Below are 70,454 nucleotides of genomic sequence, written 5' to 3'. Positions count from 1 at the left end.
ATCTTCAATACGTACGGAGTATGTATCTTTTTTTTTTAAACTTTGTGAATAACTTTTTGGTCTCCTACTTCTGCCTATTAATTTTTAAACCTTAGATTGGTCTCTAATAATGTTCGCTCTTGTTTTGTCGCTATTAGAGAATACATATGAACGAAATAACATTTATAAAAGCTAACTGACATGAGCTTATGGTATAGGTGGGATTTTCTCAGGCTACAATGCTCCAAACCTCGCAAACCGTTTCGGAAGCTCACAGCCATGTCTCTTCAGCTTTAATGGCGGAAGCCTTAGCTATCTATCGGGCGGTCGCCCTTGTGATTCTCAAACATCCGATCCCTGGCAGTTCTTTCCGATTCCCTCTCTTTGATCAAGCTCTTGAAGAGGGGAGGGACTTAACCTGAACTATTCGGTATCATGTTTGATATCTATCACTTTATGTCTTTCTTTGATGCAATTTCCTTTACTTTCATCTCTAGAAACTTCAATTCGGAAGCTGATTTAGTGGCAAAATCAGTCTTGTCTATGTCTGTAATGAACTCCATTCATGGAGTGTAAACTTCCTTTGAGTAATGCAAGTTGTTTGTTCAAAAAAAAAAAGCTAATTGACATGAAAAGTCGGCGTTATTCAGGCACACTCGAGCGTTTTTTGCAAGTTCGCAACATGTGAATTCTGTCATACTTTGTTACTCTTTTCTTACAATGCCAGTATGTAACATGGAAATGACATGCAGCGTTCGTGGTCATACATTTTTCATTTGATCCTGGTGATTTATACATTTAAGCTACATTAAAATAAACAAACGTCGCATATCTAAGTACACAGAGTGAAAATTCAGTACGTTGATTTATTGTAAGTGTCATACTAATAGAAAGTTCACCACTAGTGGCTGAAGGACTCGCCACGCATGGAGAACTTTACAAATGCAGGGAACTGGGGGTCTCTAAACTCAGGATGGAAGCTAACTCCGAGGAACACATAAATTGCATAAAAAGGAGACTTCCTTCCAGAATTTTTTTTTGTTTGAGTTGAACCTCCTTCCAGAAATTTATGGAGTTATGATGTCTTCGAGCTTGCCTAAGGATTTGATGAAATCTCTTTGGATGGATTCCTGGAGAACAAAATGTAGTTGCAGATGAATTTTGATTGATATAAATTATAACGAAGGAATTCGATAGCTATGTAAGTGCATCTCTGTTTTGGCACACATGCCATGTAAGTTTTTTAAGAAAATAAGAACAAATGAATTTTGATTGATATATGAATTATAACGAAGGAATTCGATAGCTAGCAAAATCAGTCACGCGAGCAGCAAGTAGGCACGTGTGCATGTAAAAAGGAAATACGCAAGGTTCAACAAATACACACAGGTGGGCACGTGCAAGAACACGCACTTCGACCCAGTACTACACTTTTGCAAATTCAAAACAAAAGATGAATTTTCAAGTTTTATCTCATTATATGATATCTTACAGATTAATTATTTGTAATTTTAAGCATTAATTACAACTCTAACCACCTGGAGCTGACCCATCTCCCTAGCTAGTTACCTCCAAGCTCAAACATGTGGACCGTAAACAAGCTCTTTATAAATAGTGGATGACTTATTAATTACATTCACGTCGTAATGTCTATGCAACAATGATACATCTCTTCTTTGTAATTTTTTGGTCCACGCCTTGAGCAACTTGTCAATCACATCTCCTGTCTCTATGTCGTTGAAATCTTTATCGGTGAATGTGATGCCTTCCACCGCAGGATGCAAGTGGGCTTCCCAGATAAGTCCACTCTTTTCTATAATATTAACCAAGAAGTGGTATAGTAATTTTTTAGGACTCGGCATAAATCCATCGGTTTTAAATTTGATATCCGCTCAAAACTAAGTTATCGCTATTTGGTAAGTCTAGAATTGAATTTCGGTCTAAATTGGTTAATATGATGGACCGTAAATCTATCAATCTTTTGGTATAAGTCAAAAAATATTCAAATTCAGATCATGTAGAATAGTGCGTTTTCGGATTAGAGGTTAACCGGATAGCCAAGAGAGTTTATCAAAAAAAAAATTTATTCAGTGTATTTTGCCTGTTAAGCAATCAAATTAGTAAACTCATTATTATTATTATTATTTTTGAATAAAATGCAGAGAGGCTTTCTTGTTAGACAATGATTAGGCATATAAACCTTTGTAAGGCATATAGGAAGATACAGTGAACCTAAAGATAAACAATAAATCCTTTTGTTTATGATAAATAACAGTTGACTGTGTGGAACAAAAGTTGACTGTGTGGAACAAAATGCAAGATACGATTCCTTATCTTATTTTTCTGAGTAACTCAATAGTGGTAGTGGGAATAGGCAGTGCCGTCTTAACCAATATAATAGTCTTGGACGAAACATGAAATATGGACCATTTTATAACTATTTTCTATATTTTTTTTCATTGCATTTCTTTTAATTTGGTCTGAAACAAATAGAAAAAAAATATCTCAAAACTAGTGATGAAAATACATATTTCTTATTGTCTTGTCTTTTAATAAGTAAATTATATTTACTTAATTATAGTCTTTTTTGATAATTTAACCGATTGAAATGGACCTTTAAAACAATAAAACAAATTTATAGATCTATGGACTCATGGTAAATGTCCATATTACCATGGGTAAGAAACGGCACTCGCAGTGCCTGGGAGACAGAAGACTGTCTTCCTAGTTCCTACATAAACGTGCATATAAAGAGATTTTATATTTTTACCAAGAAAAAAGAAAGAGATTTTATATCATTTCACATAGAAAGGACAATACATGTTTCATTCAATTTTCTAATCTGACCCAAATCCATGCATTCTTCAAAAATAGTTGACCATTTAACTACACTTGGTCCATGCATTCTTCAAAAATATTTTATTTACTACGAGTGCCCATATGTAGTAGTTTGATTTGTTTAACTTCCTACGAGTTTAACAACCAATGTTGGATCAGAAATATAAGAAATAAAAGTCTTAAATCGGTTATACATCGAAGTTGGTTATTAGTATTATTGACTGATAGATGCTACCAAGGCTTAAACTTTAGTAAACCAACTTAATGGTGTTTGTGAATAATAATAACCCTCGGGAGTTTCTTCACAGAAGGCTACAATTTAAAATCAAGCTACTCAGTTACAAAGTAGTTGTAAACTTAAACTTAGCGTCTCAAACACGAACGACAGTAGGAGATGGGTGATAATCATCAGAAGTCAACTTAAAGCTGTGAGAAGCTGTGCAATTGGTGAGAGGGTGAGCAATACTGAGATCATAGTCACCATGAAAGAGTGAAGCTTCAAAATATCCATCAGCATCAGTTAAACCTGTGGTTTTCCCACGAAGCCCTCCCCACTCTCGCAGAAGTTTGTCCACAACGTCTCCGGTTGGTAGGTTCCTGAAGTTGCCATCGGTGAGGCACATTCGGAAACAACCTCTTGGATTATAACCTGACCACGTCACCATTCCCGTCACTTTCGGATGTGCGTGGCCTTCCCTAAGGACCTGCTCGAAATAATTGGCCTGCAAGAAACTCAGATATCAGACAGAGCGGAACAACATGGGACAGGATTTCCAGTAGCCCTTATAAGAGCAGAGCCGATTCTAAGCACAGACGGATGAAACATTTACCCCCAAGATTTTCTCAAATTGTAAAAAAAAAATATTGTTATTAAGACTAACGTTAAAATATTTATAACCCTTAAATATATTTCAGTTACCTGAACATTTGGAGGAGCTGCGACGTCGACCTCAGTGAGCCAAATAGGCAAACCAGTGGCACCAAGAGTGTCAAGAGCTGATCTCATATACGGAATGTTAGGAGTGTTGAAAAAATGAGACTCAAGACCGATCCCTAAAGGAATGTTTCCGGGGACACGAATAGATTGAAGCTCTCTAAGCTTCTGCAAATACCTTGCTGGACTAGACACCGCATCCCCTGGTTGCTCTAACGTATTGAATTCATTCATAAACATTGTAGTCGTTGGGTCAACAGCATGCGCCTGCTCAAAGACGTTATAGGAGACTTTAGGGCCCATCTTGTTCTCAAAGAACGAGAAATGAAGATTCTCATTCACAACGTCCCAACTAGCGAGCTGGCCTTTGTACCTTGACACCACCGAGTCAACCCTTCTCTTCACGGCGTTGTAGAGATCGGGTCCGTTCAATGCCGTCACCCAACTAGGTTGATATTTAGGGTCGTCCAATATAATATGGTGGCCACGTATAGCGATCCCATGCTGCTTGAATAATCTTACCATCGCGTCTGCGGTTGAGTAATCCTCTTTGCCTCTTACAACTTCCGTGCTGTACCATTTCATCTCGTTCTCGAAAACTGTCACGGTGAATCTCTTAGTGAACCAGTCTTGGAAGGCTTGGTTCCCAAGTATGTTACTTCCTGCCGAGCACCCGAATGGGAACCCGAGTCTGTTCTGTAAGATTGAGATGGTTGCGTTTGGTACTGGCTCACCGGCGCTGTTTACGGCTCTGATCCTCACGGCTCCTTTCCTCGTTATGTCAATGCTCTGCTTGTGGTGAGAGCTCCACTCTTCTTGTGTAAATGGTTGCAACGAGACGCTGTCAACCCAAATCTCAGCGGTTGTGTCCTCGCTCTACACATGACAATAAGTCAGTAAGAATCATCATTGGTCAGTTTCTCTGTTTCCACTTAAATGTAACGTTTTCCTTTTCACATTTAAAATGAAAAGAACCATAAATCATAGCAAATCTCCCAAAAGACCATAAAATAAGTGTTTTTGACCAAAAGAGCAAATAAATAAATAAATGACCTTTTTTTAATTCTTTTTTGAAAATAAAAAATGATAAAAAGAAGTTTAAATAAAGAGATAAAAGACCTTTCTACCATTATTTTAAGATATATAAATATAAATAAATAATAAAAAATATTTTTAATTCTAAATATTTTTTCAATTCGAATATATTTTTTTTCAAAAATTTCTTTTGAAATCCTAAAATTATTTTTGAAACTTTTAAAAAATTATTATTTTAAATTTTGAATAATATTAAAAAAAAGCCTAAACTCCGTCCCTCAAATCTAACCTTAAGTGTAGATTAATTAACCCTAGAGATATAAGTGTTGTTTTATTTTTTTAATTAAATATTATGGTCATTTGGATTTTTGTGTGTTATATTTATAATAAAAAAATTAGTGTTATCCTAAAAATTTCTCAATCATAAATTACTTTTCAAAAAAATTCTTCCTTTTTAAAAATAAACTTTGGTGTCGTATTGCAACTTTCCTTTTAAGAATATATTAAAAGTAGTAGTTTTCTTAGACAAACAATCTAGACCATTACTAATTTACTATGTTTGTATATGAAGATACCTCAAAGTAGAGATCGGCAGGACCAGATTCGTCAACAGTAAGACCACCTTTGAGCATGGACCAGCATTTGGATTCAGCAATAACTGAACCGGCATGCTTATATTTACCATTCTTCTTGAAAACGGCTCTCACAGGAGAATTCCCTTTACTTACTTGTAACCATGCTACAAGTTACATAAAACACGTTAGACGATACTTGGCACAATGCTTGCTTTCTAAAGAATGTGAGCCAAGAAACACAAATTCAAAATTTTATCTACCAGAGAAAGTGTAGAGAAGTCCCTTTTCCAAATAAACCTTTTGTGAGACGCTATCATAAGATTGATTCCTCCCTCGTGCAATAACAAACTTATTGCCTCCAAATTCTGTGAAATCGACTTTGGTGTTTCCCATTTGTGACCATCCCTGAGAACCATTTTGTAAGTCAGGGTTAACGATGATCCCTCCATTGTACTGTGGCTTATTAGGGTTCCCTAGACACTGCACCAGAACAAAAAGATAATCAAAAACAGAACTTTATAATGAACATGTCTGAAAGAACACATAATTGCTTACCTCTATCGTTGCCGAGTAATCATATGGTACGTTCTTTTCTTCACACCCTGCAAAAAATTTTCATACAAAATTATGTTATATTAATTATTTATTTTTCGTTAATAATAAGAAATTCAAAAGTTCTTACTACGTACAAGCATTAAAAATATATATTGATAGAGAAACCTTATAGGAGATTCAATTTAACATAACAACAATAATAATTTATGAAAATCAGAGGACAAGAAGGGGAACAACTTGATAGAGAAAGGCAGCAGAAGGCAAGCAGTAGCAAAAGAAGCTTCATTGCGGAACTAAAAATTCGCTTGATGATGCTTAAGAGTTTCTAGTAATATTTATACTATTTGTTTTACGGTCTTGATACAGTGAATTAACAAAAATAGAAGTTTGACTGTACTTTTATAAGATTTTTTCATAATTATATGAAAAGGAGGTTAAGATACATTTCTATACTATTAAAACAGAAGCGATGTTTAAGAATTTTTAATAATATTTATACTATTTGTTTTACGGTCTTGATACAATGAATTAACAAAAGTAGAAGTTTGACTATACTTGTTATAAGATCTTTTCATAGTTATTTGAAAAGGAGGTTCATGTATTTTTCCATACTATTAAAACAGAAGTAATAAAAATCTATTTACAAATAATCTAAGTTGGACCATTAAATTTATTTACATTCGTATTATTTTGTCTACAACTAACTTATTTATTATTAAGCATACATATTAACTTAACATATTATTTAAATATTTTCAAAAATGAAATCTCAAAAATATTTTCTTAAATATCTTTTCAAAGATTAAATTTTAATAATTTTTTTATTTAAAATATAAATATATATTTTCTAACATTATTTTTAAATAATAAAAAATTCGTAATTAATATTAGCTATTTTACTATAAATTAATATTAATTCTTTTTTGATTTATAGAATAAGAAATAACATTTCTATAATATTTATATATACATAACTTATATTCATAATTAAGTTACTACAACAATCAATAAATATAAAAGAAATTCATATACTTTTTGACTATTTTAAAAATATAAAAATAAAATAAGTACATATACAGAATGAAATATATTCATTAATGTTGACATATTCCAATTTATTAAAATAAAATAATAAAATAAGATATTTAAAATAATGGAAACTTTATATTTTAATATACATATTTTAATTAGTTATTAAAATATATTTAATATATTGAATGTGATAAAAATGCAATACTAAATTTAGTTTATATTAGTATTATTTGATTATGAGGTACATAGAAATATAAGTAAGTTTTACGATTACAGTTTTTACGGGTTATTTAATAAACATATAAATATTTATAGTATGAAACATGTTGAACGACATATATTAATTTATATTATCACAAAATATTTTTTCTCCAATAAAACAATTAATAATAAATTCATATTATTATTTAAAGCTTTAAACTATAAATAAAATTAATATAAGACTGGTTGGTACTTTGAATTTCAGTTCTAATTTACATCACATCCTAGACCTCATTCTGGTAAATTTGTAAGTATGGATCGAGTTCGGATATAACATATCGGTTTTTGTTCTAATTTGTATCACATCCTAAAACCAATAAAATAACAATATATCATTCGGTTTCGGGTTAAATTGGATTGGTTCGGATTTATCTGAAGTCAAATCCAAAATTAAAAAGCAAAACGTAAAAATAAATACTTATTTGTATTGAGTTTGATATTTAAGGTATCTTATTTAAAACTTAAAATACTTATTTTTATATATCATTTCAAAATAAATATAGGACTGAATATTTGAAGTACATATTTATGTCTCAAATATTTTTATTTGTGATTAATTTTGACATTCGGATCGGTTTTGCATTTTTTTTTCTGTTTTTTCGGGCTTCGAGTTCGGCTAATTAACACTTCAGATTCGGATATAATTTGTACCGCCCTACGAGACTCGTTTTGGCATTTATTATATTTGTACCGACGAGACTAGGATGGTCTCGGTTTTTCTGTGATGTTCGTAACCTCTTGTACTCCGAAGCAAAGTTTTTTCCGAAGTTATTTTGAATCAAGTTTTTTTGAAAATAGTTTAGCAATTCTGGACATTGATTTCCAGATTACCGTTTTTGACCCCAACAGTCTTATCTCTTAGGTTTGGATATGACCGAGATTGCAGGTATCCTGTTTTAAATTTCTAACCTTATTTTGCTGAGCAACTCGATAACGGTACTGGGAGTGGCTGTGGCTGGGAGACAAAAGACTGTTAACTTCCCATATAAACTTGTGTATAAAGAGATGTTCTATCATTTGATACATATAAAGGACATGCATGTTTCATTCAATTTTTTTTTTAAATGTTTCATCAATATTCTAATATGACCCAATTAAATTTCCCATACATTCTGGAAAGAAACAGTTGACCATTTAACTACACTTAATCAACACTCGATTATTCATTATTATTTACTACGAGTGCCCATATGTAGTGATATGATTAGTTTAGCTTCCTACAAGCTTAACAGCTAACTAGATTTTGAACCGCATTTTCTGAAAACGCAGAATAATTTTTCTGTACATATAATCACATTTTTTCTTTATTTAAAGTATGCTTGTGCATAAAATCCGTAAACCAAAGTACGAACCGAACTGATACACGAAATTTCATCTCAGGTTTTAAAACCCTATAAATCTATTGCAAGTGCACAGCAAACCAAATAATATTCTAGGGGTCGAATCCACAGAGATTAACGGTTACACTACATTCTTTCAGAGTGAAATAAATTAGCTTAGACAAATCGATTTGGTTGATGATTTATGTAACGAAAGTAAATAAATATCAGGATTAATACCATGTAAAAATCAAGGAGATAAAGTGCTAGGCCTAGAGTGATGAATCGGGTGTCTAGCGATCATGAGCCAAATAACTATTCAAGAAACGATTTCAAACAAGTTTAGAACTCGAAATGTCTCATCTTTTATCAAAAAAAATCTAACTTCTAAACTATCATTTGGATTAGAGAAAGATGACAAACATTATTGCTCAGATTCGATTTGTTCACAAGTTACCCTAACATCTACTTTCGCTGGTTAGGGACAAGTTTTCCATTCTTATTGTTTCTAGCAACCTAAGCACTTTTGATGATTAGATTAAACCTAGTTTCAAACAGTAAATGATTAGTTTAATGCAGACAATAAGCATAATCATGAATGGAGACAGTCAAACAATGATCTTATTTGTATTTAGCTCATCGATCTAAACACTCTAACACCCTAGACTAAGCAAGCTGACTACTCAGCCATGAACAGAGAAAACAAAGAAAACATAGTGATAGATGATGAAGAAAACATGATGAAATAGATTGTAAGAATAAATATAGGGTTCAGGATTTTTCTCAAGAGTATGTAGAGATTCTTCTCCCTTAACAAGATTATAAGCTTTCTAGCCATTTCTTCTGACTCTTTTTCAAATTCGATAAATGTCCTATCAATCTCTCTCAAAAGGTAGCTCCCTGATGAAAATAATAGAAAACAATATATTTGCAGGTCTGTATGACTCATAAGGAAAAAGGAGAATCCCTAGGTAAAAATCCCTAAATATTGAAAACTTTCTTAAAAATCTCAGTCGCCAGAGCAGCTGTGCATTTTGAAAACGGCTGCTCTGTTCTGAAAATCTCCCATTTCTTTTTTTTTCCGCCTCTTTTGCTCCAAATGATCGATATCCCATCCAATGCAACTCCTGACATGTAATAACTCAAAATTGACTAAAAGGACTCGATAAATACTCGAAAACACTTTAGAAAAAAATATTGAAATGTGTCGAAAACAAAATACATCACGAACCAAACCAAAGAACCCGATCCGTATCCGGTCCTATGTAAGAGGGTGCTACAAAACATATTCCGAAGTGTAATAAGCTGAATCCAAAAAACCGAAAAATCTAGAAAACTGATCTTATTGTCCAAATAAATCACAAATATAAATATTTCTTTCAAATATTCAATTATATATTTATTTTGAAATTATAATTAAAAATAAATATTTAACTTTTCAATAAGTCTTTTATAAAAATAAATATTTACTTCTTATGTTTAAAAAAAATGGATTTAACTTCGGATATATCTGAATCGAACCAATATAAAAAGAATGCAAACAATGTATGGTTATTTTATGTATTTTAATATGAATACAAATTAGAATCAAAACCGATGTGTTATATTTGATTTTGATCTCTACTAACAAATCTACGAGAATGAAACCTATGATGTGATATAAATAAAACCAAATTCAAAATACCCAACCCGTATCCCAACGGGTATATGAACGCCCAAGCCAAACTTAAAATGTGTTTTATGTTTTGTTTAATTACTTTCACATTTGATAAATATTTTACATGTTTGTTGGAATAACTTGTAAAATTATATTCATAAAAATATCAATAGTAACATGTTTCATCATATCATTAAGTATTAATATTAACTAACTCTTAATATTTATTTTATCAAATATATATATATATATATATATATATCTAATTTTAATAATTATGTATTTTCTGAGGGTTTGTGAATTTGTTTCTTGCATTTGGATTAAAATATAGTTATATATATATATGAATTAATATGTATATATAATTTTATATATTAATAAAAAATATTGATTAGTTATAGAGTTAATATAAATTGAATTCATTATTAAAAAACAATATATTAGTTATTTAGGTCATTAATTTTAGGATATGATATATATTTAATAATAATTAAGTTAGATATAGATAGAAATAATATGAAAGCTAATTAAATGTAATGGTTACACCTAGAATATTTTTAAATAGATAAAGTTACTTCTATTTTAATAGTATTGATATTGGATTAGAGTTAGTATGAATCTGTATAAGTTGATGACAAAAAAAAAACTTAAATTAAATATTGGAATTGCTTATAAGTATATATTATTGATTGATAGATGTTATCAAGGGCTTAAACTTTAGTAAACCAACCTATTGGTGTTTATGTATAATAATAACCCTCTGAGTTTCCTCACACAAGACAAAAATTAAAAAGCACACTATTCCATTACAAAGTAGTTGTAAACTTAGCGTCTCAAACACGAAAGACTGAAGGAGATGGATTGGAATCCTCAGAAGTCAACTTAAAGCTGTGAGAAGCTGTGGAATTGGTGAGAGGGTGAGAAATATCGAGATTGTAGTCACCATGGAAGAGTGAAGCTTCAAAGAATCCATCAGCATCAGTTAAACCTGTTGTTTGCCCACTAAGCCCTCCCCACTCTCGCAGAAGTTTGTCCACAACGTCTCCGGTGGGTAGGTTCCTGAAGTTGCCATCAGTGAGGCACATTCGATAGCAACCTTTTGGATTATAACCTGCCCATGTCACCATTCCTTTCACTTGCGGATGTGCGTGACCTTCCCTTAAGATTTGCTCGAAATAATTGGCCTGCAAGAAACACGAACATCAGACAAATATGAGCAAAATGGCAGTGTTGGTTCTGGACACAACCGGATGAAACATTTGCATTAGCTTTTAAATTTTAAAAAGTTCGTATGCATAAATCAAATGCCCCAAATTATCAAAAACTTTATTTTATTAAAATTAACCTTAAAATGTCCCCACATTTCAGATCTGGCCATGCTATACTGAATGGGACGTAATTTTTCGTTGGGCTTATAAACGAATATTATATATGAGTTACCTGAACATTTGGAGGAGCTGCGACGTCGACCTCAGTGAGCCAAATAGGCAAACCAGTGGCAGCAAGAGTGTCAAGAGCTGATCTCATATACGGAATGTTAGGAGTACTGAAATGAGACTGAAGACCGATCCCTAAAGGAATGTTTCCGGCCACATGAATAGATTGAAGCTCTCTAAGCTTCTGCAAATACCTTGCTGGAGTAGCAACTGGGTCCCCCGGTTGCTCTAACGTATTGTATTCATTCATAAACACTGTAGTCGTTGGATCAAGGGCATGCGCCTGCGCAAAGACGTTGTAAGAGGCTTTGGGACCAAACTTGCTCTCAAGGAATGAGAAATGAAGATTCTCATTCACAACGTCCCAACCCGCAAGCTGGCCTTTGTACCTTGTGACCACCGAGAAAACCCTTCTCTTCACGGCGTTGTAGAGATCGGATACGCTCAAAGCCTTCACCCAACTAGGTTGATAAATTGGGTTGTCCCATATAATATTGTGGCCACGGATAGCGATCCCATGTTGCTGGAACAATTTCACCATCGCGTCTGCGGTCGAGTAATCCTCTTTGCCTCTTACAACTTCCGTGCTGTACCATTTCATCTCGTTCCCGAAAGTTGTCACGGTGAATCTCTTAGTGAACCAGTCTTGGTATGCTTGGTTCCCAAGTATGTTACTTTCTACCGCGCACCCGAATGGGAACCCGAGTTTGTTCTGTAAGATGGAGATGGTGGCGTTTGGTACTGGCTCACCGGCGCTGTTTACGGCTCTGATCTTCACGGCTCCTTTCCTCTTCATGTTAATGCTCTGCTCGTGGTGAGAGTTCCACTCTTCTTGTGTGAATGGTTGCAACGAGACGCTGTCCACCCAAATCTCAGCGCTTGTGTCCTCGCTCTATACATGACCATGACAATAAGTCAATAAGAATCATCATTGGTCAGTTTCTCTGTTTCCAGTTACATGTAACGTTTTATTTTTGAAGTTTTAAAATGTATAGAAGCATAAATCAGAAATTACTTTTCCACCCAAAAAGGGGACTGATTCTATTTGAACATTAGCTCCTTATTAACAACTCCCTTACGTGTTTTGCCAAATAAATCCTTCCTTTTCAAAAATAAAGTTTAGTCTTCTTGTTGCAATATTCCTTAAAAAAAATATATTATAGTTGTATAGTTTTTCCTTAGACAAACAATCTAGACCACAACTATGTTTGTATATGAAGATACCTCAAATAAGAGATCGGCAGGACCAGATTCATCAACAGTGAGACCACCTTTGAGCATGGACCAGCATTTGGATTCAGCAATAACTGAACCGGCAAGCTTATATTCACCATTCTTCTTGAAGACGGCTCTCACAGGAGCGTTCCCTTGGCTTACTTGTAACCAAGCTACAAGTAACATATAACACTTAGCTGGCACAATGCTTCCAAAATTCTAAAGAGTGTGAGCCACGAAACAAAAAATTGAAATTATATGTACCAGAGAAAGTGTAGAGAAGTCCCTTTTCCAAATAAACCTTTTGAGAGACGCTATCATAAGATCGATTCCTCCCTCGTGCAATAACAAACTTATTGCCTCCAAATTCTGTGAAATCGACTTTGGCGTTTCCCAGTTGTGACCAGCCCTGTGAACCATTTTGTAGGTCAGGGTTCACGATGATTCCTCCATTGTACTGTGGTTTATTAGGGTTCCCTAGACACTGCACCAGAACAAAAGCAATTAAATAACAGAACTTCATAATAAACATTTCTGAAAGAACGCATAATTGCTTACCTCTATCGTTGCCGAGTAATCATAAGGTACGTACTTTTCTTCACACCCTGCAAAACGTTTTCATGCAAAATTATGTTATGTTAATTATTTATTTTTCTTTAATACCATGTACAAGCATATATGTTGATAGAGAAACCTTATAGGATATTCAATTTAACATAAGAACAATAATCGTATATGAAAATCAGAGGATAAGAAGGGGAACAACTTGATAGAGAAAGGCAGAAGAAGGCAAGCAGCAGCAGCAACAGAAGCTTCATTGCGGAACTAAAGAATCACTTTGATGATAATTATGGGTTTCAAATAATATTTATACTATTTTTCTTATGTTCTTGATATAGTGAACTAACAAAAAAAAAAGACTATATAATAAATTCTTACCTTAATTATTTTGTACAAAGAAGTTCTGATACTTATCGCCCCAGTAATCTTTAATAGAAAGTAAATAAGTATTGTCAGTAGTCAATATATATGCCAAAAGAGTTCAGATATGTATATATCCTATATGTATTTCAAAATGATTTGTTTGCTTTGATATAGTTTTTACCTTAATTGTTTTGGACAAAGAAGTTCAGATACTTAGCGTCCCAGTAATCTTCAACAGAAAGCAAATAAGTATAGTCAATAGTCAATACATATGCCAAAAAAGTTAACAGATATGTATATCCTATATATTTGTTGGTATTTCAAATTGATTTGTTTCCATTGATATAGTAGCCAACCAGGACGGGTCTTGGACATTACAATGTGAACACTATTGTTGGTCCCCCAAATTTGAAGGGTTTACATACATAGGTATAAACTTAAATTGTAAAAGAAAAATCATTAAACTTATTAAATTATATTTAACCACTAAAATCTTAAGACCGGACTTGTGCTAATTTCATTCATTTCAAATATTAGGAGAATTGTTTTACATTGTAATCAATATTAGAATAATATTTGACTATAATTAACAAAGGCAACTAGAGATATGATTTCAACAATACAAAAGACTTAGAACATTATTAGTGGTTAGATACTCGCAAGAGTATCTCGCCATTTATAATATTTTTATAAAATTTTAAATATTTTTTAACAAGTGTCTTTGGATTTTTTTTGAGTACCTCAAATGAGATATCCATTTTAAATTACATCCTCTTACTTAAAAAAAAATTCAACTCTACTTATTTTATTGCCTAGAATCTCTTTGAGAGATCTTCATTTTCTTCAAATTAGATATATATTAGTATAGGGTTATATTTTTCTAGTTTTTATTGGTTTGGCGCTAGTTAGACAATTTTAAAGTTATTTTTGTTTAGATAGTGTTCTAAGAATATTTAAATGTTAAATCTCTCAAACAATTTCAAGATTTATTATCTGATGGTTCCTCACCGGCGGAGGATTTTGAAGTTCTAACAATGAAATAGTTAGTTCTCTAAGAAGAGGTAACTTAAACTTTCTTTTATAGCAGCATAACGTAAATAATGGTTTGCCAGTTTGGTATTTGCAAATCTTTTATTTATTTTTACACTAAACCACATGAAAGTCTCATAGTAATCATAGATCATAATATAAGATAATTACTAAAATTGTTTATAAAAGTTAATGATTTGGAATTTTATTTTTACTAAAATTAAAGTCTCATCCTAAAATTATGGAGACAAATAAGTATTTTACAATATGATTGATCAATTTCATTACAATGTTAAAGGCTTATGCATTAAGAACACAGCCCAAGGATGCTCATGATTAGCACTCGGGGGTTTCGGCAGACACAGATATATATATACACCATGTCTAGACTAATAACAAAACATACTATATATCTGCCACTATTCTTACTTAGAAGCAAGCGCTACTTAAAGACGAAAGACAAAAGATGATGGTTGAGTGTTTGAGGAGACATCAGAAACCAACTTAAAGCTGTGGGAAGCTTTTGAATTGGTGAGAGGATGATCAATCTTGAAATCATAGTCACCATGGAAGAGTGAGGCTTCAAAAAATCCATCAGCATCAGTGAGACCTTTGGTTTGTCGGCGGAAGCCTCCCCATTCATGCAGAAGTTTGTCCACCACATCACCGGTGGGTAGGTTCTTGAAGTTTCCATCAGTGAGGCACATTCGGTAACAACCTGTTGGTGAATAACCTGCCCATGTCACTATTCCTTTAACACGAGGATGTGCGTGGCCTTCCCTTAGTACCTGTTCGAAATACTTGGCCTGCAAGAAAACCGAACAAAATAATGGATGTGAGAGCCGGGACTTTTTTTTTTGTTAACTAGGAACTAGGAAGAGTTTGGGCCTTAGGCAATACGGCGCAAAACATTTTTTTCCACCGGGCTCGAACAAGGAGCTCAATAGGACTAATCCCTTTTGTTAACCACTAGACTTCAAACCGGTGGTAAGGACGGTACTTTTGTTAACCATTATAAGAGAATATGAGTTACCTGAACATTCTTAGGAGCTTCTACGTCGACCTCAGTGAGCCAAATAGGCAAATCAGTGGCACCAAGAATGTCAAGAGCTGATCTCATAAAGGGAATGTTAGGAGTCTTAAAATGAGACTCAAGACCAATCCCTAACGATATATTTCCACGAACCACAATAGATTTAAGCTCCCTAAGCTTCTTCAAAAACTTTGCTGGACTAGAATCTAAATCCCTCGGTTCCTCTAACGTATTGTACTCATTTATAAACTTAGTTGTCGTTGGATCAAATGCTTGAGCCATCTTAAAGATGTTACGAGAAGCCTTAGGACCCATCTTTTTCTCAAAGTACGAGAAATGAAGATTCTCATTCACAACGTCCCAACCCTCAAGCTGGCCTTTGTATCGTGAAGCCACAGATGAAACCCTTTGTTTCACTGCATTGTAGAACTCGCGACCAGAGAGAGAGTTTAGCCATTTAGTTTGATACTTTGGGTCGCTCCATACAATATTGTGACCACGTACAGCGACCCCGTGCTTCTTGAAAAATCTAAACATCTTATCAGCGATCGAGTAGTCCTCTTTGCCTCTAACTACTTCGGTGCTGTACCATTTCATTTCATTGGCGAAAGTTGTCACCGTGAACCTTTTAGTGAACCAGCTTTGGTATGCGTGGTTCCCAAGTATGTTCTTCTCTACCTCGCAGCCGAATGGGAAGCCGAGTTTCCTCTGTTCGATGGAAAGGCTTGCCTTCTGCACTGGTTCGCCTTTGCTGTTTACGACTCTGATTCTCACGGTTCTCTTTCTCTCCTTATGAATGTTATGATCTTGGTGAGACTTCCACTCCTCTTGTGTGAATGGTTGCAGTGAGACGCTATCTACCCAAATTTCAACCCTTGTGTCGTTGCTCTACACATGAGCAATGAAACCAGACACAAAATAAACTCGCTGATTGCGAAAACTGGCGCTTAAGTGAAGATAATGTTTCAAAATGTGAGAAACTAGGTCCGGGAAAAAAAGTTGGAAACCCGAATTTGCGAACTAAATGCAAACAGAAAATCAATGGAAAATTATCTGAATGGATCCTATATGGTGATACAAAAAAATCTATTCGAACTCAAAAGGATACTCTTAAAAATTTTAAAATCTGAAATCCCGATCCGAAGATATCTGAACTAGAATTAAAATAACTGAAACCACAATAAATATTGGTTATAAAATGAGTTTCGGCATGTACATTACGAATGTAACTGAACCCGAAATGTTATTATACAATTCGACCCGAGATAATCGCCGGACGGGGCTGCTAAAGACACTGAAACCCGAAAATCTGAAAAATCCATAAAACCCGACCGAACCGAAAAGGATAGCCGAACTCAAGACTGTGAAAAGCACTCGGGACCATGATATGATTACCTCGAAGTAGAGTTCGCCAGGGCCAGATTCATCAACAGTGAGACCACCTTTGAGCATGGACCAACATTTGGATTCAGCAATGACCGAACCTGCATGCTTATATTCACCGTTCGTCTTGAAAACGGCACTCACTGGAGCCTTTCCGTTGTTTACTTGTAGCCAAGCTATGAGGAACATAAAAACAAAGCAGGCCATTGTTATGACAGGGTTTACAAAATTCGAAAGAGTTTGCTCCAAGAAACAGAAAAACATATATTTATTTTTACCAGAAAAAGTGTAGAGACGTCCCTTTTCCAGATGAACCTTCTGTGAGACGCTGTCATGAGGCTGTTTCCTCTCTCGTGCAACAACAAATTTATCGTGTCCAATATCTTTAAATTCGATTTTTGCGTTTCCAAATGGTAACCAAGCTTGTGGACCATCTCGTAGGTCAGGGTTCACGATGATTCCTCCATTGTACTGTGGTTTTAAAGGTTTATCTAGACACTGCACCCAAACAAAACAAAAGACAATAATAATTTAAACAAACATGTCCAACTTCAGAAAATTGAACATAACATTGCTTGCCTCTACGGTTGCAGAATAATCATACGGTACAAACGTTGATTCACATCCTGAAAATGTTTTCAAACATAAACAAAATATTCAATATTAAAAAGTAGAAGAAAATAAGAATCATATATAAGATGGAGAACAACTTGATAGAGAAAATTTTACCAAAAAAAAAAAAACTTGATAGAGAAAAGCTCCAGAGGGCAAGCAGCTGCAGAAGAAGACGCTTCATTGTGATGATAATGAAGTTTTGTTTTTGTTGATCGTATTTTTATAACTCTCCCAAGATCTTGATATAGTAAGAAATCTATACTATTCTTGAAGATCTTGATATAATTGATGAACAAAAAGAAGTTTACTAAACCAAAAAAAAAACGAAAAAACAAGCTTTACTAATCTTGATTACCTTGATAAATATTAACTATTATCAACTTTTAAACATACTAGTTATGGTAAATAAAATTCAATATATTTATCCATGAACTATCAATAGAAACACCATCTTAAAATTGTAAGTGATTTTCAAAGACTCAAAACTTTTAGCAAGGAAATTATAGTCTAGTGCGTACATAATAAACAAAAGTATAGTTGACAGAAAAAAAGTAAACAAAAATAGTCAATAATCAACAGTTAGATATGTAAACTATAAAGTTCCTAAAAGAAACACACAAAATGACAAAATTAATCTTAAATATTATCAGTGAAGCCATTTATCCGGTTATATATGTTTCAGTTATGTTGGTTTAGTCTTGTGGTTAAGTATTGATACATTGGTTTAGTTCCTCTTTTTTTCATTCTAAATATATCTAAACGAGGACTACTTCCCAGAATATTTTGTTTCCTCTAATGTCGACTCGTTGTTATGTTGACACAATTTCATATCAATGAAAAGGATTTATTAATTTTGTATAAAATGATAATTAATTCCTGGTTTTACAAATTAGATATTTTGTACAAAATGATAATTAAATCTCGGTGATTTGTTTGTCTCTATCTACTAATAATAGCAATCCTGATTAATTCTAAAAGTTGTGAATCTACTTATGTTGAAATGTTGTGTCTTTTTAACAAGATGTGTAAAAGGTTGTGTCTTTTCTAAAATTCATATAAGTATATTTTTAAAAGTGAAAAATTGTGACTATTCATATAAATATCTTTTTAAAATAATTATTTTTAAATCAAAAAGATGTGACTATTTAAACTGAAAAGATGTAACTATTCAAATAGATTTTTAAAATATAAATAGTCGATGTCCATGCATTTGTCAAAGTAAAATTTGCACTAATTGCACTAATTATAAAATGGTGAAAAAAAACTTCTATGCAGATTTTTGCTTACAAATTTTTTAGAAAATATTCAAATAAAACATTGTCAACAAAAAATAGTAGGACAAGTTTTACGTGTTTGGATAGCCAAAAATCCTAAACGAAACAATTAGATGAAAAGGTTTGTCTCCAACTAAACAATACACTAAAGAAAAAAAATTAATTTCTTTCACTTGAAATCTGGAAAGCATTGTCTTCTTCGTTTCTCTCATATTTTATTGTTATTTTTCTTTTAATAAAGCAATCGCAATGGTATTCGTCGTGTTTAAATAAAGCAGATAGGCTTCATAACTCATGAGCAAATTAAATAATAGGCATGTGGCTGTGATGTGTGAAACAAGTCAATGAATCTCGAGTCATGCTAATCACAATTTAAGAATTCCTCCTGATATATATAAAGTGGGTTGGCTAAATTATTATGCGATAGAAAAAAGAATGATCATGCATGAATCGTGATGCATTAGATACTGCTTGTTCCTTTAGTGTGAAGAATAGCTAGGGCCAGTGACCACCGCACTCCAGTGGCATAAAGCACATTAGTTGTCAAACGTTGTCGCATAAAACCATCATTTAGATTTTAGAAATTCAAACTGACTTGTATGCGTGATCTTGTAACGATAGGATCGATCGTGTCACATGTTTGGAGGATGTCTTAAAGTGCGATGGACATAGAATAAAGAATGGCATGCGCCTCTAACCAATACATTTTAACTCCGGTTTGCTGGTTTATTCCAACGAGTCTATCGTTCGTTAGAGAAAGAGGGACAGATCTGTGAAGCTATGATCTTTCTTTTCACTTTTCTTTGTTGTCTCTCTGTGTCTACACGCTTGTGCTGTGTTCTGTGTCTCCACTTTCTCTCTCTCTCTTCTCTCTTCGCACCATAAACTTTTTCATCTTTACGAGAGAAGAAGCTAAACTTCCAAGTTTTAATCTATCCAAGATAGAAACCACATCCTAAAAGCTTCCTGTGTCTAAAACGTGCTTTCTATTTCTGGGCATTGATCTAAATCAACAAGCTAAATAAAAAAAAACTTTTTTTTTATTTCCCTTGTTTTTTTCTCAACTACTTGAGAAAGAGTTTGTTTACGTCTCTTCAATCTCTCTTTTCGTGACGTCGCTTAGGAGTTACAATGGTGGTGATGATGATGAAGTGGCGGCCATGGCCGCCGTTAGTTACGAGGAAATACGTGGTGAAGCTATCCGTGAGGAGATTAGAAGGGTGGGATCTGGCGAGGGAGCCGGAGAAGGAGAGATTGACGGTGGAGATTCGCTGGAAAGGGCCCAAGGCGACGTTTATTTGTAGTTTGTATCGGATCGGATTTTGGATTATGGGTAATCGTAACCAGACGCCATTAGGGAGAATTAAACGACATTTCATGTTTTCAATTCCAAATGTGGAATTAGTTAGAAACTTATTTGTATCAAATAATATAAGTGGGTTTTCGACGAGTACAATAGTTTGGGGGAATGAGTGTTGATTTGTTTAGTAGAGGAGGTTTTAGACAGTTAACCCAATCCCATTTAATGTTTAGAGTTGTGTCTTTTCACAAAAACTGAAATTAGATTTATTTTTTTCAACACGTAACTATTGGATTCTTTTTTAAAGTAGTTATGTAGTATATTAATAGTTTTCTTCTACAATTAATAATTTTAAGAGTTTTGTTTTCTTATAATAAATATTGTGTATTTCATAAAAAGTGTGGTTAGTTTTGTTTTTCCAACATGCAACTATTGGAAACGTTTTTTAAAATAATTAAAATATCACAATAAGTTTTTTTTGCATTTTTTCAACATGCAAATATACAAAAAAAAATTAATTAGTTATAACATCTTAACAAGTGAATTCTTTTAAAAAGCAGTTATAATATATTAATAAGAGTCTTTCTACAATTAATAACTTTAAAAGTTGCATCTTTTTATTACAAAAATTGTGTCTTTTCATTAAAAAAACAATGATTATTTTTATTTTTCCAATGTGCAACTATTAGAAATGTTTTTTAAAATAGTTAAAATTCACAATAAGTGTCCTTTTGTATTTATTTAACACGCACTTATTATTATTTTTTTAAATTATTTATAACATCTTAACAAGAAAATTCTTTTAAAAACAGTTATAATATCTTAATAAATGTCTTTCTACAATTAGTAATTTTAAGAGTCATTTGAGTTTGGGTAGCAAAAAATCTTAAATGAAATAATGAAATAATTAGTCTTAATTTTGTTTTACTAAATGAAAATTAAGATATGTTTGACAAAAAACTGGAAAACACGTTTTTATTTTATTTGGAAAACTGCATTTCTTATTATATATGTTCCACTAACACATGATTCATGTCTTATATTTTCATGCTTTTAGATTATATTAAAAAAATTGATCATGACAATGTTGTTATAAATTTATAAATATCTGAAATATTCTAATAATTCTGTTTGTTGTGTAATTTAATAATTATTGTAATATTATATATTTGAAGAAAATTATCTATATGGTTTTCAATTATATTTCATGGTTTGTAATATCATGCTTTGGTGTGGATATTTTGTTCTCATCCGGTTTCATTTATTCGTTTAAAGAAAAAATTATAGGTCATGTTTAGATAATTTTATTTATTAATAGATTAATATTAAGAAAACTTAAACCATGAACATATATTTTTTTATTTATGTACATTATAACTTATATGCATAAGTTTGATATATGTACTATTTATTAATAGACTATCTAATTAAATGAATTAAGTCATTCTTTGAAATCGTTTAAATTAATTATTGCAATTATCTAAATGAACTATTGAAACTAACTAAATGAAATGTTACATATGTTGTTGATTTTAACTATTGGTGATGGACCATTGCAATATATTTGGCAATGAACCATTGTAATTGTTGGTAATTGTAGCATTTGGTGATTGTAGTACTCGGCGATGAGCTATTTTGAATTTTCGTGTTATCTATTGTAACCACTAACTAGCCATTGTAATGTTTGGTTGTCAACCATTAAAACCCTTAGCCCTCTAAATAAAAAAAAATAAGAATAATAATCACAACTAAAATAAAAATCATAACAATCACAAAATAAATTAGGAAAAGAGAGATTCATTTTTAAAAGTTCATTAAAGATCTTGGCAAAAACATATAAATTCGGAAAATTTTATTAGTTTGAAGAGAATGTAAAAATATTTAAGGATGTGTCTTCTCATTCTAAAAATTGTATAGATTTTTCAAAAAATACTTTTTCATTTATTTTATATCTATTTATCTACATTTTAAATAATCTTTAAGATTATATAAAAAATAATCTTGTTGTTATATTTGCTGAGTAATTTAATTCATTTGATAATATTATATATTTACAAAATTAATATATTTAATATTTGTATTTTCTGAATTTCACACTATTTGTTTTGGTCGTTTAGCCCCAAATTTTCAGTTAAGCACAAAACTATTAATGCAAAATACATATATTATCAATAGACAAATATAACTGCATGCAAGATATTTATGTAATACATGTATTTTTTCGAAAGCAATTGTAACAAGTTTTAAAAAAAACAAGTTTTTTATTGAAAATATAGCTTATTTGTTTTTATAAAATGAGTTCCGTGCGATATCGCACGGGTTCTTTACCTAGTTAAACTAAAGCAAAGATGAAAAAAGTAAATAATATAAATTCATTTATTACATATACTAAAAAAATCATAGAAGATAAAATGTCTGTAAAGTTTATCCAAGAGAATATTACGACATCATATTATTTTTGCAACTATAGAATCTCAGATTTGATGTTTTACTTTAAATGGTCGTGGATATACACAATGACCAGGATCAGCCCTGGGATAAAGTTAGTAAAGCCCATGCTGTAGTCGCTATAATTATTTTAAATACTTAGTGCATTTCAATGAATTGCTTGTAGCCTAGTGGTTGGAGATAACATAATGGGCAGGGTTCGAATCAGGAGCTCCTCATTTTAGAAAAAAAATACATTTTTGTAACTTGTGTTTAAAAGTTTTGGGTTTTAGGCGCCCATAGACAACGGGCCAGGCATGACAATGACTCTCACAAAATGGAAAGGAAGTACGAAACAAAAAGTGGTAAAGAGGACCAGTCGAGACATGATAACTTGACGGTTTTATCGTGGACATGGCAAAGTTACGTAGGAACAATTTTGTGTATCTTCGGAGCATTGACGGATTCTCTGATTGCCTTGATGATTATTCTCTCGGAGGAGGGGCAAGAATGTTGGTAGAAATCTTAGTGGAGTTAGTAAAGGTTGTTCGATAACTTGAGCAATGGCCGGGCTGAGATTTTGGGGGCTACAGACGATTTAATAAAGATTTCAATAGTCTGAGTGTAATTTCTTTTCATAAATTTGTGGGTCTATATATATATATATAACTTTTTCAAAAAAATTAGAGATTTGAGGCGATTTGGCTCAGAACCGGCTCCAATACAAAAACATCAAATCATCGTCGAAGGGAGGTTTTTTTAAGACGATGAAGAAGAGAGAAAGAAGCGGGATATCTATATGAAATCACAGATATGCGCTTGATCGTAAAGTAATTTGTTCGGCGGTTAGTTAGCTATTAGTTAAGCCTTCCTGTAGGGAAGTCCCTAATTTGTTGGAGGTCATAAATATTTTACCAAGATTTTAATAAAAAATAAAATTTTAATTAATTTTTTATCTTTTTCAATGTAAATTGATTTATAAAATTTTAGGTGTTTTAGTCCAGTGGACCGTTTGCAAAATTTACATTAAAAAGGATCAAAAAACTCCACTCTAAGAACCCCGGGTGTGGACGAACCTGCAAAGATCAAAAAATCCTTATTTAAGAACTGGTTCTTAGTTTTTTTAGTTAAAAGTTAAGAACAGTTTCTTAACTTGCGCTAAGAACTCCACTCTAAGAACTCCGGGTTAATCATGGTCTAAGTCAACCCCATAGTTTAGGATTTAGAAAGTGATCATTGATCAAACGCAAAAGTCAAAATCTATTTTAATAGCTATCATGTCAATTTTTCATTCTTCTTCTGATAAAGACAATTTTAAAATTTACATAACTTTACTTGCGGTATGTATATGATTCCTGAATGGAATAGACTACCTGTTCTAATATAGTTGACATTTCTTAAAATATTCCAATAATTGTTTATGCTTTTCTTACAACCATAAACTTTCGTTATGTTTTGTTTTTGAGAAACTTTTTTTTTTTGCTAAAAGAGAACCATTTTTAAAAAACTTATACTCCAGTTTTTAACAAAATTATTAACAGATATCAATACATTTATAAAATGGATAAATCTGTAGCAATACATTCTATAATCACTTTTGGATTAACTGGATAGAGCTGCGGAATTATAGTTTTGATGTCACTCATGAAATTATGAATTAGAAACTGATTGAAGTTTGATGCAATAAAGAACTTGTAATTACTAACCAAGTCTTCTCGGCTTAATTACTTTTCAAAGTATTAAAACAATAGTTCTTTTTGTCAACAAGTAGACTAATCGTGCCATTTAGATGGATTAGTTGGTATTAGGATGTAAGGTTTCATGGGTTTATAAAAGTATAAAGTTTTTGGGATCTCCACGATTATCAAAAAAAAATCGTAATTACTTTTCAAAGTATTAAAACAATAGTTCTAATTGTTGACAAAAAGAAGTTAGTTGTATTTTTTTTCTTGAGAATATATATGAATAAAGTACACAAATAAAAATCAACTATCTGATATTGATTGCCAAAAATAAGATTGATTGCTGATAATATTGTAGTGGAAACAATGAATATGCTTTTCTGGTTACTTTTAATAAATACTTTAAAATCTGGCACTCTTAGTTAATCCCTTGATATTATGTATATTCAAACTCTTGTCGAGGAATAATCTCTTTCTTATTATTTGAGGAGCATTATTTGAATGTAACCTTCCTCTAATATGTTATTAACAAGAATGCCATTTCTTATGTGGCAACACTACAATCACTCTCACCCCTATTAATTAATTGCCCTCTTCTCACTAGACTATTTACATAGTTTGCCATTATACACTAGACTAACATTTCTCTCATATATTATGCTTTATATCTCTACATAAGTATTATATCCGATTACTCACTTAAACCATTCGCGAGATACATGTTTGGTTAAGTCTTGGTTTTTTGACGATTATGGTTCTTTGACTATTATGGTTCATATAATCATGCCGAACCAAATTACTAATCTTATATGTTTAACATATAATCATTTTTGGTTTTGTGACTATACTTCGATAGCAACCTTACATATATATTTATTTTTGCTTTATAAGAGCACATTCGTCGATGAAACCGGCGGTTTTATTTGGTCTGGCCGTGATTAGCTGACTTGGACGAACCTTTGGGTCTATTGAGTTGGTCATTTAATTGGTGCAGCCATCACAGCTATTGCATATTTACGTAGGTTTTCTACTTCGGTATCAACCTCAATTGTATATTTATGTATTACGTATTATGCTTTAGAACTATAATGTTAATTGTAGTCGAATATAGATTAAATTGTGTATATAATGTATTCATAGCTAATGTGAGGTTTTGGGTTTTAATATATACAGACATCAGTAATATACTATACGTCATTGACATATCCAAGTCATTTGTCTAACATAAATTAATGTTGATAGTATTAGCATAATCAAACATAAAATATGTATTTTGAGCTAACTTAACTGGGTATCTACGTCAAATCGAGTCCTTACTCCTTACATAGTTAGTGGTTGTATATATATGAAAGTTTGATCACGTTTCTAAAATTGATCTAACATCAGCTACGTCAAATTGATTGTATATAACTGAAAGTTTATCAAAATTTCAAAATTTTAAAACTACAGCACACGGTTAATAAATGTAGATATAATAACAATTTTAAAAATAGAAAGTGAATTAATATGACAAAATCGAGATACATAAATTGATACGGCAATTACGTTTGTAAAAAAAAGGAAAGTTTGATTATTTTCCAAAATTTTAAAATTTGGCACACGGTTATGAAAGTTGGGGTTATCGTCTCAGTTTGTTTTTAATTGTCTGTACCTTATTTGATATGGTTTGATTTAATATATTTTGTGTTAAAGCAAGTTATAATTCTTAATTGGAGCGCAAGTAAAGTTACTGTAATTAGTGAAAATTCTCTATAATCAGGGAGATTTGATTTTATCACATTAACTCTAAAGATTATCGTCAGCGATAATCATACGTATATAAATACCAAACCTTGGACACATCTCCTCATCACATTCTTATTCCGACATCAAACTATCAAAAACCATTCTTTCAAGCAGAACACAAATGACAGGCTTCAACTCCGTTGTTGATTTAAAAACCAGGAGTCCTGAAGAAACTATTCATACTAGTTGTGCTTTTATCAGTTTTTTGTTGTTTCTTTTATATTTTATAATTCTATTACTTTTGTTACATTTTATATTTTAATCATATTTTTTATGAATTAAATAATAATTATATTGCCTATGTTTTGTTTTATTTTAAACTCATAATAAATTTATATTAAGTATTTGCTTATTTTTAAAGAATATTTCCGATTATCTAAAATTTGATATTGGGTAAAAATTGCGGGTTCACAAATAATTAGCATGTATTTATTTATTTATTTTATTTTTTAGAAATAGCATGTATTTATCTTTAACATAATTTAACATAACACAAAAAATAGCGACAAAATATGAAAATTTTCAAAATCAGAATTGATTATTGATTTGAGATTGATTGATTTTTCAATCAAGCCGCAACCTTTGTTTCCTTATATTAAAAATAAGAATAAAATGTTTTCTAATTTTAAAAGATCAATTCGTAAATGGAGTAATAAGGTGACTATCACTTTGTGTGTATTATATCTATTAAATTAAACAATATGATTTTTTAGTTCATTCATCCTGCGCAAGGCGCAGGTTACCACCTAGTAGCTATATATATTATATACACGATGGTCCAAACACAGCTATTGCATGGGAACAATTATATTTAATAAAAAATCTAACTGCAAAAAAATTATATGCGCAGAACCAGTACTGAAACATTCCATTGTGAGAATTAGTAAACTATTCATGAACTATGAAATGGTCTTATTCATTAAAACGTGTGGGAATGTACATTTCGCGGCCGAAGTTTTGGTTTGGAACGTTGGATGACTGTCGTTAGTCCGTTATGAATTTTTTCTTTGATTCGAAACTTCTTGTGATTATTTCATTATGATATGCACCAATACTCGTAGTGTGGCATGCAAACAAAAAGGTGACATATGGTTAATAACGTAGTAATGAAAACCAATGCGAGAGCTTAATCAGTGTCTCAACCACACAAGGATAGTCTATTATCGTAGGTGAGTTTTGGAAATTTAAGCGATTCGGGTTCGAATGTAGATGCAAGGGTGGACCCATAGAGGAAAAACAGGTCCACTTGACACCAGTTAACTATAAAAAGTTGATTTGTAAGTTTAATATATACTAATATGACAGAGCTCAGTTGGTGACAGTTCTCATCCTCTGAACCCCCTAATCCGAGTTCAAAACCTCCATATTGCACCCGTAATTTGTTCTCTTTATTGTAATAACACCTCTTTTTTTTTTATATTTGGCCTTTTTGGGTCGGTAGTAAGAAATTATGACCCCACTTAAATTATTTGCTGCGTCTGCCAGTGACCGTTGAGAAAAACTATAACTTTATGAAAACTGAATATATTTTCTCATTAAGTTCAGAAGATTACAATAGAGGCTCTTATATATTGTTCAGAGAGACTCTCAAACCTTAGTGTCATGCCTTAATCTAGTTACACGTGAAACGATCTAAACCGTTAGTTACATGACACAAGAGGAGCGTATTGGTTGTGCAGGACCACAGCCCCAGCTGGCTCCACCTTCTTCCTTACCGTACTTCCTTGTCTGCACTTCATCACGTCATCACTTGAAACACCTTTTACCGCCTTCAGACATGGGCCTTTATTCTCTCTTCCTTCGAACCCCATTTGAGTATCTTTGTATTGGCCCACACTCTTCATCTCTTCCTCATCCTCTGTTTTCTTCATATTACTTACACTCCCCCGCAAACTTGGAAGTTGTAGAGTACCAACACCAAGTTTGTTCCTTAGTCTGGTGAACGCCAATCTCGGTAGAGGTTTGGTAAATATATCAGCAAGCTGATCATCAGCCGGGATATGATACACTTCAACCAAACCAAGTGCAACTCTCTCCCTGATGTAATGATAGTCTAGCTCCATATGCTTTGTACGACCATGGAAACCAGGATTTGCCGCTAAATGAACTGCTGAAAGGTTATCACACCGGAGACGAGCTGGTTCAGGTTGATAGATGTGGAGTTCACGGAGGATGTAGCTCAGCCAAGTTAAATTCGCAAGCAGTCTGAGCAAGAGCACGGTACTCAGCCTCCGTAGATGACCGAGAGACCGTAGGCTGACGCTTGGCGCACCAGGAGACGACATTAGGACCAAGTAAGGCACAGAACCCAGTTGTTGACCTCCGTGTGTCATGGCACCCAGCCCAATCACTGTCACTAAACGCGGAGAGAGACAGTGATGTGTGTCTGAACAAATGAAGCCCATACTGAGTTGTGCCTCTAATGTAACGCAAGATCCTCTTCAGTAAGTTGAAATCACTCATAGTAGGTGAGTGCATCCGTTGGCACACAAAATTAACCGCAAATTGAATATCCGGACGTGTTAAGGTGAGATATTGTAGTTTCCCGGCAAGACTCCGGAAGTATGTTGGCTCAGGAAACACCACTGTATCTTTGAATACCTCATCAAGGCGTGAAGGCAGAGGCGTAGGCATTGGATTCGCTGCAGCCATCCCCGCTTCAAATAAAATCTCCTCTGCATATGTAGTCTGATTGAGAAACAATCCCTGATCATGATACTGAGCTTGAATTCCCAAGAAATAGTGAATTTCTCCCAGATCCTTCATGGCAAAGGTATTACTCAAGTCATCAACCAGGCGCGTCATCAACTCGGACGAGGTACCAGTGAGTAAAACGTCGTCAACATAGAGCAAAAGTACCATGCTTTGACCCTTGCAGTGATACGTAAATAAAGACGGGTCTGCAGGGCTACACTTGAAGCCAAACTCCAATAAAAAGTTGGTAAACTTATTAAACCAGGCCCGAGGTGCTTGTTTCAAACCATAGAGCGCCTTATGCAACCTGCAGACATAATCAGGATGCGACTGATCTTCAAAGCCGGGAGGTTGTTCGATGAACACCTCTTCTTGTAACTCCCCATGTAAAAAGGCATTTTTTACATCAAACTGGCGCACCTTCCAATTCTTAGACACCGCAACATTCAAAACTACCCTGATAGTTGAAGTTCGAACCACTGGACTGTATGTATCAACAAAATCAACACCTTCTTCCTGTTCATACCCTCTAGCAACCAGTCGCGACTTTAGTTTATCTGGAGTTCCGTCAGCTTTGAGTTTAACAGTATGAATCCACCTGCAACCCAAAACATGCATTCCAGGCAGTCGAGGAACCAAAGACATCGTCTCATTTTGATTTTGCGCATCCATCTCCTCTTGCATTGAGTTCGTCCAGCCAGGATCCTTCAATGCAGCAGCGATAGTCTTCGGAATGGATGGAATATCTGTTCTAGTGAGTAGAGCATACCAAGGATTCGGTTTGCGTATTCCATGTTGCAGACGTGTAGTCATCTGATGGAGACGAGACGGTTGTGCTGCAGCAACAGGCACTGACCTATCTCCGGAAGATTCAGACCGTTCTCCACTTGGTTCATTCCTCTCAGGTGTGTGGACAGAGTGATCATACTCCTCTTCGGTAGAGAGACTTGGAGATGTCACACCAGGATTTTCAACTTGGGGTGAACTGACAGATGGTTGAGAGGTGTGGGTTCTCTGAACCGTAGGTAATAGTGTGGGTGAAGCAGGGGCTGACTGCCACGCCTGTAATAAGGGCGTACTGAGAGGAACCACATAGTCTTTATACCGATTCTCAAATGGAAACACATCTTCATCAAAAATAACATGGCGAGAGATATAGATACGACCCGTGGGAGGATACAGACAGCGATACCCCTTGTATTGAGAATGATAGCCAAGAAAGATACACTGCAATGATCTTGGATCAAACTTGTTTTGCCCATAAGACCGTAAGCAAGGATAACAGGCTGATCCAAAAACTCGTAGGAAGGAATAATCAGGTTTCGAGTTGTTGATCAATTCATAAGGTGACTTGAAACCAACCACAGCAGAAGGGAGTAAGTTACTAACATAATTGGCAGTGTAGTAAGCTTCAACCCAGTATTTAAATGGGGTTTTACTCTGAAACATCATCGCTAGTGCAAGTTCAGTAAGGTGCCTATGCTTACGTTCGGCGAGACCATTCTGCTGCGGCGTCGAGGGACATGACAGTTGGTGATGGATGCCACACGAAGCCAGGTGATGCTTGAAGACATTACTTGTGAACTCTCCCCCACCATCACTCTGGAACTGTTTAATTTTGCGACCATAATGATTCTCAACTAGCTTTTGAAACGCCACAAAGACTTGATAGAACTCAGACTTTGTTTTTAAAGGAAACAGCCACGAGAATCGAGAGAAATCATCAACCAAAATAGCATAATACTTGAATCCTTGGTTTGATACAACAGGAGATGGCCCCCAAAGATCACAGTGAATACGATCTAGGGGTGCCACAGCAGTAGATAAAGAAGTAAAAAACGGTAGCCTAGCGCTCTTCCCCATCTGGCAAGGCTCACAAATGGAGGATGTGCTGCTCTTATTTGTTGATATGACCTTGCTGCTCTTGAGATGCTGAAGAACCTGAGGATTTGAATGCGCCAGACGATGATGCCACACCAACTCACTGGCTGTTACCTGTCTATTAGAGTAAAACGCAACAAACTCGGCATTCTTCAGCTTATAGAGATCCTCATGACGAGGTCCTTTGGTCACTACTCTCTGAGAGTTGAGATCAATCACATATACCCAGTTAGAGTCAAAAAACACACCACAAGGATAGTCATCACATAACTTAGAGATAGAGAGCAATGGTTTTTGGATTCCAGGACACACAAGTACATCGAGTAAAGGAATACTACCTTGTGGAGTAGTAATGACCGTTGATCCAACATGAGTAATAGGCAGTTGATGTCCATTGCCGACCATCACAGATTCAGGTCTGTGATAAGGTGACACATTCTGAAGAGCAGAAGCATGAGCAGTGATATGAGCTGTAGCTGCAGAGTCAGGATACCACTCTCCACCTGCTGTGTCTGAGACCTGGATCGCAGCTAGAGCTTTTGGAATATCAGTACTTTGATATGCGTTGTCAAAGCGGTTCCAGCACTTCAGAGCCGAGTGTCCTACTCGTCCACAAATCTGACATGTTGGTCGGTTGCTATCACTTCCCTGAGCTTGATTCCAGCCAGAGGAGTTAACCTGTTGAGAAAATCCTCTGCCTCTGGTTGAGAATCCTCCACCACGACCTCTGGCACCAAACCTACCACCATTGTAACCACGACCACGCTGATTTCCATTGTACCCGGTCCGCTGTGTCTGAAAGGCTGTGAATGGAGTAACTTCAGCTGGAGTTTCATACGACTGCAGTCTTGTGTGAAACCCAGTAACTTCAGAGACCATATCTGAGAATGTCGGAGGCGGATACCGAGACATAGAACTCTGAATAACTGTAGAGATAGGGTCATAATCTCTAGAGAGACCATTCAGAAACGTGAAGACCTTCATAGACTCATCTACCGGCCTTCCAATAGAGCTCAGTTGATCACATAACACCCTAAACTCCCGACAGTAGACCAAGAATTCTTTACCTCGAGTGGAAAGGAGTTGGAGTCGACGACGAAGGTCAAACTCTCTAGCCACTGAGCTCTTGTTAAAGTTGTCTGCAAGCGCAAGCCACACTTCCTGCGATGTGGTTAAGCTATGAACATAACCCAAAACTTCCTCTGTCAGAGTACCAAACAACCACGATTTTACTAACTGATCCGTACACGTCCACGCTTCAAAGTCTGGATTCGGATTCACCACTTGAACTTCATTCTCTACAACCGTTACAGTTGCTTCAGGAGCCTCCACTTGCCCCGTAACAAAACCTAGAAGCTTCTGACTACTCAACAAAGCTTCAAACTGTGTCTTCCACAGCAGATAGTTGCTCTCACTCAACTTGAGAGTCACACAACTCGTCACATGTAGGCCCGTCGGAAACGGGTAAGGACCATTTGGAGCCTCTTCAGCCATTTGAGCGACCTGTTAAGGTTCTTATTGCTCTGATACCATGAGAAAAACTATAACTTTATGAAAACTGAATATATTTTCTCATTAAGTTCAGAAGATTACAATAGAGGCTCTTATATATTGTTCAGAGAGACTCTCAAACCCTAGTGTCATGCCTTAATCTAGTTACACGTGAAACGATCTAAACCGTTAGTTACATGACACAAGAGGAGCGTATTGGTTGTGCAGGACCACAGCCCAGCTGGCTCCACCTTCTTCCTTACCGTACTTCCTTGTCTGCACTTCATCACGTCATCACTTGAAACACCTTTTACCGCCTTCAGACATGGGCCTTTATTCTCTCTTCCTTCGAAGCCCATTTGAGTATCTTTGTCTTGGCCCACACTCTTCATCTCTTCCTCATCCTCTGTTTTCTTCATATTACTTACAACCGTATGGATATCAAACCATGCTTTAATCTTCATTTGAATAATCGGAAAATGATGTATCCCTAGGTTGCATCTCCGGTTAAATATTAGTATATATACTTTTCTATAGGTCTGGAATACCAAATTAATAAAATAAAAAACATAACCATTGTGTCTATCAATCTCTCTGTCTCTGTATATCATAATAGTCAACGTAGCTCTTTGAACTTGACTATCAACTGCACTTGCTCGTTTATTCATCAAACACACGGTGCATGAAATACGGCGACATTTAGAAGCCGTGGAAGAAGTTAAGGTGACGGTAAGAACGGACGTGGAAGATTATGCTTGCAGCTTGCTTACTTACAAATCTTCATTGTAGACGTATGAGATTTGTGTGATGGAAAATTATGGTTCACACTATCATATACATATATATACTTCCTCTGGCAAGAGAAATCAGATAGGCTACACAAGAACGTACCATATGTGGCTGAAAACTAGGGCCAGACAAAATATCCGTAAGTTTTGATACGATTTGTTATATGTTTCGATCTGGATCCAAAAATCCAGATATCAGTAATTTTACGAAAAGATAAATATTAATATGTATATTCGTAAGAAATGAAGCAATCACAAATACTAATATTTTGGAAAATGGATATTCGTCCAATCTGTTCCTATATGTACATATATATACATATATTAAAAAATTATGTATATAAATTATATAAATATTATATTTTATGTAATTTTTATAATAATTTTTGGATTTCCAAAAAGTAAGTAATTTTTATTTTTGTAATAAAATTTTATTATTTTATATTATTAAAGATTATTTATTTTTATTTATTTTATTTATACTGATCGAATCTGATATCCAAATTTAAAAAAATTTAGATATCCTGACACTGAATATCTGAGTAACTACAATTCGAATCAGATTAGATAACTGGTTATTCAGACGAAATGGATCGGATTACAAATACCTCCAAAAGTTTATATATTCGATTCGTGCATACCCTACTGCAAACATATTATAGCAAATTAACTACTGAGTTAGGAGTTCCATAGGGTCTTGCAGCCATCTTATGAGCAATGGATTTGGCAACACAACAGACTGCTTTTATTCATGGAAAAAAACATTTTTGGGCTACTGTAATGAATCTTTCATGATATATTCATCGAATGATTTTGACGTTAAATAATAAGAATTGAAAAATATACTGCCGCCCGGAATATCAAACTTCACACATATTAAACAGGAGACCGTATGTCTATTTCTAATCCTACCTACGCCACTGACTTTTAAGAATAAAAATCCAATATATGGAGTCCTCTCTTCAATTTGAATAAAAAATTTAGTATTTTTATTGAAGAAGAAAGCAAATTTGTAGAGTTATTAGCACATATATATTACCAAACTTCGGTTTCCTTTTAATTTATTTAATTCTCCTTTTTGGGTAAAAGAAAATTTAGTTTATAACTCCATTTGTGAAGTATTGGCTTTTAAAATATAGTCTTTATCAATGAGATAACACCATTATATAAACTAGGTCCGTTTCCGCGCTACGCGCGGATTATATATTTTTATTTAAAATTTTGATTTTGATTTTTTGACTTAATATGTTAATTGTTTTATTTTAATATTTTATTAAATTTTGTAAATGTTTACATATCTATTTAACCTGTTTTCTGATTATTTATTTTTTATGTTTTTGTTTTTTATGTTTTTGTTTGATTTGAAAATAAAATATGAAATTTTAATATTTTTCCATTTAACACATTGTGTAATTACAAAACAGATTTTCAATTTTGAATCTGCCTAGGACGGATCAGATATCCGCCGGATATTACAATTTTTAGAAGGATATCCGACATCCGGATATCCGAGAACCCCGAATCCGGATAAGGATAGTTAAATTATGGATCCACCAGATAAAGATCTGGATCCTTAAAATAAATAAAAAATAATATTAATATATATAAAATATTAACAATAATTTAAAAATAAAAAATATATAATTTTTTTAAATTTTTTTATGTATAATATTACATAATTTACATAAAATTTATATATACTATTAAAAATGAAATATATTAAATAAAATTAATTTTTATATATAGATATTATTATTTTTGAAATAGTTATTAATAAAACTTACGGATCTAGATATCCGGACTAAAAAATTAAAATATCTGGATCTGGATCCGGATCCGGCTTTGACGGATCCAACATTTTATTAAGAAAAAAGAACAACCATGCTCTGGATTGGATATATTCAGAAAGAGAAATGTTTGGAAAAGAAAAGTTAGTTAGACACAAAAAAAAAAAAGACAAACTGATTGCAGAAATTAAGAGACATGCAAAAAAGAATTGCCAATAAAAACATCAATTGTCGACCATAAAATAAACTTATAATAAAAACATGTATATAAAAGTGATAAGTTGTCTTACACGTTCCTTCCCCACTTCTCAGTGGCTGTTGCAACTTTATCTTATGTACCATGGCCAGTATATTTTAGATAATGACCAAATGTTTTCTTTGTGGGGTAAGGAAGCTTGGAAAAGGCTCCTAACTCTTTTGAGTACATAAAACGCTGCTTTCTGAAGTCAAAAAAAATTTATTCCATGTCTCCTGAGGATGACGAACCAGTCATCTGCAAACATCAAAGGGCTTAACTGATAAAACATCATAAGTAAGAGTACTGAAATAACCTCAAGCATTCTAGGATAAAGAGGATTCAAATAGTATACGGTATATATTCATTATTAATTTTTGCAGAGACTGTGTGTTCATTCGTTGGAGGTAAACACTGAACTTTACATATATTCAGTCATTAAAGTAGTCTAAATCTAGTTTACAATCCAAACCAGTCACCGAGACTATTTTAGTGGCAGCCTAACAACTGAATCTAAAATCTCAAATGAGCTTACTTGGCTACGAAAATGAAGAGGCACAACTTTTTTAGAACCAGAAAACTTGGCTGGGGTGACTTTAAACGCATCTGCCTGGATGATACTGTTAACCTGTGAATCAATACACAAACACATGGCCATCATAAGCCTTTAACTCAAGTAAACAAATAGCAGGCATAAGAGTGATGATTTACCTTGCTAAACTGGATAAAACACTTGAAATCCACAGACCACATAGAGAAAAGCAAGACTAAGATGTGAGAAGCAAGAAGATCACCAAAACCGATCATAGCATCGATGAAATCTACGTTAGGCACGATTGTAGCCAACCACGTAGCATAGAGGATAGCAAACGGCCAAACATCCAAAGGCCACGCCCAGTGTTTCTTCCTACACAAGTCGACCTTGTCCACTACCTTTCCTCCCACGTGAAAGCTTGACATCTCAAACGAATCCCCTAGGTCACCGTCAGTGATCTAAACTTTCTTGGGTTCTGCACAACCTTTGATAAGAGACCTCGTAATCGATTTCAGCAATATTAGAACACGAATCTCAATTGGTATTGAGAAACGGTGCAACGAATCGAAAATCTACAAAAATCTGCCTAGTGTCAACCATTCAAAGCATCGGCGAATCGAGAAAGATGATTATGAAGCAGATCTAAGGAGAAGGTGAAGAGACGAACCTTTAGGCTTGGATTGAGTCTAGAGGATCTAAGCTAGGGTTTTCCAATCACGGTGTAACCTAAAGAAATCGCTATCTTGTCGTTTCCTCTCACCTAAACGCCTCACGATTGAGGTTATTCCCATGAAAGATGTACGATTAACATGGTTAAACCTTTTTTAAGAAACAGGGTTCACTAATTAATGTGCTAGCGAGAAGAGGAATCGGTAAAAACAACGCATCACTTACGTCATTCCATTTAGAGATTGGGCCAACCAATAACATGTGAAAGCCCAAATCAAAACAAAACAAAACACACCGTAAACCCACTCGAAAAACAATAAAACACGGAGGACCCACTGTCGACGTGACGTGGCAGAATGAATGGCTGAGAATATTTCGCCCATGTGGTATCCTTTATAACATCCAAAATTAGTCCCTTTTATATAGTGGGATGGTCAAGATACATTAAATTATAGGTCAAATTATAATAACGGCAACTAGACTGAATTGATAGAAACATCAGCATCTATAAAATAAAAGAATGGCTCAAGTCTTTATTGAAGAAATGGAATGTGATAAAAAAAAAAAGTAAAAGCGAATGTGCCTCTCCATTTCTCTCATATTGAACAAAGCACGAGCAATTTTAATCCAACTCATCCTAAGGCGGAGAATGTTTAAAATGAAAAGAATATTAATTTTGTTATAATTGACCAGAAGTTCCGCATCATCTTGATGAGTTGAGGCCAATGTCCATTCCGTTGAAAGCAATCGGCGCATACATCCACATATCATCAGAGCTTAATAACTGCGTAATTATATATAATTATAGTTTTAAGTTAGATCATTATCATATGATACATAATGTACGTAAAATGTTAAAATTAAAACCCTTCAGCACCTTAATTTGCAGCTGTAAAAATTTGACGTAGTGAACGGCTTCCTCAAGCATTGTACTGATATCGACCTGTTACGTATTTAATAAGTTATATATGCTCAGAATTTTACTATCATTTCTTGTATGTGAAGAATCATAACAAGTTTTTACCTTTGTTCCATTAGGGACAAGATTTTGCAAAATCCTCAGTCTCTCGTTAATCCTTTCTCTTCTTTTCTGCATAACCAATGAAATATCCGGACTTAGCCTTTGAACTTTTTGCGGAAGATTTAACTTTTGTAACAGAGAGTAAATATTAAGCCAAAAAAGTTGACGTTGACACGAGAAAAAGATTTACCCTTGCGTAAAGGCTTTGAGGGTCGGTGGCAGCACCACGACTAGCCCTGGTCTTGCCGTTGAGGTTTAGGGCCTTGGAGGCATCTTCTTCATCTTCTCCTCCAACGTCCTGGGAAGCGCAGTGTGATTCGTCTTCAGAACATAAAGTAATGCTAGAGTTCTGTCTACTCATCATAGGCCCAGTCTTTCTTTTCTTCACCTTCTCTCCTTCTTCCTCTTCCCCTCCATTCCTGTCATCGCCACTCATCTCTAAGCTCTTTTGGCCCCTCTTACCCACTTTTGCTTTCTTATTTTTCTAAATCCATGTGATACCGTTTATACAATATTAGTCAATAAATAATGTTATTATCATATATCTAATTAAATTGTGCCATTTTATATTTACTGTAAAATTGTAATATTTTGATGCAGTTGTAAAGAAAAAAATAAATAGATGTAAACTTACATCAGCGGATGTCGCACGTGATCTCTTCTTGGAACCGGTGAGATACTTCTGATGATCAGTAGTAGTCACAGAGATCTCGGGCTGCAACATGCTCTCCACGTCATCATGGGTCTCCAAGACGGCTCCCAAAGGCAAACGAGTCTTTCCAGATGAGTACTTTTCAACGTCACACTCACTAGTCTCCTCACCAACAAGGTAAGAGTTGGTGTTGATGGTCACATCTACCATGTCAAAGTCCATTGACCCATTGTTGTTCTCTCTAACCTCGGGTGGTGCCACCGCATAGTATTCGCTGTAGCTGCTGCTCTCACCAGAAAAACAGAAGCTACTGGCTTCAGGCATAATGGTAAGGTGGTTGTGATGAGAACCAAGGCTCCAACACAAGCCCTGGTGGTCTGCACTGGCCGTACCAGAGGATGAGCCGGTGCCAGGATGATCGTATGAGGTAAGGAGCTGGTTCATGAAATCGGCCTCTTCGGTTGCATATGTGTACATTCCTCCGAGGTTGTTGCTCCATTCTCCCATGGCTTCCATTTAATTTTTTTTATTAGAACTTAACAGTAATAATTAAGAGTTTAATCTTAATTAAGAAGATTGGTTAGTTTTGTTTCTTGGAAGTCTTGTAAGAAGTGAGGGAATGAGGGAGAGGAGTTGGGATGTATATATAGTGAACATGACGAATAATGGACAAAGTCAACACTTGTGACACCAATTGCAATCACCTTCCTAATTAATTAATAAGTAACCAAGTCTTGATTCCCTTAGATATGAACAGCTAATTATTGTGGGCGATACAACTTAGTCTACAAAGCATATTTTGTCGTTTCTCGGTTATGACTCGATGCATTCTGCTTATCTTATTGCTTAACTTAAGAGTATATTATCTCATATTTGTTAAACACAGAAATTTAAGTAAGCAAAAAGATTATAGGTCGGATGATATTCCCGAATTATGACCAATGTGATAACTGATGAGCCATGATTATAGCGGTATTCACAGTTAACGGGGGTTTTCAACAGAATTATGGGATCAAGATTGGAGAATCTCACTAGGTTATTCAACTTTATTGTAGATAATATCTTAGTCAGGATTCGGTTTTCGTTTTACCAAAGCATTAACTAATGGCAGACTATTCATTATTAGGAGCTTTTTTCGAACTCTATTTGGAGATGAATGGACTAAAATAGAAATGAATTTTTGCATACAGATAAGATTGAAAACACTCGGGGACATTGAATTTACGGTCGGGTTCATAATATGCTCGCTAATTGCTACAGAAATAAAATGTATAACTACATAAACTACACAGTTATTAGAATAGATATTCGTTGTTCAAAAAAAAAAAAGAATAGATATTCATAACTTAATATGTGTCACAAGGTTAACAATATTACTGAACTTTTTCTTATCGAAACAATAGATCAAACTTTGAATTCGGTAATCTAGTACTAATAACAGGCATGTCCAAATCAACATTTTATGTTTATGTATGGATTTAGACTGTAGTTTTTAGTGATCCATGAAGTTTAATGTTGAGTATTAAATTAGAGCCATCTTTGAAAAACTACATATGATCCTTATACAGCAAAAAGTAAACTACATATGCTACCTTCAAATACTTTCCATTAATAGACATATAGTTCAACCTGCCATGATATAGAAAATACCTTGTTTTAACCTGCCACTAGATGACAACTTGCCTGCATGCGCGCAATGAATCTTTTATACTAATTTTTGTTCATTAAATAATTTTAATATTTTGCAACACTACAATCTTTATCAATTGTAAAATTACGATTACAAATATTGGTCTCTTAAATGTATCATCGTTGTTGAAGAGCTAACGTATTACAACTTATTTTAATTATTTTTAAGACTTCATATGCACAAAAAAAATTAAATTTTGCGGCTGACACAAATCACAAAAACCAGATAGGCAACAGAAAAATGATTAGGTTTTATGCTCTCAATTTGTTTACTACTGACTCTCCATAAGTGATTTCATATTTTACTTCTATAAAATTATGTTTTCGTTCTCGTTTATGTTTCACTCATATGAGTTTTTTTAACTTATTCTGTGAATTAAGTGAATTACATAAGAGTCAATTTAAAAAGATGGACATGGATAAAAATTAATTCCACTCTATAGATACATATCTAAGAATCAAATTTGTAAGGAAAACCACCGACAAACTCTATTTACAGGTTAGTATTCAAATCTAATATATCAAACTGTTATAGATAATAAGTGAAGACTCGAAATATAAATGTTTGTCTAGTATATATTCACCAGTTCGGTCAAAAAATTATCTAATTCTAGAAAAAAAAATTACTTACTTTATTAACCTACATTTTTGAGGTTTAGTTATTTAATAGTATACCGATAAAAAATAAATATAATACTTTATGATTCTAGTATATGTAAACTATGTATAAAGTAAGAACTGTTTGATTTATTAAATGATAAACCAGAAAACTTATAATAAATAGTTAAAATCTCTCATTCTTACATTTGTAATATAGGTAGATAGGATATTAGGAAGAACCAAATACTAAACAAATGATCAAATCTCTCATTCTTCGAATAAACTCAAAAAGAGGTGATTAGAATCTTGTCATGATATTTTACTAAAAACTTTTCTTTTAGGAATAAAAATCAAGATTAAAGTATTTAATCTGAATGAAATAATATATACATGTATAGTGCTTCCAATATTAAAGATCACTTCAATTTGAAGAACTGAATTTCTGGGATTGTCAGAATCAAATACCATATTAAAAACTACTTATTTAAAAATTAATTTGTATACATAAAAGTATATACATTAAGAACATAAATCAAAACCAATATCTTTTGTTTATTTACAATCATTTTTTGGTAAAGAAATCAAAACAATCATTTTATTTACTTTATATGGTATATTATTAAATTTTAGTGATATTGAAATAGATATATACATATATATATATGGTATATTTTAATATAAACATTTATTATTGACCCTTCCTACTCATATGATTTTATTAACATTTGTATATTTCATGTAGCAAAATTTTAAACCGCTAATAACAAAACTTTTAATGAGAGATTTTTCAAAATTAAAATATTAAGATATCAATAATTTTTTAATGCAAATTTTGAAATTGACATATATTTTTATATAGTATATAATTTATTTCAAATGTTATTAATATGTATATAATATGAATATCTCTAAATGAGACTTTATATTCATACGATTTATGATTATTTGTATCTTGCTTGAACAAAAAAAATTAAACGATTGATCACAAAACTTTTACCATATTCGTAAATTTATAGTCGTTTTGAAAAAATTCAAATATAACATATAAGAAAAAATCTAATTTTTTTATTATATGCTTAATGTAATTTTCTAATTTATTTCAATAATATATACAAAAAAAAGAAGATACAAAAATTGTTATCAAATATGTATTATTCATAATCATTAATTGTCATATATATGTAAATCATATTAGGTAATTCTGTAGCTTTTATTTCAGAAAAAAATTGAGGATATTCTTTTGTACACTATCAATCAATTTGATAGTTAGTTTAATATAGATATATAATATATATATTTGTATGAACCAACTTATTTTTCTAAAGATTCTAAGAATCATCATAGTAATGAGACGTTAAGAAAATATGTTGTAATGGTTTATGATTAATATATTGGAGATGATATAGCAAAGACCTTTTATTATTTTAGTTGGATAATATTATCTCGCTATAATGTTCTACACATCTCAGAATATTCCAATATATCTTTTGATAAAATATAATTGTATTTTATCTTAACTCTGTATAGCAATACAACGTATCAATCAATATATTACGTTTCACAACAAATAAATAATCGCAAAATAAACAAATTGGGTCTAAGGGGGAGATATTTATATGCGCTTCCCATATAAGAATACATAAGATGCAAGTGCAACAAGTTGCTTATATGTTATAGATTCATATTTTTCTAGTTATATAAATTTTATGAGTATATATGGTATTTTTAAAATTAAAATTTAAGAATAAAATTTAAGAAATAATATATCTCACTAACAAGGAAATTTAATAGATTTACAAAATCAGGGAAAACTAAATTTTTTGAATAACAGTTGATTTTCAATAAATTTAAAGTCTTTAAACCAATAACAAAATATTTTACTAAGATTTTAAAAAATACATAAACCAATTATTAGGAAATTTAAAAACAAAACTAGTTTTCAAAATTTTTTATCTATCAGTAATTAAACCTCCTAAGATTATATCCAATGATCCCTAATTTTGATTAAAAAAAAATTGAAATGAGGGAAAATTGTGCATTATTTTAAGGAAATGAGGGTAAAAATAATATATCTTTAAATTTGAAGGAAAACTATTTATAACTTCATTTTAATTTTGAAACTTATAAGAAAATAGTCCGTAAACTTTTATAATAATATTTGCGTGCTTATACTTAATCAAATTATAACTATTTTAATACAATTATAAGTTCATTTAAACCATTATATTCTAGAAATTTTAGTGATAAAATTTTTCAACTATTTTTGAATTGGAAAAAAAATTAATTAATTTGTAACGTTTTAAACTCTTATATATATATATATATATATATATGGGTGTGTGTGAATGTATTCAAATAAACTTATTAAATAATATAGATTTAGTTAAATAAAATTATAAAAATTAATTAAAAAAAAAAGATTATTCAAATTACTAACATGTATTAATAATAGGGTATACTTAGAATATTTTTTGAGGCAAAATGAGAAAAAAATATTTAGACCAAAATTCAATCTCACTTTGAATTTGCTTCATTTTGATGAAAATATGAGAAAAATCATTGGAGATACGCCTATAATGTGAAACATATTTATAAATATATATATATATATATATTTTTAACCACATTTATAAATATATATATGTGTGTGTGAATGTATGCAATATATATATAAGTAAAAATATACAATATTGATGTACAAGGAAGGGTATTAAAATAAAATAAATGAGAATTATGAATGAAACCCTAAAAGAAGGTCCTAGCTCGTGAGATCTTTGTCTCTTACTGCCCGTGGTGGCTGGGATGATCGGATTACTCGTCGGCAATAGTTTTCTCAATCTTTGAAATAGTATTTTGGGCAAACCCATTTTATTGAGAGTGTTCTTATGATCTATCAAAGACATCATTTTCATTTGGTAATGCTTACCTTTCGATTAAGCTTTGTATTCTGTTAATCTAGTTAACTCGTGATTCTTATTCGATTGTAACGGCCGCTAGACCTTCCGGAGTTAATTCTTCTCGTTTTTCTTTGTTATAGTTTTGTGATCTTATCCACTACTAGTCATATTTGTAACTTCTATCAGAAACAAAAATATAATTTAGTATAAAATTTTACGATTATACTAAAATACTTTTAAAATATAAAGTTATAAAAAATTGACAGAGTTTCGTAAAATGATCCTTACACATTAGAGATCAGTGTACCTGTGTCCTCCAATATCATTCAAAACACAGTTGAATAGTTTACACAAACGTATCTATTTTATTCGGATATTTATGCAGAGGGATAAAATATGTGCACAGCTCGAAAGACCCAATTGGGTAATCTGATCTGATTAAATTACATTAAAATTATATTGCTGGAACTATGGTCCCATATTATTTTGGAATACTAAATTTAGAAGCAAAGCAATCCTTGCACGCACGACCAAACATCATGGCACATCGGACGAGTATGGTTCGGACATTACTATTATTTCTTTGTTGGGTAGATAGCTGGCAATTTGATGCATCTTTAAGATTTAAAATAGCCAAACGACCACTTTTTTTTATATATATAAAATTGTCGTTTCAGTTAACATAGACGCTATATTTTGTAATTTTTTTTTTTTGCAAAAGATATATTTTGTAATATAATTCCTAGTTTTTTTTCATTCTTGTAGTAGTAGTATTTTATGGATATTAATTCCAGAAAACGAATACAGGTACGAAAATAAAAATCCGATCTAACAATTTTGCCTTTTTCAATAGTCGATAATTTTTTTTAAATGCTTTTTTTCCTTTTTCTGAATTAAAAAAAATATATTAGTCCATCTACTATTTGAACAAAAAAGATACCAAGTGAATTGAGGAACTTTTCTGAATATTCTAATGAAAAATGTTAAAACATGCGCCAACTGATCATCATCTACTATATAACTTCTCGCATTCATGGTACGTTAGATCCGAGCCACTGCCCCAGGCATAATCCGTTTTTCATACGGTTAGGGTATATTAGGTCTACGTTCGTTTTTCATACGGTTAGTTTCCTTATTAAACCAATATTATTGTTGAAGTTAATTAGTACTATAATGTGTCATTGATCATGAAAACCTTAAAATGAAAAATAAGATTAATAATCTGCAATAACGAGAAACGAAACGAATCGAATCATACCAAATACAGTACAACAAGAAATCAAGGTGCAACGTGTGTCGGATATTCCTCAGCATCATTGTTCACATTAAATTCCAAACGAATGTTTTTAGACACTTAAAATATAGACTTGACGTAAACCACACGCATATAGTAGAAAATTTGGGTTAACGAAAGCCATTAATAAATAATCAGAAAATCACATATTTAACTGATAATGGGAAAGACACAACTGACGGATCGTTCATAACTGTTTTTATATTTTCGATTTACATTTGGTTCCATATATAATTGGCTCCAAACGTTTATTAAGTAGAATTATGTTTCTGAAAAATAAAATTGTTATTGGAGTTGATACCCAATGTTTTTTCAGGACGCCATTTTATTAATGAATTTACTGAAAAACATTGTTTTCAAATATTAATTGAAAACATAATATATGCAATACATTTTATAAATGAATTTATTTAATCCTGGATGCCAAAAACTTAATTAATTGGAAAATTCAAGGGTTTATTCGCTTACTAACAAAAATGGGAAGAAAAATTGAGAGAATGACACTGATTTTGACGTAATAAAGAAAATAAGGTTGAGTTGTGCCGGTTATACCATTTTAAGTACAATTACCCCGTAAATAAAGGATATAGTTGATGATCAGACTAATTCAGATATAGACAACATTCACTGAATAATATTCACTAATGATGCAATGGAAGCACCCACGTCACATTCTTAGTTACCGCATATGTATTCATTGTACTCAATAATGTGTAGATGAAATATAATACTTTTTCAGTGGTATAATATTTTCTAATATAAAACTATACAAAACATGAATTATGACCAGTAATAAGAGCTTTGTTACCGTGCTGCTCAAACAAGAAAATAATGCAAAATATTTTCTAAAATAAAACTATACAAAACATGAATTCTAGAATATACTTGACTTGGGTTTAATGCTGTCCGATTTCACCTCCACCCTCTAAATACTAAACACTAAGACATAATCACTAAATTTTGAACCCAAAAATAAAACCTAAACCAAAGTATCAAAATCTGAAGTACATAATATTTTGTAATATTAAACTAAACTATTTTTCCTAATCGAATATAACATTATAATCTGTGAAAATGCTTACACATGAAATTATAAGGACGTTTCTATAAACAGTATAAACTGATAACGAATTGACAAATAAATATTATAAAATTAATAATTTGGATCATTGTACATAAATGAATATATACATTGGAACATGAAAAATAGTATAGTACAAATTATTGAAATTATCAAATGGTGTAGAAATACTATACTAGATATGTCTCAACTTAGCAAATAGTATATTTCCTACAGTTATCACCTTGCCGCAGCTCTTACAATATGGTTTTGCGAAGTCGAATCCGCAAAGCATTAATTCACCTTGTTGCAGTTCCTGTTTCATCGTCCTTGGGACTGTTAATTTCAGAATCTGAAACGTCTCTCCCCTTTTCTCAACACCTTAGCCTTCGAAAGTGGTTTCTCGTCCATAATACTTCACTGGCAATGTGGACGGTGATGTCGGAGGTCGCGCAAATCTGAGAGATATCATATTCATCTTCTCCAAAATTATCAAGTAAAAACTTATTTTGAATTGTATGTGAATAACAAAAGGCCAGGAATTTACTTTTTATTTTTAGTTATTATTTATTTTGGAAACAGGTTTCGGCGGTTGTTTACAAGTGCATAAGTGTATTATTATATAAAATACACGCGCTAAATCTATGAAAAATAAGGTCAATTGGTTAGACAATGAATTATAATTTTTTGGACGATATAGGGTGTAATTTCCCAAAATTCAGTGTGAAAATATATATTAAGAAAGCAAAGCAATGTAAAATATATATTTTGTTTTTAAATCCTTTAAAGAAAATAAACAATGTAAAATAAATATTTTCTATAATGAAGAGAAAACACCTACTTTGTAAATAATGACCTCCAAATCGCTTTTTAAAGTTAGTATATGTAAAGTACATCTATTCTATTAAAACTGAAATACAATAATAATTGTTTATTTTAAGTGGTTTTTTATAAATTTTCATTTTTAACTAATTCTAAGCACTTCATTTATTGTTTTTAATTAATTCAAAACATTTATTACAAATTATAAAACATAAATTAACTATTTTAAGTATTTTATTATATTTTTTACATTTATTTTTTATTCTTTTCGACTTCTTCACTAATTATCTTTACAACATTAATTTATTTGACAACATGTATTTTATGTTAACCATAATAATTCGACATGTTTAATTGTTATTGCTCTATTTTTGAAAAAAAAAACTTCAAAACAGTAGCATTTTTTTTTACAAATCAGTTATGCATAGATATTCGGATATCCGTATGGATATAGATCGTTTCTTTTGGATATCAGAATTTTTGGGTTTTAAAATTAGGCTTTTTTGATGTATTATAAATTTTCAAATATGCAATATACAATACAATTTGTTAAATAGTGGTACATGTAAATATATAACACTAATCATAAAAAAATTATCAGTTTAACAAAATATAAAACCAACATCTGCGCGGATCAATCTATATATAAAGTGCAATTATTTGATTCTTAATTAAATTTGATTCGGCTGACGATTGGTAGTTGAAGGGAATGTATTTATTTAATTATTTATTCTCTCAATATGGCTTCCTGATTTGTCTATACTTAACGATACGATTATTACAGAATCTTTAATCTATCTTATTAAAACGTTTGTTACGGTTTGCGTCCGCCTCGTCCATTCGTGGTTTTCTTTTTATTAAACTTCGACGTTTGGTGCATTGATTGAATGTATAACAACAAAAACAATTGTCTTTTTTTTTTTAACAACAAAAACAATTGTCTATAGGCAACAACATTTAACATTATTTAATGGACACACGAAATGAATCATATATTCGACCAAAAATAAAGAAATGAAAATATACATTAGAATAGATTTTGATCAAACAAAGACCAGAAGATCTATTTTTTTTATAAGGTAGTTAATATATCTGCTTACATATATCCAAGTGATTTTGTCCGTTTCGTTTAATGGCCGGAACTGAGATCCAATCGTCATTGTCTAGTCACACCATCGAAAGATGAATGTATCCTTTCTCAAAAGCTTTAGGTCAATCCGATCCACACTATCTTTTCTGTTACTTGATTCAAATGTAACAAAATTTAACCAACGTATCACGTTCTTTGAATATAATAAACTAAAGACATACATAAGACTATAAGAGTGTATTTCCAACACCTACTTTCAAGACATACAATAGTTAAACACATTAATTATTTGCACCCTCTTACGAATAATACTAGATTGAATTCTCAACATTATTAAAAGTATGTACATTTTTAGATATCTCGGAGTTGTATTCTTTTGCAAGCAAACATCACAAGTAAAACTTGTGTTGTTTCACTGTGCATTCCCGTTACTAATCTGCGTTTTTTTTTCTTCTTCTTGAACTGCATCTTTGATGAATGTGTTATTGAGTGTTGTCATCATGTTAGAAAAGCGTGTGTCCTCATAGAACTGAGTAGGAGTAGTATATATATAAATGACGATTTAGATCCAAAACTTCTTAACCAAAATAAGTGTGTGTTTCTTACATCTTTCCAAATAGTACGTAGTTGACAGTTGGATTGCTATTTATTTTATTTGAAATGTTTTGAAGGAAAAGAAGAAGAATGTATTTTGTTTTTGATGAGACTTTAGGCCATAAATATTATTGATTTCTATAATCAACTTGCTAATGATTTACGTTAAGTAAGTGATAGACATTCCATAATATGTCTTCTCTTGGTAAAAGACTTCATGATGATTTTACTAAGCTTTTTCGCTAAACGAAATCCAATCTATACTATACTAAAAGGAGGATATAAGCTCCTCTTAGAGTATCCACGTAGGCACAAAAAATCGTCCAATCAGAGAGTCCGAAGTTGCCACGTCATCTCATTTATTTTTTCGTAAAAAATGAAAAACCAATGCAAAGGAAAGGATCGAACCCGGGTTATAATGACATGAATATATGAGAGATACCACTAAGCCATTGAGACTTTCTTGAACACATATACAAGAATCACTAAATATGTAATCACACTCTTATGTACATTTATAATAATATGGATTCAACTTTCAAGACTCCAATACATTGTTTTGTAAAAAAAAATAAGTAAGTGACTAAGCTAATATATTCTTTGAAAGTGTGAGAACATTGACATATACCACAAAGAAATAGATTTTTGTTTTCGTGACAAAGTTAAGAATTTTGTAAAAGTATTAACATATAAATTTTCGTGACAAATATGAAAAAACATAAATTTTTGTACAATTTTGACAAAACAACTCAAAACATAGTTCTCTAATGTCTTAATAAAATATTATTTAAGGGTGCAATAATTAAATATATCAATTCAATAAATTTTGTAATTTATAAACAAAACAATAACACAACAAATTTTGAAACATTTGTTTAACCTATCGATTTCTTTTCATGAGAATCCAACTAAACAAGATAAAAAAAAACAATTAGATTTATTTAATTACCATTTTATATATATATTTCATATACACAAATAAATATAATATAACAACATAAGCTTGCTTTCCCCGATTCATATTAAAACCTTTTTAAGTTATCTACCAAAACAAATTAATTAAATCAATCAAATTGTTAGAATAAAACAAATTAAAATATAATTTTATTTTAAATTAAATTATTTAAAAACTGATTTGATGGTAATTTTTATGACATATATATATTATGTGAAAGAAATATAAGCTTAATATGGAAAAAAATCTTAAATACAAAAAACTCTAAAATTAACAAAAAAAACTAATAAAAATTAAACTATGATATCAATTGAAAGCTTCTTAGACAATATTAATAAAATATTTAAGCGATAATAAGACAAATTTGATTTTTTTTTCAGCCAAAAGTTTATTATTAATTAGCATCAGTTATTTCAAAATATTTAAGAAATGATGGACTTAAATGATATATGAACTATGAATAGTAGTACTTTGTAAAGCTGACTTAGATAACACAACTGTACATCATTTCCCGTCCTTTTTGATGCCTAAATTCAAAATTTTCAGAGCAGTTATTCCACAAAGAGATCGTATGAGAAATTGTTTTGATATTCATATTTGTTTCTTGACTGTTAAGAAGATTGATAACTGTAAAAATGTCTCCTTCGAATATTATATGTCTATAATCGAATCTCCACCATGAGACAACTTTGTTTAAAAAGTAAATAATTTCATTTTTTTATATTATATAACAAATATATATTATTTAGATAATAAAAATATAGTTATTCATCTATTACAAATATCTATGCAAATATGTGAATCAAATACAACAATCAAACAACATAATGATTTCCACAAAGAAAATTTAAAATAAATATATTTATGTTATGTAGTCTTATTTTATATTCTTTAAATAATGTAATATAATATTATACATTATTTTTTAGAATTGAGAATTACATATATATCAATTAGACAAATTAAGCGATAATTAGACAAATTTGATTTTTTGCTAGCCAAAAGTTTATTATTAATTAACATCAGTTATTTCAAGATGTTTAAGAAATGATGGACAAAAAAATAGAATGAACATAAATAATATATGAACTATGAATAGTATTTTGTAAAGCTCACTTAGATAACACATCTACACATCCATTTTCAGTCCTTTTGATGCTTAATTCAATTTCTTCAGAGCAGTTATTCCACAAAGAGATCGTATGAGATTGTTTTGATATTCAGATTTGTTTCTTGACTGTTAAGAAGATTGATAACTATAAAAATGTCTCATTCGAATATGATATGTCTATAACCGAGTCCCCAACATAAGACAAGTTTGTTTTAAAAGTAAATAATTTTATTTTTCTTATATTATATAACAAATATATATTATTTACTGATAATAAAAATATAGTTATTCATCTATCACAAATAACTATGCAAATATGTGAGTCAAGTAGAACAATCAAACAACATAATGATTTCCATAAAGAAAATTTTAAAAAATATTTATATTATGTAGTCTTATTTTATATTCTTTAAATAATGTAATACAATATTATATATTATTTTTTTAGAATTGAGAAATACATATAAAATTTTATCCGCGCGTAGTGCGGTTAAAAAATCTAGTATATATAATAATCCTAGACAAACAAATACCAAGTATGTGCCAGAATTAAGAAAAAGACTACCTAAATTAAATACAAGTCTGTATCATTTTTCTACTTCTTATATCACAGATCTTATGAGTATAATCAACTCTTATATCAATGTTTAGTACAGGTCCACACTGTTAACAAAAAAAACAACTCTTTGAGTAATTTTATTTTGTAATATTTAAAATTAATAAAAATATTCAGAAGGGGCAGGCTAATACAAAATACACCTTTTCATTTATTCAAACGTGTAAATTAGGAAAAACATTATTTGAAAGAGAAGTAACATATTTTTTCTTAATTTTGACATAATTTCCAAGAAGTTAGGTTTTGAATAGAATCAATATAGATTGTGACATTGCAGATGCATTTATTTTGGTTATATGGCACAAGTTTACTATTTTCTTTTCATATCCAAAAACCTTTAAATAAATATCTTAACAATACATTTTTGGAAGACAGATTATTCTTTTATAAATGATCAGATTAATTTCTGAATTAATCAATTGCATAAAAACCTGTATCTATTAAAAATAATACGGTTTACACTGGATATTCTTCACCAACTAATTATTCTATATCGTGATAAAGTATTTTCGTAAATTATTAAATAACAATTGACTTTGGCTTTTCATCTCCTATTAAATCAAATGACTTTTGTTCGAGGTATTTTTTTAATATCTTTACGGTTTATACTTGTAAACAGCTAAGGAGAAAATTATGTATATTTCACTCAATCGAATAATATATTCAACCAAGAAAAAATGAAATACAAAATGGCTACGGGAAAAGTCATTTTCCCTCTCCTGGTATTTATAAAAATTCCATATATGTGTAGAGGTAACAATGTAGTTTATTTATATTTTTTATTATTTGACACCAAAGCTGATATCAATTAAAAAAGCTCGCCCTAAATTCAACGGAGTGCGAAGAGCCATTACACAATTGTTTCCCGAGGCCAGCAGTGGCCTAGTATGCTGTTCCCATCTCTCGCTTCTCGTCCTCTTCAACTCCAGCTTCTTTGTCGTTATTTCGTTTGGTCTCTTGTTCACTCGCTTTGCTTCGGGCTTTTTCTCTCTGATGACTTCCACTACAAGAAAACAGCGGCATTCTGACGGACGTTCCGACGGAAAATGAATTCCTCGGAATATACCGAGGAATTTCCGAGGCAATTCCGAGGAAACCCAAAATTTGGCTTCCTCGGAATTTCCTCGGAATATACCGACGGAATTCCGAGGAAAATTCATTTCGTCGGAATATTCCGACGGAATACCGAGGAAAATAGTATTCTTCGGAAAAAACCGATGAATTCCGAAGAAATATTATAGACGTTAGAGAGCCGTTGGAGAGCCGTTGGGGGGATTTTAAAAATTCCGAAGAAATTCCGAGGGCAGAAAGATTTTCCTCGGAATTTCCTCGGAATAGATCTTGTCGATTTAGGGATTTGATTATACATTCCTTTTCCTCGGAATTTCCTCGGAATTTTCCGAGGAAATTCCGACGACGATAGAGTTTTCCTCGGAATTCCCTCGGAAAATTCCGAGGAAATTCCGAGGAACTTGGGGTTTTAAACTGAAAACAACGTTTTACGGATTGAATAACACGTATATAACTTTCAGTAAGTGTCTTAACCAGATTATGAAGTCAAACTTTGGTGTTTTACCCAATAACAAACACTTTTACGATTGCATGAACGAAAACCACACAACATAAGAGAAACACTTATACACTTTAACACTTTAACAAACGGTAAAGGGAATACTTACAATTATTTTTGAAATTTTGTTATTTCATGGTTTATGATCATCTATACAAAGAATCCTCAATGGTATGCATTATAATTGTATAAGAAATGAAATACGGCGAAAATAATCGATGTTTTGAAACCCCAAACCCTGGTTCCTCAGAATTTCCTCGGTAAATTCCGAGGAAATTCCGAAGAAACCTGGTTCCTCGGAATATTTTCATTTAACCGGGTAAACCAAGTCGCCAAATATTTCGCGAAAATTGAATTAATGATTTCCGAGGAAATTCCGACGGATATAGTAAATATTTCCGAGGAAATTCCGACGGATAATTTCCGTCGGACCCCTCATTTTATTAGGTCGAGCCCGACCTTCTTCCCCATTTCTCTCCGCCGCACTCTCTCTTTCCCCTGCGATTTCGTCGACTCCTCTCTTCTCCCTTGCGATTTACGGCGCTTTCTCTCTTCTCCCTCGCGATTTCCACCCTAATCCTCATGTATGAACCCTATCCCACCCTTTTAGGTTAGATTTGTATGGTTTTTAAGTAGATTTGATGATTTTGGAATGAGATTTATAGATTTTGTTAGGGTGAATGGTAGATTTGTGTAAAATCGAGTTTGATTATGTATTTCACTTTATTTGAATTTTTTTTTTAGTTTTTATTAATTTTGTGGTTATAAAAATCGAATTTGTAATTATATATATATATTGAAAACGTGTTTTGTATATAAAATCTATTTTTTGCATTTTAAATTCATTTATATATTTATTAAACATTTTTAAAATCTATAAAACTTTTTTTAAGATTAAAAATCATATATATAATATTTAAAATCATTTTTTGTGGTTATAAAACGTTTTATGTATTTTATATATAAAATATAAATTTCTATATTTATTAAACATTTTTAATATTATGAAAACTATTTTTTGTAATTATTTAACATTTTTAATATTTTTAAAACTATTTTTTGTAATTATTAACTGTTTTTGCGATTTATTTAAACTATTTTTTTAATTTTTATACTATTTTATATTTATTAAAACTAATTTTGTATTTATAAAACATTTTTTTTATTTATAAACAATATTTTATTATTTTTTGTATTTATAAAAACTATTTTGTATTTATAAAAAGATGATTTCATATTTATAAAAATATTTATATTTATTAAAACTAATTTTGTATTTATAAAACATTTTTTTGATTTATAAACACTATTTTATTATTTTTTGTATTTATAAAAACTATTTTGTATTTATAAAAAGATGATTTCATATTTATAAAAATATTTATATTTATTATAACTAATTTTTTATTTATAAAACATTTTTTTTATTTATAAAAACTATTTTATTTTTTTTGTATTTATAGAAACTATTTTGTATTTATAAAAAGATGATTTCATATTTATAAAAATATTTATATTTATTATAACTAATTTTGTATTTATAAAACATTTTTTTATTTATAACAACTATGTTATTTTTTTTGTATTTTAAATATGTTTTCTATTTTAATTTTAATTTTATATTTTCGAATTTCAATTTAAAAAATAAATTTATATTTTTTTTTTTAATTTTGGAAATATTCCGAGGAAGTGTATCCCTCGGGATATTCCGACGACATCTTCCTCGGAATATTCCGAGGAAATTCCGACGAACTTGTGGTCCTCGGAATTTCCTCGGAAATTTATTTCCTCGGAATTCCGTCGGAAATTTCCGAGGAATTTCCGAGGAAAAATGAAATTCCGAGTAGTTATTTCCGAGGACTTTTTTCGTCGATATGTCGTCGGAATAGCGTTATTCCGACGACATACCAACGATTTTTTCCCTCAATATGTCGCTGTTTTCTTGTAGTGTTCAAGCAATTGCTCGATGTTTGCCTTTTGTTATGTCGTATGTTTCTTTAGAAAGCTCATGCCTCAAATTTATATAGGTATTAGACTATTAGTTACCAAATATAATATATAAAACATTTTTACAAAAAAAAAATTGTATTTGTATAAATATTGTTAGACTAAAATTTCAATATATGGATTGTTGAAAGTATAGAAAGCTCGGCCTGTGATGCTGTCCTCTTCATCTCCTTCCAATCATGGTGATTTCTCCTTCTAGGATGTCTTATTATGAATGATTAGTTCTGTTTTGTATGAACTCTAAGGGTGAAGTAGTATTTGTCTGGTTGTAGTTTGTTTCCATTGAATTCATGTAATTCAGATGGCTTCTGGCTCCAGAGGACTCTTAATGTTCCTGCTGGTTTTGTGTTTCTAAGTCTGTATCTCAAAACTGCATCCCATCTCTGTATTTTCTTTAAGGTAATGGAAATTTCAGTGTGAAAGAAAAAGATTGTTGAAAGTATAATATGAAAATGTATATATAACTATTAAATATATACCAACTTTATAAAAAAACACTAAATAAAAATAATTATGAAACATGTACAACACTATATGAAAAACATAATATCATATGTTACAAAATATAACACTATATGAAAACTATAAAAATTAATATAATTATATATATAGACTAATACAGTTGACTAAAAAGCTCCATAATGCGCCACTTCAGTGAAGGCTATTCTAAAATATGACACGTGGCGTTGCTTTCTTACTCTTTTTTCTGTAAAATGGGTTGTCTATTTACGAAAACCTCATGTTGCATTTGATTTATTTGTTTGTACCTATCATTATTCCAGAATCTCGGTCCGGAAGTCTTTCTTCTTCGATCATGTATGGTCGGAACAATTAGCCAACAAAGACTGTTGGTTTACATAATGCATTCCCCCGTTGTTCAAACAAAAAAACATAATGCATTCCCACTTAATTCACTCAACCACTATAATGATCTCACTAATGTCGTTCTCATCACTATGTTCACTCTCTCATTAATGATTTCACTAATATAATTATATATATATATATAATTAACCAAAAGAAACCAACTTTACTAAATAAAACACTTTACAAAAATAAACGCTATACAAAACACTATAAATATTTCTTATACATTTATTATAAGAACTAGTGACTTTCCCGGGCTACGCCCGGGTTTTCTTATATAAATTTTAATTTAATTTAATCTACTATATTTTTTGAATATAGATAATGCATATATCGATTGTTACAAAATATAACTTATAAAATGAAGTTCATATTATTAGAGTGCAAACGCTGATATTATATGTTTTGTGTTTGTGAATCTTGTTAATAGTTTTTTTTTTAAATTACATGATATTTGATCAGAAACTGTAAAGGTCTAGAAAGGATAATTTGGCTATTGATTTGATGAATTACTTTTTAACAGACTGATGTGTTTAAAACTGTCTTTCTATAGGTTAATGTTTTTTTTTTAACTTCTGACGATGACAATGTCTATTATAGTATGTTTTGTAATAATTTTTTGTTTTCGATGTTGAAGTGGGTACTATTTTTCTCCAATTTCCTAAACAAAAACTATAAAGTATCGCACATGATAATTCAAATTTATATTATTTTATATTTATTAGGTTTTACAATTTTCTTATAACTTAAAAAAAATTATAGTATATTTAAATAATATGTATACTTAATTTTGTAAGATAATAGTTCATAACTAATACTATTACACTGAGTCTATAATACTTAATAGTCTTAAACATAAATATATACTGTAATTTTGTAAGCTTACATGCATTACAGATGTTTGCATGACATTTGATGATTAATACAATTGTAGTTCTTGAATAATTATAGTAAGCATATGATAACAAATACTACATCATCATCATCCATTGAATATTTCTTAGATACGTTTATTGTAGAATTTTTGTTATTGGATGTATTTCCGTGGATATAACTTAGAAATTATATGTCGTTGATTTATATTTTTAAAATAAGTAAACACTGAAATATTGTTTTTATAAGTCTTATTAATGCTTTAGATGTACTTTTTCAATTTATTTTATTTTTCTCTGGCTATATTTTTATTGCTTAAAACTACTTAGTTCAATAAAATTTAATAATTTTATTGGTTTGAGAAATATTTTTGTATATAGACTGTTATTTTTATCCATCGTCATTATTTTGTTGCGAAGAGTAAAGTGATTTAATAGATACTAAAATTAAATGTTTGAAATAATTGTATGATGTTTTAATTTTGCATTTCAGTACAAAGAATAATACTTTATTTGAAAAATGTAATTTATTTTATTTTTTTAAATGTAATATCTTTTGTTCTTTGAGTTTTTTTATATTTCGTTTTATCATATTGCAGAAGATATATATAGTCTTCGTGATTTTAGCTCCAAATATTACCTTCCAACTTATTAATGATTTTCATGGGAAGATGTGTTATATTAAAAATACTGATGTGTAGATTTAGGAAAAATATATGTAAAATTGGATTTTTTTTGTTATATGTGTGCGCATGGATAATTAAATAAATACATGAAGGTTTGGGGATAATTCTCTAGTAGTGGCTGCTATTTGATAAGAGCAAAGTTTCCTCCCCCATTTATTTTTGCTTCTCAGTGACATTAACCATAAATCATATATATAAGTATGCTGCTAACAGAACATAGCGAGAGTCAGCCAAAATAATATATAGGTATACAAAGCAACCCAAAATATATACATCGATTCCTGCTACTACTCTAACTTCTTGGCCTGGCCACAATATTGTCACACATGCCTTCCTATATACACTCTTTTGCAATTATCAATCTGTTTTTTTTTACTTTCCTAAAGAAAGTTCAGAGACATTACTGGCAATCGAGAAAGTGTGATTAGTTTAGATGGGAAGATACATATATATAGGCTTACTACTAATTCAAGATGCAAAGGAGACGCGAGTTTTGTGTTCCTTCAGCCTTCTTCTTCAAGCCCTTATGATTCTGTATCTGAAGTCATTGAAAAAGATAGAAAGTTCTCGGTATAGCTGCTCTGCTGCAAAGGGTTTTGATACATACCCATCCATTTCACATTTTATAAATTTCTCAAGAGTTGCTTGAATCACGTCTGCTGTTATTGTAAATACTGAAAGATGCCAACTTGATTTATTACCATCCTCTACTGTCAAAGCCTCCCCACCCATTATTCTCTTGTTTATCTCCTCTTCCATATCCTTATTCTCCCTGCAGCTTCAAATCTGAAGGAAAAGACCAAAACATGTCAAGTTTTTCTTAGGTTTGATTTGTATCCGATGGAACTGAACTTGTTTTTTTTATGACAGCTGGTTTTTATATTAGTATGTTTCCTAGCCGTGGTGGCTAGTGAGCTCCCCAGTGGAGTCTAGAGTTCTTGCCTTTTTGGTTTAGCAGGTGTTGACGCAACTCTAGAACCTGGTAAAGGGTATCATCCATCACTTGCATCACCTAAAATCAAGTAAATATCCAAACAAAAGCTAATAGACACAGACGATCCATCACTTATAAATAGCGGAGTTTTAGATTTTTTTAGCTGTTTGGAATTTTCATCGCAGAGATGAAACATATTTATAGTATATACAGCTCCAAAAGGTTAGCTTTCATGATAATTATCATGTTTAATTGACGGAGAGTGGGGAGAGTAGTGGGGCTGGTGTTAATGTTGTGACATAACTGCCTGAATCAGAGAACAAAAAGCAAGGTAGGTGACTTGCTTAGATATCAAGAGAATGTACGGATAAAGAGCAGAAGAAGAAAACTAATTACCCAAAGATAAAAAGCAGTGCCATTGCGTTGATAATCATCAGCAAGAACCTTTGTAGCTTCAAGTGCTTATCGTATAGAGGACCCTGAGGTTATCACAGAACAAACCAAAGATATAGTTTGTATCTGAGGTGAAGATATCTTAATGAAAGAAATGGTAGTCACAGTTCAAGAAAATGCTAAATCGAATGCAAAAGATCTATCATATACGTATGGTCCGATCTGAAACTGGCTAAAGAGAGAACAATGTCTAATTCAGTTGGTCTTGACCAATCATAATTTGCAATATTACTGAGAGTACCTTCAAATTTTTGTTGATACTGACCACCTTTGTACCTGACTCCACCTCGTGGCCACCACCTCCTCCTGTCCATCAACCGTAGCCACCACCGCCTCCGTGTCCTCCAAACAGTCTCTGACCATGTAACCTGGCTTACCACACATATAGTAGTCGCTTCTCCCTGGCAACCACCTATTCCTCCGCATCTGATCCACGGTTTCTGTCACTTCCGCCATAGCCTTTGAAATAGACGGTAACTGTAAAAGAGAATGATTAAGAATTCACTTTCGGCATCTTAGTAACTAACATATTACTAATCCCTGCGAATAAAACCATAAAAAAAAATTAAGTTAAGAACGATAACTTCTTTTCAAAGGATAACAACCATAAGGAAAAAAAAAATAAAGTGAAGAACGATAATGATATAATTCTTTTGAAAGGATAACAAACGAAAGGAAAAAAAAATAATTAAGTGAAGAACGACAATGATATAATTCTTTTGAAAGGATAACAAACGATTCATTACTGTACCTTCTCGTCAATGAGTAGCATCTCCATGCCGATGAGCGTCTTCTACCTTTTCGTCGATGAGTAGCATCTCCATGCCGATGAGCGTCTTCTTAACTGGGTTCCAAGCCTCCCAGAAATGGATGAGCCGAAACCGCAACTGAGCTTCGTGGTGACCCAGGGAGAGATCTTTGAAGAACACGACTTTGTCGTCGTAATCGGAGGAGATAATCAACTTCCCATGTGGTTTCATCGCCATCGATCGAGTTTCGAGTAAATATAGGGTTTTGATTTGTAATCGAAAAAAAAACACATTATATAAAGAAGGAGGAAAGGGGGAAGATGAAACGAAACTATTAAGAAAAAAATTGATTGCGAAATTGATTGGGAAGAATCTGAAAGTGAAGAAGGGGATGATCAGAACTGAAACGCTGAGGTTTCAAGGAAGAAGACGAAGAGAAATGGGGAAGAGGCGGAGAGATACGTGACTTGGTCTTCGTAGACGTAGGTTTAGGTAGACGTGAAAGGCTCAATCGAAATCAAAACCAATTCCAAGCCCATACGTAAAAAATTGAAGCCCAAACCGAGAATGAAATGTTGTGATTGGCCAATTATTTCCGATGACGTGGCATAGCTGAGAGTTGAGATTATCCCCCTTTTAGTATTGTATTGATGTATAGTGTTTGAAATAAGGGCAATTTTCCTAGATAGATAATTTTCAAATTTTGGTCACAAGAATAGACCACAAGGAAGAAAATGATCAAAATGTTTCATTTAATAGGTAAAATGACACTAATACCTTAGATATAAAGAATTTTTAAAAAAATATATATTAAAAAAGATAATTTTTATATAGTTTTAGATTATATGTTTTTAAATTCGAACTTTTTTATATTTTTTATATTTTTTTTCAATTTTTCTTTTTGTAATACGAAAATACTTTTTGAAACTATTTTTAAAATTTTTATTTTCAAATTTTTAATATTTATTTTATAAAATTTTAAATCTTTATCCCAAATCCACACCTTTAACTCTAAACACTAAGGTTTGGATTAGTTAACCCTAAATATATAAATGTATATTTACCTCTTTAATGAAACATTTTGGTCATTTTCCTCCTTGTGGTCTATTTTTGTGACCAAAACATTTTTAGTGCTATCCTAGGGTATTTCCCTTGAAGTAATGTGTAACATATTAATTTTCATAAACTTTATGTACAAAAATATATGCACATAATTTAAATATATTGTGACTGGTAAATTTTGGCTAAGTTAAATGTTAACTGAAATCAATATATTCGAGAATGATTGAATTTTTAATAACCAAATTATAAAAAATGTATTTATATTACTCTAAATACTGTTAAATATTTTGTTGGACTATTTAAAATTTAAATGATAATATTTTAGCGGTTTCGGTTGCGGGAGTTTGTGGATGCGGGCGGTTGCGGTTTCTAGCGGTTTTAAGAGATTAGTACGACTGGTACTGCGGTTAAAAATTGGTGCGTTTGCGGGTGACTTATTACTGGTTAACTACCAAATGCGGTGACAGTAAAATAATAAATTAACAATATTTACATTTAATATAATTATAAAAATATCAAAAATATAAAATTTATATTTAGAAAGTTATAATTTTAATTTTTGAAAATTTATTGAAATTGTTTTTATTATAAAATTTTATAATATTAATTAAAATATAATAAATATATTTTAATATTTTCATAATTTCAATTTTAAATTTTTTATTAAATTTTTTTTACTTTTGTATATATATTGTTTTAAGAAAAAGAAAATTTTTTTTACCCTCCCGCAATTGTCTCAACCGCAAACGCTAGCTGGAACCAGCTTTTGAATTTATGATATTTGGAGCGGTTTGAAGCGGTTTAGAATGATTTGAATGATTGTTGCAAACTGCCGACAACCGCTACCAACCGCAAAAGCTGCATTTGCGGGTGGTAGCGGAAAAACCAGTCGTCCCCACTAGTAGAGGAAATGGGTAGAGGAAATGGATAGCACTAGTTTCTACTTTTTCTACATGTCTGTTGTTGTTACATACTTACATACATAGGTTTTCAAATTTAATATTGGGCTTGTATAACAAAGCCCACCTTCTAATCAACCTTTTTCATTTTGGGCCCGCTATAATTAAATAAATTGACCATCTGCGTCGTCATTACCTATTAGGGTTTTCCAAACTTTCTGAGTGTTATCACGCCGTCCGTCTTCGTCTTCGTCTTCTAGATTCGCATTAGAAGATCATGGGTTTCGCTGCGATTTGGAACTCTCATCCCAAGAAGTACGGGCCTGGTTCCCGCACCTGGTAATTTCCATGTTCTTCCCCTCCCTCTCTCTCTCTCTCTCTCTCTCATTTTCGTCCTCCTTCGATCTGTTTAGTCTGGTTCCTCGCTGTTTCACCTCCGACAGATTTTTAAAAGCTTTGCTGTCATGTTACTGGTTAGTTCTGTGTGTGTAAAGTACAAAACTTGTCATTGTCGGAAGCAAATCCATGTTGATCAGTTTCATAACCTTGGGATTGTTTTAACATTTCAAATGATGCTAATTTTTGCGTGAATGGTTAAATTTTAATGTTATAAAAATGTCATCTTGATTTTAACCGTAGTATGTGTTGACGATATTTAACTAAAAGTTCGAAAATTTTATGGATTTGTTGTAGCCGTGTGTGCGGAAATTCGCATGGGTTGATCAGGAAGTATGGTCTTAACTGCTGTAGACAGTGCTTCCGCAGCAACGCCAAGGAAATTGGATTCATTAAGGTAAAAGATATTTGATGATATTATTAATTACTCTCTGCCTCCATATGATTGCTTGTGTTGTGTGTTTCTCACTTCCCTTGAAGTAATAACTAACTCTCTGGTTGTGTTTCTCCTCTATGCAGTACCGTTAAAGAAGATCCGTGGTTGTTTGAGCAGGAAGAGTCATTTGCGGTTTTAAGTTTTACTTTAATCTTGTAATGGATCTTATAAATGTTTTTTTAGTTTCAACAAGGCATTTAAGCTGTTGAACATTTTAGCTTCCTTGTTTTATCAAACATCCTGATTCTACTACCATTTGATTATCATAGTTTCTTTTGGATGTGTGTGGTGGCTGTTGCTCTGTTATCGAGCTCTAACCATAAAACATGGGCAGACCTCAACACTAGCAACAACGAGAATCACTACATGGCAAAACTCACTCTCACTTTGGTTAATCTTGAACCACTGTTAAACTAATTAACTATCATCGTCAAGTAATCCATCACCTAATCAAACAACTGAACAAGTGTGTCGTATAATCAGTCAAAACGTGAGAAAAATCAGTTTAGAGACTGGCCAAGCCCACTTGGGAAGTCACAGAAGCGTGGCTTTGTTTGAAAGGTTGACTGAGCCTTGTTCGAGTTTGGCTAATTCTCGATGTGGGAATGAACAAGTGAAGAGATGAGTACGCACAGGTGCTTGGGGAAGAATGGCCCATACTTCTGGAGAAGATATATTTGAGTGCTTTCGATGAGCAGAAACGCCATAGTATGGGTTACTACAAAATAACCTCCATGAATTCAATCCTAAGAGCGCAGGACACACACACGTTGATAACATAATGATTTAGGACTGCGTCACATTGTATATAAATAACCCCAATAGTTACACTGTCTTGTTGAAGAACTATACATAACAGATCAAGAATTTTTTCAGGCAAAAGATAGAAGCTCTGAGATGTATACATAAAAGATGAAATCCTTTTATTCTTGCTTTTGGTCTCTGATCCATTTGGTCGCTACCCACTTCTCTCCTTTGGTCACCGGGCAACTCCCGTGAAGCGAAGTCTGCAAAAAGCAATACAACCTAAGTCAAAGAGCTATTTTTAGCATGAACTAATCTAACCCAAGGAACTAGAGTCAAGAGCTGAAATGATTTGATATATTATGTTCAGAGTTTGTTTACCTGATCAATTGTTCCATTAGGAAACACTGAATAAAAAAGAAGACCATCTCCTTTCCGAGGTTTTACTTTTAGCCCCATACATTGCTTGTAATCATATCCATCGCCCATATTAGCACCGTTCTGGCAATCACAGGCGTTTGAATTAAGGAATCAAAGCTAACAAAAACGGTTTGAATTGTGTATACATATGCAATCATGTATTGTAAAACTGACCTCAAAAGGGAACATGGTTTCACCGCCTTCTTCTACATCAGATAAGTACAATAGGAAGGAAGCAATCTACAAAAAAATCAAATAAGGTCTTATGTTCTTAAGAAAGCTAAAAAATAAGACTGAGAGAAAAAAGGATGCCTGCCTACCCTTTGGCTTGTTTGTGGTCCATATTCTGCTGGGTTGAAAACATCATAGTGGGAATCATACTTTTGGCCAAGTTCATACCTTAAAATATTGAATGCCTGCCAAAAACATCAAACCTCTTGTTACTCTTTTAGGATATTCATCACTTTTAGCAAAATGTGGACACTAAAAGTTGGAGATTATTTAAATATCATTAAATGCTTATTGCTACTCATCAAAGGTAAGTAAGCAATGTCAATAAACACTTATTGCTACTATATCTATGAATCAAATGGGGTGGGGAGTAGAGAACCAAACCACCTCTCCATGGGTCCTTGGGATCATCGTAGCTCTTGCGATTTTCTTTTCAACAAATTCCAGAGCACCAGTACTCTCTTCTGAAGCACTAACAAAAGTTCCTGAGCTGTAACAACACACCAGGAAAGGTTAATGATTGGAAAAGGGTGACTCCTTTTCTGCAAAATGGCAACATGAGAGTAGAAAGAAGAACCTAGTTCTAGTGCCCTGAGTGCTCTCAGCAGTTTCTCCTTGCCGGAGAGCCAAAGCAGAAGGTTTCAGATTAACCTTTGCTCTCTCAATAATAGCTTGGCATTGTTCTGCAGTTGCGAAATTCGGAAAATACAAAGCCCTCGGCTTCCAACTCAGTACCTGCACCATTGTTAAACCAAAGATGATCCAAAAATAGACCAAACACTAAATCTCTCTACTTGATTCAAGTGACCTCACACTCATAAAATCAGCCAGGAAACAGAGTTTAATTCGATCAAAGATCGAAACTTTACACTTAAGTAATCAATTCAGACTATTCAGTTAACCAAATGTTAGAAAACAGAGTTTAGTTAGATCAAAGATTGAAACTTTAAGTAGTCTCAAGTCTAAAAATAGTAACAAAGATCACACCTGAAACGGAATCGATCCAACGGATTCATCTCCAGTAACACCATGAGGCATCGAGGAAGCTTCTTCTTCTTCTTCTACTTCACCGTTTTTCACCATCTCCAGCATTCTCAACCTGGGTCTAACTCCAGGCACATTCTGCCACCAAAAAAAACACGAAACTCTAGATTGGTCAGGCAGATCTGATCGCATCTTGAAGACGATAGAGGTAGTAGATCAGCACCTGAGAAAGCAGAGCAGAAGAGTAGAAGCCGATGAGGAAACAGAGAGAGCAGAAGGCGATGACTGTGGCTAACCCTAGCCTCTTCCTCTTGTAGCTCTTCAATCTGCTCGTCATCGAGCTCTCTTCTTTTCCTCCGATCTGATCTTCGCCGGCGTAAGGGAATCTCAACTCCGGACGAGACTTTTTCTTTGATCCACGGATGCACCAGAAGTTGTGTAAGAACAGAACCTTTACAGACCGTGTTTGAAAGTAGTAGTACTAGATGTTTTGATTTTTTTTTTCCTCACGTAAGAAAACAAATTTAAAATTAATTATAAATGTATTTTTTTTTCCTAAGATTAACAAATTTCAATAATTTTTAATTTATGATAATTAAATAAACTCAGTTATTTTGAGATTTAATATTTATTACTGTTAACTAATAGTAATAAAAGATCTATAAATTAAAAAAAAAAATTAACATTTTAAAAACAGTTTTAAAATAGTATTTTATCTTTTGAAATTGAATGGAATAATTAGTATATTTAAAAAGACAATTCTATCAAATAGTCATTTTTAAGTTTTTGTCACAAAAATAACCTTAAAAAATAAAATGACCAAAATAGCCATTTTTATTTTTGAAAATTTTAATATTGATTTTTTGTTTTTAAAAATTTGAACTCATCCCTAAAACTCAACTTGTTAGCTCTAAATCCTAAATTTTTTATTATTTAACTCTAAGGGTATAAATGCATATTTATCTTTCAATAAAATATTTTTTGGCCATTTTCTTTAGAGGTCTATTCTGTAAAAATAAATTAAAAATGGCTATTTAAAATAATTTTCCTATTTTTTAAGGTCATCTGTTTAAAAAAAATGTAAAGGTAATATGTGTTGACAAATATTGCTTCTCTTTACTGTTCAGCAACATGATAGGACCTTATTATATAAACTACGGAGAGCTGAATATTGTAAAGAATAAAATTGATAAAAGTATACCAAAGACTAAGAAAATGATGGTACAACTGCAGAGGTGAGATATTATCTCTTTCTTTAACTCAAAATACGTCCCGTAGTGCGACGATTTGATAACGTAATGAGTCCCAAAATACAACTGCAAAAATCTTCTGATTTGCGTCACTCTATCAGAAGCCTGGCGAAACTAGTTTTGTGTATACTCTCAGACTCAAAAAGAATATCAAAGAGAAAAAAAATAATAATGTGAGGGATTTGTTTTTCTGTTCTCAAAAAGAATGAGTTGCTCGAATGTTTCATTTCCATTTTTTATAGAAAAATGAAACACGTTAGCCATTATGGAGTACTAACGTACACATAGTCATTAATAGCAATAAAGGAAATTGATTCCCATGACTATGATTCAAATACGTTAGTGTATCAAGTCATAATGTTGTATTGACCAAATCAAAACCAACAATATACTTTAATTGAGTTTATATTTTATATTTAATTAAATATCAAAATATTTTATGAATAAGATTTAAAACAAATTAATTGACCTTAAGTCTAATCAATTTATTAAATCTAAATTCAAACCCAAATTTCCAAAGTGAAATATTTGTTAAATTTTATATTTAACCAAATAATACCTTTATAAGCTTTTCATGTCATTCACTTTGGACCTCCATTTATCATTCAAAACAACTCCGATTTTGGCCAACAAATACACTAGTTCCTAGTGTTCACGGTGACGATTACATCGTGCCCAAATTTCGGTACTTCCGACAGACGTCTCCATCGAAAAACTCATCGGAAAAATGGTCCACACCTCTTTCTCAAAACCGAGTTCCAACACAACACATACCAACAGTGCAGTGCGCCAAACTTATCTTGAGGTTGAGATAAGTCGGGTTTGGACTCTGGACCCCGTAGTGTGTTTATTGGATTATGTTCGATGAAACTTCAAACTTACTGTGATTTTGATGTGGTTGCTTCCTTTGAATGTTTTGACATATTCATTTATTTTCAATGGTTTAGGCTATCGACAACGGCTTGAGAATTGTTGATCCAAGAACGTTAGGTGAACATAGAGCATGAAACAATAATGGATTAAGAATTAAATGATTAAATATATATATTTTTATAATTTCAAAAGTCAAATAATTTATACAGATTAACAACTTGTTTCTTAAGACCAAAACAAATGTTTTTGTCTTGATTGCTATGTTCAATGTCGACTTTGGTGATTTATAAACATTGAGCTATTTCAGCGATTTTTTATAGTCAACTTCGAAACATTGAACTACCTAAAAAGCTTGTGTTGAATTAAATTTCCAAGGTCGTTTGTTGGTGGTTACAAATCCACTAATCGTTGTCTTCCTCCAACTTAAAAACTGACTTTTAACCAAACTCGATGTTTGCAAATTTCTCCACCTAAAAGTAGTCTGTTTCTTTTGGTTCACTTACATATATTATTATAAATTACTACTAGTTATGTTTTATGATAAAGTCTGCAATTTGGAAACACGTGCCAATACATATAGTAAAGGTATCAGGAAAACATTGATATGAACACAAGAACAAGACAACAAAATATTTGGGAAACATATATTGGTCAAAAGAGTAACAACTTGGCCAACGTGTTTCTAGTTGCCCCCTCGTATCTTCATATGTCTTGTCCACATCAATTTCTTAACTAAATTATGCAACGTCAGTAAAAAAACACTAAATTATGCAACTTGCAATTTATTAAAACTAATATATTCACCATTTTGATCAATTCTATAGAACAAAAGAGAGAGTTTGACTATATTCTAGAAACTGTAACGTGATGATAAAACTAGATTAATTATTATATAAGTCCATCCACGTCAGTTTCTTAACTAAAATGGGGTAACGTATTTGTGATTAACAGAATTAAATGCGCAAGTTGCTGTTAAATTAAAACTAATCAGTATTACATTCACCATTTTGACTCAAAACGGAGTATTTTTCTTGTGCTGGAAACCGTAACGTGATGAAAAAGCGCAGATTAACTAAAACACAAAGATGAGTAGATTAACCAAAAATTGAATTCAGTAGTTATCCATATTTCTTATCCAACAACCAAATATATATCGCTACACGTTGGCTACAGCTTTACTCATTCTCTTATTACAGCATATTCCTACTAAAAATATTAAATACTAATATTGTCTACTTTGAGAAAAGAATGCAAAATAGAGTTTCCTTATCGTACTACTTGACAATGAAAATACAATTTACAATTATAGATTTTCCTCTAAAATACATTAAAGTAGCTGTTAATATTAGATAGAAATCTGGTGAGACATCAATCTAGATATTTTTTATATCAATTTTTTAAATTGAACAAGAAGAAAAATATTTATTAAGAGAAAGTAACGTTTCTATTTTTTTATCCGCCCACAATTTTGTTTATTTCTAGAAAAAAAAGCTACGCGTTGAAAAAAGCTACAAAGGGGATATGGATTGAAAAAGCACGGCATAAAAAACGACGCGTAGTCTACGTAGGTAAATAAAGAACGGCGTAGACCAAAAGTCACCTGTCTCCTTCACGCGTTTTTCTTTCCTTTTACCAACTCAACACACAACCCCTTAAATTCCATTACATCAAAAAAAAAACAAAACAACGAACGGATCAAAACTCTTCCAATAATCAAATCAAATCAAAACCCTTTCGATCTCATTCCATTTCGAATCAGAAAACCCTAGCAATTGACGATGTTGCGAGCTTTAGCGCGGCCTCTCGAACGGTGTTTAGGAAGCAGAGCGAGCGGCGACGGTTTACTCTGGCAATCGGAATTGAAACCGCACGCCGGCGGAGATTACTCGATCGCGGTGGTTCAAGCCAATTCTAGCCTTGAGGATCAGAGTCAGGTGTTCACGTCTTCCTCCGCTACTTACGTCGGCGTCTACGACGGCCATGGCGGACCCGAAGCTTCTAGATTCGTTAACAGACATCTCTTTCCTTATATTCAGAGTAATAATCCTAATTCTCAATCTGGGTTCATAAAAAGATTCGAACTTTGCTACAAATTTTTGGCCTTTATGATCTTATGCTCTGTTTTTTTCTGTTAAATCAATTTTCTCTTACAGAACATGTTCATGTCTTGTAGTAATAACATGTTCATGTCTTGTAGTAATAACATGTTCATGTCACTTTCCAATATAAAAAGATTCGAACTTTGGTGTGTTTGTGATCTTATGTTCTGTATTGTTTTTGTGATTTTGCAGAGTTCGCAAAAGAACATGGAGGACTGTCTGCAGATGTTATCAAAAAAGCATTCAAAGAAACTGAAGAGGATTTTTGCGGTATGGTTAAACGGTCACTTCCCATGAAGCCACAGATGGCTACTGTAGGATCTTGCTGTCTCTTTGGTGCCATCTCTAACGGCACACTCTATGTCGCGAATCTCGGAGACTCCAGAGCCGTTCTTGGGAGCGTTGTTGCAGGGGATGATAGTAGTAGTAGTAACAAGGGTGCTGCAGCTGAACGGTTGTCCACTGATCATAACGTTGCTGTTGAAGAAGTGAGGAAGGAGGTTAAGGAACTTAACCCGGATGATTCGCAGATTGTCATGTACATTCGTGGAGTTTGGAGGATTAAAGGCATTATTCAGGTATGATGATGTTTTTTATGGTTTATGTGTTCTATGACTTCTCCATGTTAGTTAGCTAAGTCGTTTCTATATGTGGTTCTTTATAGGTATCTAGATCAATTGGTGATGTGTACTTGAAGAAGCCAGAGTTCTACAGGGATCCTATATTCCAGCAACATGGAAACCACATTCCTTTGAGGAGACCCGCGATGACAGCTGAACCATCCATTATAGTAAGGAAGCTTAAGCCGCAAGACTTGTTTCTGATATTTGCATCAGATGGTCTCTGGGAGCATCTTAGTGATGAAGCAGCCGTAGAAATTGTACTCAAACACCCAAGAACTGTAAGTTCCCTCCCTAAACGCTTGCGTCTTTCTCTTTCTGTAAGCTATTTTCTAAATCTCTGGTGATCAACAGGGGATTGCAAGAAAACTTGTAAGAGCAGCTCTTGAAGAAGCAGCAAGGAAGAGAGAAATGAGATATGGAGATATAAAGAAAATAGCCAAAGGGGTTAGAAGGCATTTCCATGACGACATAAGCGTTGTTGTAGTTTATCTTGATCAACAAAAAACCACTTCTTCATCGAATGATAGGTTGATCCAGAAAGGAGGAATCACTGCTCCACCGGATATCTACTCGTTACGGTCAGATGAAGCGGAGCAACGACGGCTACTCAATGTGTTATATTGACTCTCTGGTTAGGGGGATACAACTTGTTTACATATTTGTTTAATCTTTTACGAAGAATGTTTGTTCTTTTTTTTTTTTTTAAATATTTGGAGTTGGATTTGTATATTCTTTTTACCAGCAAAGAACGAAAACCCTTCTCTTTTGGGGGCAAAGCAGTTTTGGTTTTGACAAACAATATAAAGTGAAACCGTTTGGAACCTTATTATGAACATTTTCAGCCACAAACCAAAAAGTGTCGAATGTAACCGAGATACTGAATCTGATTATCGTGCAATTTTGTATTGATTTGGCTCAGTTCGTTTGGTATGTGGAACAAGTGGACACTCGCACTGCTTAGGGTTTTAAACATAACTCTGAAACTTATCAAAGCCAAAAAAACATATAATAGCAGTTTTGAGATGGGACATTACTGTGGATGCTATTCTTTCTTCTATGATGTTGTTAGCAGAGGAGAACAACAATGTGTAAGATTTTGTGAGAGGATTCTTCTCCATCCATCCTTTAAGGTTTCGTATAGACTACTGACTTTTTTTCTACTTGTTTATGTTGGCAAGTGTAAATATGATAGGTTTAAGAAGGTGTATTATCGAAAGAAAGGAGAGGATGAAGTAGGAAGGACCGTTGAAGCTTAATTCAAATACGGAAGGAGTCTGGAAGCCTCTAATTCGGAGAGAGACTTTGCAGTTACAAATTGAGAGTGAAGAGAAGATAGTATAAATAAAAATTGTATTTCATTTGTGAACTTTATGCTTTGTATGTGTAATTTGAGTGACAATATATATGAGTTTTCTGTTCCCAGTCGCTATGAGACTGTCGATGATGGAGATCTCGCTATGAGAGTACTACAAAGCTGTAACTGTTCTTTACATTGATAATCGAAGGAGTATTCATACTCTTTAGGTTACA

General features: G+C 32.3%; 8 protein-coding genes and 1 long non-coding RNA gene across 13 annotated transcripts; 2 read left to right on the top strand and 7 right to left on the bottom strand.

Moving 5' to 3' along the window:
* Window positions 1-2,816: 2,816 nt before the first annotated feature.
* On the bottom strand, window positions 2,817-6,202 carry LOC106432980 (endo-1,4-beta-xylanase 5). The gene is made up of 5 exons (XM_048737484.1): window positions 6,154-6,202; window positions 5,917-5,963; window positions 5,622-5,841; window positions 5,362-5,525; window positions 2,817-4,627 (listed from the first exon to the last, which is right to left on the bottom strand). The coding sequence occupies exons 1-5, from the start codon at window positions 6,200-6,202 to the stop codon at window positions 3,644-3,646; spliced, it is 1,464 nt and encodes a 487-aa protein (XP_048593441.1). The 3' UTR covers window positions 2,817-3,643.
* Window positions 6,203-10,850: 4,648 nt separating this feature from the next.
* On the bottom strand, window positions 10,851-14,821 carry LOC106432981 (endo-1,4-beta-xylanase 5-like). The gene is made up of 6 exons (XM_013873828.3): window positions 13,603-14,821; window positions 13,395-13,441; window positions 13,101-13,320; window positions 12,846-13,009; window positions 11,626-12,513; window positions 10,851-11,369 (listed from the first exon to the last, which is right to left on the bottom strand). The coding sequence occupies exons 1-6, from the start codon at window positions 13,652-13,654 to the stop codon at window positions 11,019-11,021; spliced, it is 1,722 nt and encodes a 573-aa protein (XP_013729282.2). The 5' UTR covers window positions 13,655-14,821; the 3' UTR covers window positions 10,851-11,018.
* Window positions 14,822-15,028: 207 nt separating this feature from the next.
* On the bottom strand, window positions 15,029-18,049 carry LOC106432998 (endo-1,4-beta-xylanase 5-like). 2 transcript variants are annotated; one of them, XM_048738867.1, is made up of 6 exons: window positions 17,950-18,047; window positions 17,785-17,831; window positions 17,484-17,703; window positions 17,218-17,381; window positions 15,823-16,710; window positions 15,029-15,595 (listed from the first exon to the last, which is right to left on the bottom strand). In XM_048738867.1, exons 1-6 carry the CDS (start codon window positions 17,999-18,001, stop codon window positions 15,236-15,238), a joined length of 1,731 nt encoding a protein of 576 aa, XP_048594824.1. In that variant the 5' UTR covers window positions 18,002-18,047; the 3' UTR covers window positions 15,029-15,235. The 2 variants fall into 2 exon arrangements, with proteins under 2 accessions (XP_048594824.1, XP_048594823.1); XM_048738866.1 differs by having other exon boundaries at window positions 17,218-17,703; window positions 17,950-18,049.
* Window positions 18,050-35,174: 17,125 nt separating this feature from the next.
* LOC125577395 (probable manganese-transporting ATPase PDR2) lies at window positions 35,175-36,633 on the bottom strand. Of its 3 annotated transcripts, none has more exons than XM_048738864.1 (4): window positions 36,367-36,633; window positions 35,876-36,183; window positions 35,700-35,792; window positions 35,175-35,422 (listed from the first exon to the last, which is right to left on the bottom strand). In XM_048738864.1, exons 2-4 carry the CDS (start codon window positions 36,122-36,124, stop codon window positions 35,387-35,389), a joined length of 378 nt encoding a protein of 125 aa, XP_048594821.1. In that variant the 5' UTR covers window positions 36,125-36,183; window positions 36,367-36,633; the 3' UTR covers window positions 35,175-35,386. The 3 variants fall into 3 exon arrangements, with proteins under 3 accessions (XP_048594821.1, XP_048594822.1, XP_048594820.1); XM_048738865.1 differs by having other exon boundaries at window positions 35,876-36,174; window positions 36,367-36,505; XM_048738863.1 differs by having other exon boundaries at window positions 35,876-36,530.
* A 346-nt stretch (window positions 36,634-36,979) lies between these two features.
* On the bottom strand, window positions 36,980-39,938 carry LOC106359765 (transcription factor RSL2-like). The gene is made up of 3 exons (XM_048738862.1): window positions 38,024-39,938; window positions 37,580-37,873; window positions 36,980-37,458 (listed from the first exon to the last, which is right to left on the bottom strand). Exons 1-3 carry the CDS (start codon window positions 38,555-38,557, stop codon window positions 37,315-37,317), a joined length of 972 nt encoding a protein of 323 aa, XP_048594819.1. The 5' UTR covers window positions 38,558-39,938; the 3' UTR covers window positions 36,980-37,314.
* A 17,775-nt stretch (window positions 39,939-57,713) lies between these two features.
* Window positions 57,714-59,460, bottom strand: LOC106422279. Of its 2 annotated transcripts, none has more exons than XR_007315826.1 (3): window positions 58,910-59,460; window positions 58,400-58,698; window positions 57,714-58,184 (listed from the first exon to the last, which is right to left on the bottom strand). It is a non-coding gene; the product is annotated as an uncharacterized LOC106422279 (long non-coding RNA). The 2 variants fall into 2 exon arrangements; XR_001284417.3 differs by having other exon boundaries at window positions 58,400-58,635; window positions 58,910-59,419.
* A 1,591-nt stretch (window positions 59,461-61,051) lies between these two features.
* On the top strand, window positions 61,052-61,980 carry LOC106359764 (40S ribosomal protein S29-like). Its single transcript, XM_013799406.3, has 3 exons — window positions 61,052-61,207; window positions 61,562-61,661; window positions 61,784-61,980. Exons 1-3 carry the CDS (start codon window positions 61,146-61,148, stop codon window positions 61,790-61,792), a joined length of 171 nt encoding a protein of 56 aa, XP_013654860.1. The 5' UTR covers window positions 61,052-61,145; the 3' UTR covers window positions 61,793-61,980.
* Window positions 61,981-62,482: 502 nt separating this feature from the next.
* LOC106361059 (probable prolyl 4-hydroxylase 9) lies at window positions 62,483-64,592 on the bottom strand. Its single transcript, XM_013800755.3, has 8 exons — window positions 64,303-64,592; window positions 64,083-64,217; window positions 63,673-63,830; window positions 63,483-63,585; window positions 63,185-63,280; window positions 63,039-63,104; window positions 62,826-62,945; window positions 62,483-62,707 (listed from the first exon to the last, which is right to left on the bottom strand). The coding sequence occupies exons 1-8, from the start codon at window positions 64,414-64,416 to the stop codon at window positions 62,624-62,626; spliced, it is 876 nt and encodes a 291-aa protein (XP_013656209.2). The 5' UTR covers window positions 64,417-64,592; the 3' UTR covers window positions 62,483-62,623.
* Window positions 64,593-67,809: 3,217 nt separating this feature from the next.
* LOC106361058 (probable protein phosphatase 2C 63) lies at window positions 67,810-69,750 on the top strand. The gene is made up of 4 exons (XM_013800754.2): window positions 67,810-68,239; window positions 68,494-68,879; window positions 68,966-69,202; window positions 69,276-69,750. Exons 1-4 carry the CDS (start codon window positions 67,981-67,983, stop codon window positions 69,546-69,548), a joined length of 1,155 nt encoding a protein of 384 aa, XP_013656208.1. The 5' UTR covers window positions 67,810-67,980; the 3' UTR covers window positions 69,549-69,750.
* Window positions 69,751-70,454: the final 704 nt, after the last annotated feature.

The sequence above is a fragment of the Brassica napus genome, chromosome A8 (assembly GCF_020379485.1).
Source record: "Brassica napus cultivar Da-Ae chromosome A8, Da-Ae, whole genome shotgun sequence".
Taxonomy (NCBI): Eukaryota; Viridiplantae; Streptophyta; class Magnoliopsida; order Brassicales; family Brassicaceae; genus Brassica; species Brassica napus.
The sequence above is the reverse complement of the archived record's forward strand: the minus strand, read 5'-3'. Positions and strand labels throughout refer to the sequence as shown.

What these genes read in the sequence shown, in the direction of transcription:
- LOC106361058 (XM_013800754.2), top strand. Translation starts at nt 67,981, where the DNA reads ATGTTGCGAGCTTTAGCGCGGCCTCTCGAACGGTGTTTAGGAAGCAGA. An exon ending in TCTCTTTCCTTATATTCAGA is followed by an intron (nt 68,240 to 68,493) that starts GTAATAATCCTA and finishes GTGATTTTGCAG; the next exon opens with AGTTCGCAAAAGAACATGGA. An exon ending in TACTCAAACACCCAAGAACT is followed by an intron (nt 69,203 to 69,275) that starts GTAAGTTCCCTC and finishes GGTGATCAACAG; the next exon opens with GGGATTGCAAGAAAACTTGT.
- LOC106359764 (XM_013799406.3), top strand. Translation starts at nt 61,146, where the DNA reads ATGGGTTTCGCTGCGATTTGGAACTCTCATCCCAAGAAGTACGGGCCT. An exon ending in GGGCCTGGTTCCCGCACCTG is followed by an intron (nt 61,208 to 61,561) that starts GTAATTTCCATG and finishes GATTTGTTGTAG; the next exon opens with CCGTGTGTGCGGAAATTCGC.
- LOC106359765 (XM_048738862.1), bottom strand. Translation starts at nt 38,557, where the DNA reads ATGGAAGCCATGGGAGAATGGAGCAACAACCTCGGAGGAATGTACACA. An exon ending in CACGTGCGACATCCGCTGAT is followed by an intron (nt 37,874 to 38,023) that starts GTAAGTTTACAT and finishes ACATGGATTTAG; the next exon opens with AAAAATAAGAAAGCAAAAGT. An exon ending in CTCAAAGCCTTTACGCAAGG is followed by an intron (nt 37,459 to 37,579) that starts GTAAATCTTTTT and finishes TTGGTTATGCAG; the next exon opens with AAAAGAAGAGAAAGGATTAA.
- LOC106432998 (XM_048738866.1), bottom strand. Translation starts at nt 18,001, where the DNA reads ATGAAGCGTCTTCTTCTGCAGCTGCTTGCCCTCTGGAGCTTTTCTCTA. An exon ending in ATTATTCTGCAACCGTAGAG is followed by an intron (nt 17,704 to 17,784) that starts GCAAGCAATGTT and finishes GTTTGGGTGCAG; the next exon opens with TGTCTAGATAAACCTTTAAA. An exon ending in CTGGCGAACTCTACTTCGAG is followed by an intron (nt 16,711 to 17,217) that starts GTAATCATATCA and finishes GCTCATGTGTAG; the next exon opens with AGCAACGACACAAGGGTTGA.
- LOC106361059 (XM_013800755.3), bottom strand. Translation starts at nt 64,416, where the DNA reads ATGACGAGCAGATTGAAGAGCTACAAGAGGAAGAGGCTAGGGTTAGCC. An exon ending in ACTCAGGGCACTAGAACTAG is followed by an intron (nt 63,586 to 63,672) that starts GTTCTTCTTTCT and finishes GTGTTGTTACAG; the next exon opens with CTCAGGAACTTTTGTTAGTG. An exon ending in AAACCATGTTCCCTTTTGAG is followed by an intron (nt 62,946 to 63,038) that starts GTCAGTTTTACA and finishes TGTGATTGCCAG; the next exon opens with AACGGTGCTAATATGGGCGA.
- LOC106432981 (XM_013873828.3), bottom strand. Translation starts at nt 13,654, where the DNA reads ATGAAGCTTCTGTTGCTGCTGCTGCTTGCCTTCTTCTGCCTTTCTCTA. An exon ending in ATTACTCGGCAACGATAGAG is followed by an intron (nt 13,321 to 13,394) that starts GTAAGCAATTAT and finishes GTTCTGGTGCAG; the next exon opens with TGTCTAGGGAACCCTAATAA. An exon ending in ACTTCTCTACACTTTCTCTG is followed by an intron (nt 13,010 to 13,100) that starts GTACATATAATT and finishes TGTTACTTGTAG; the next exon opens with CTTGGTTACAAGTAAGCCAA.
- LOC125577395 (XM_048738864.1), bottom strand. Translation starts at nt 36,124, where the DNA reads ATGTCAAGCTTTCACGTGGGAGGAAAGGTAGTGGACAAGGTCGACTTG. An exon ending in GTTTTATCCAGTTTAGCAAG is followed by an intron (nt 35,793 to 35,875) that starts GTAAATCATCAC and finishes ATTGATTCACAG; the next exon opens with GTTAACAGTATCATCCAGGC. An exon ending in CTCTTCATTTTCGTAGCCAA is followed by an intron (nt 35,423 to 35,699) that starts GTAAGCTCATTT and finishes TGATGTTTGCAG; the next exon opens with ATGACTGGTTCGTCATCCTC.
- LOC106432980 (XM_048737484.1), bottom strand. Translation starts at nt 6,202, where the DNA reads ATGAAGCTTCTTTTGCTACTGCTTGCCTTCTGCTGCCTTTCTCTATCA. An exon ending in ATTACTCGGCAACGATAGAG is followed by an intron (nt 5,842 to 5,916) that starts GTAAGCAATTAT and finishes GTTCTGGTGCAG; the next exon opens with TGTCTAGGGAACCCTAATAA. An exon ending in ACTTCTCTACACTTTCTCTG is followed by an intron (nt 5,526 to 5,621) that starts GTAGATAAAATT and finishes TGTAACTTGTAG; the next exon opens with CATGGTTACAAGTAAGTAAA.